Below are 72,089 nucleotides of genomic sequence, written 5' to 3' on the forward strand. Positions count from 1 at the left end.
GATAGTGCCATTTAAAAATTTTTAAACCACCCAATTGTTTTTAGTCATTCAAATATAATATCCAAAAATCCCAAAGTCACCAAGCAGTCCAAATACACACAAGCTGTTTCTTCTTTTTTCACTTTCTCTTCCTGGGGTTACTATTTAGTTACAAAGTTCCAGTTAAAATGTATTTTTTAGAAGTCTTATTGAGGTTTTACATTAAATTCTTTTGAAATCCAGGCAGTCTCCTCCTTCCAGATCCTGCCCTTATTCTTTTCCTCTCCCTTCCTACTTATAGACAAAAAGGATTTTTTTAATGTCCAGAAATCTTTATTGTCCCTTTGGCATCGAATTATATTTTCAGCTTAATTATTGGTGCCAAAGCGGATTTTTCTGATTTCTTATTCAGCTCTCTTCATTGTCAATGTGAGGAAGGAGAGAGAAGAAAAAAAAAACTTTCCCTTTTCACTTTCTTCTGCTGCTTCCGACTCTTCTTTGGGAGCGATGTTATCTTTTATAAAATTTAAATTCCAGGTTGACTTAGTTATTGCTTTTTATCCCAGTCAGCCAAAATGTTCACTTCTTATCTTCCTCCTGCACTTTCTTCTCCGGTTGAGTGCTTCTTTGAGGTGGCCACTTCTGACCACTGCTCCGACCGCCTTTGGGAAAGGGAGTTTGACCAGCTGAGGAGGAGAGATGCAGCTCTCCTCGACCCCGCTGGCGATCTTCCCCCTCTTCACCACCTCTACAGGGTAGCTTAGCCCCGAAACCAGCTGGCTCGGGGCGCTCCAGCGGTGAGCCCAGGCAGAAACCACGCATGATCGTGGATTCCTGCTTACCGCCGAAGCCCTGCAAACCGGAAGTCTCCTGTGTCTTTAACACTCTTGAGAAAATTATTTTGAAAGAATTATTTGAAGTGCTGCCAATAATTTCCCTGTGTTTGTAACATTGATCTGGTCTTGAGATACATACATTCATGGCCATCTTAATTAAGGTATAGTGAATGTTACAACAGGGGATGGATCATTGCTTACTCCCAAAGTATTACTTACAGTATGTCAAGCTTTATGCAATAGAATGGTATGTTAAGGTAACTAATTGGCAATGCCGAGGAGTAGCTGTGGGATTGGTGGCCTTTTATGACAGCAACATAGGCAAGGATTATAAAACTCAGAACATTCAGGATAGGAGAAGGTGATTGCGATGGTAGTGGTGACTATGATAAGGTTGAAACAAGTGTAAATGGGTATCTGGAGAAACGATGTTGCCCAAACTGGGCTATTATACAAGATAGCTCCATTTAGTCCATCTATCCTAGTCATAAACTCTACATTCAACTTCATTATGCAGTTATGGAATGGTCAAGAAAATATATTTCCCTAGCATTGTTAATTGATAATTTTACAGTAAAGCTTAATTTCAGTGTAAAAATGTATCAGTCCTTATTCTATCTCAGGTAATGTAAGATATATCAGTGTCCATGAAGCTCAGTCATAAAGGAAAAGGTATTTAGATGGAGCTCCCTCCCCACAGGCTGTAGACACACATAGAATAGTTTGGATAAGTATCTTTTTTTATTATCAACAACAAGCAAAGGAAGCTTTTACTCAGGCTACTATTCAGTCTTAGACAGTGGTGGGATTCAAAAAATTTTTACTACCGGTTCTGTGGGCATGGCTTGGTGGGTGTGGCTTGGTGGCCATGGCAGGGGAAAGTTACTGCAAAATTCCCTCTCCACCCCACTAACCTGCTTTACAGCTTCGTTCTCCTGTGCAGGGCAACCAAAGAAGACCCAGCCAATCTGCTGGGACTCGGGAGAAGGTAGAGAATAGATGGGGGAGAGGCCAGACAGAGGTGGTACTCCAAACTACTCAAAATTTCCACTCCTGGTTCTCTGAACTATTCAAAATTTCCACTACCGGTTCTCCAGAACTGGTCAGAACCTGCTGAATACTACCTCTGATCAGGGACTCCTCATAATCTTTTCTGTACCTTTCTTTCTTTTTTATTAGCACTATTTATCACTGAAGTGAGGAGTGTTTCTTCTCCTTTCAATGCAATTTGGAATAATTCTTCTTTAGTAAAGGGTTGATATATGGTAGCCCATATACATTTAGTTTAATTGACGTTAACAGAGCAAAAAATGTACTTTGAATAGTGTATTTGATTTAGGTTGCTGAAATTTGAATGATTTGAAATCTTCAGGTATAGCATTAATATTACCTATATATCACGAGACTAGAATAAATGTGGAAAGGTCATATGTATCCATGAGAAGATATTCTAGAAACCAGAATTATTTCCATAAGAATATAGAAATCTAATGTAGTTACTATTAAACCTTTTAATTTAAAGGAACATTGGATAAACTAAACCAATATCTGATTAGACCATTTAATGTGCCCCGCTTCTTTGCAATTAGAATCCCAGTTTAGAAAAAGGTGAAGAAAAACACATATCAAGCTAGATGTAGCACTATTCTGATTAAAAACCCAGTGTTCATTTGTACAATGTTGCTGTATGTGTGTGCAGAAAATGCATATACAAACACACACGTGATCCTATCATGAACCTGATTTGGATTTTGATTATATTGATTCAAGTATTACTATACTGGCATGATTGAATGGTTTTTCATCTTAAAGGCTTACATGGACACACCATGTAATTGATAAGTAATCATCCAAATAATCCAAATTACACTGCATATTTAATGGAATTTATTGCTTTAAGATGTGAAAATAATTAATGTCTTAGAATGCAGTTCTAACTACATGATATTGATTCCTTAAGAGTCAAGAATTAAGTCGACGTATTGGTCCCCCTACTAGATTTTTGCAGGGGGACTAGATTCTAAGAGGCCCAAGTCAAGAAGAAAACTGCTGCAGGCGGCTCAAAGGAAAACAAAATAAAATTGATTTCAGGTTCAAAACTTTAAGGCAAAAGTTTTGGCTGTTTATGATTCTTTGCAAAAGAATCATAAACAGCCATTTTCAACTTCCTTTTGCTCAACTTTTATTCTGAAGTCCAGGTGTACTTCTTTCCACCAATAAGCACTGGCCAGAGGCAAAAATGCAGATAACAGATAACAGATAATCAGAGTTGGAAGGGACCTTGTAGGTCATCTAGTCCAACCCCTCCCCCAAGCGGGAGACCCTACACCATTTCTGACAAATGGCAGCCCAATCTCTTCTTGAAAGTCTCAAGTGATGGTGCTCCCACAACTTCCGAGGACAAGCTGTTCCATTGATTGATTGTTCTCACTGGCAAAAAGTTTCTCCTTATTTCCAGGTTAAATCTCTCCTTGTTCAGTTTCCATCCATTATTCCTTGTCTGGCCTATAGGAGCTTTAGAAAATAGCTTGACCCCTTCCTCTCTGTGGCATCCTCTCAAATACTGGAAGACTGCTATCATGTCTCCCTTGGTCCTTCTTTTTACTAGACTAGCCAAGCCCAGTTCCTGTAACCGTTCTTCGTATGTTTTAGTCTCCAGTCCCCTAATCATCCTGGTTGCTCTTCTCCGTACTTTTTCTAGAGTCTCAACATCTTTTTTATAATGAGGTGAACAAAACTGGATGCAGTACTTTAGGTGTGGTCTTACTAAGGCTTCATAGAGTGGTATTAGTACCTCCTTTGATCTTGATTGTATCCTTCTGTTAATAGGATTGCATTAGCTTAGGATTGCATTAGCTTTTTTGGTGGCTGCTGCTGCACACTGCTGGCTCATATTTAGCTGGTTGTCCACTAAGACTTCAAGATCCCTCTCATAGTTACTGCTATTAAGCCTGGTTTCACCCAGTCTATATGTATACTTTTGGTTTTTCTTGCCTAAGTGTAGGACTTTACTTTTCTCTACATTGAATTTCATTTTATTAGATATGGCCCAGTGTTCTAGTCTATCAAGATCCATCTGGATCTTGAGCCTATCTTCTTGGGTGTTAGCTATTCCTGCCAGCTTAGTATCATCTGCAAATTTGGTAAGTTCCCCTTCTATTCCCTCATCTAAGTCATTAATAAAGAGATTAACTATTCCTGGAAAGCTGCTCCATTGCTTCTTTTATAGGTCAGCAAATTTCAAAACAGGGCAAGAATTCTAGCATGTTTCACTAGTCCAGAGGTCTCCAAACTTGGCAACTTGAAGACTTGTGGACTTCAACTCTCAGAATTCTGGGAGTTGAAGTCCACAAGTCTTCAAGTTGCCAAGTTTGGGAACCCCTGCATTATACCAATTTTGATAAATAAACGTGGGCTATCTATTCCCTTTCTATCTCAAATTCAGGTGTTGTTATTAATGTTTAAAGTCCTAAACAGCTCGGGGTACCTAAATGAGCCCCTTAAGACACTTAGGCAAGGATTTTGATGGGTGCCTATATTTTTTTATTTGTTTTACATGAGTGAAATCCCAAAGGCCTTTGGGCTGTGTGCCACAGTAAAAAAATCCAAACAAGCATCAACAACGAAGAAAAACAAGGATCAAATACAAGGTTGGAACCAAAAGCATCTTGAAATAAAATATATTTAATCCATTTATAGAGAACTGGGAGAAAGCGAAGGCTGCGTATACTTTGTGGGGAGAGCATTCCATAAAGTGTGTGGGGCATTCCGCACCCCAAAATGGGACCGGCCTTTCAGCAGGCCTTTTCTCAGTGACAGGACCAGGTGACATTGAATTCTGGTGTATCATTGCCGTGTATATCATATTTGGAAGCTGTGCCATTTAAAGGCTTTAAAAGATTTAAGTTTAGGTGGAACCAAAGCAAGTGGGCGGAAGAATGAAACATCCTTTCTGAGATGTTCTAGGGCTCTTGCCAAGACAATATTTGTCCATAGATGTGATGTATTGCTTTATTGTATCTTTTGTGGCCTGTTGCCTTTCATATGATCAGAGACAGAGGAAGAAGGTGAAGATTTAATACAGAGGGGATCCAGCATGCCCCAAAGGTTCTCCCCCTTCCCCTACCATACGCGTGTGTGTGTGTGGGGGGGTGTTTGCTGGCCTCCGATTCCCGGTTGGCAGGCCACCTGGGCCTCGGCACCCCGCGAGCCCTTCGCAAGATACCGCAAGGTACCTTTGAGGACCCGGGGCTCCATTTTCAACCCTAAGTGAAGGCGGCCGGGATTGACCCGGTCCCTCCGTCCGGCCATCCCTTGGCGTGAATGGACTCTCCTGAGATGCGCAGGGCGGGCGCCTGCGCCGGGTGATGCCATCCGGAAAGAGGGGGCGGGAAAAAGAGTGGTGTCACGTGCGTAAGCGCTTACGGTCCATCCCAAAGGTGCTGCAGCCTCGCTTCGGCGCCGGTTCTACTGCCTTTTGCCATCTCCCTGCCCCGGGCACGGGTGTCGTCTCCGGAGAGGCGGAGCTTGAAGATAGACACCCAGATACAGAGATTTAAATTTCATTTCCACTTGGAAAGAGGGGAGCAGCAGCAGCCCCGGCCGAGAGCCAGAGACTCGCTTGTTCTGAGCTGACCTAAGCTAAGCCTGCCGGTTTCTTCTTTGCTGCTGCTGCCGCCGCCGCCGCCGCCTGCTGCTGCTCCGACTGCTGCAAAGTCGCCCGCCCGCTTGCCTGCCTGCCTGCCAGCCAGCTGGCCAACCATGGGTCACTCCGGAGAGCCGGGCCTCATAGCCAACGTGGTGAACGACACCTTGGAGTTCTACCGCTGGTCCTGGACCATCCGAGGTAAAAACGAGCGCCAAGCCTTTTCTTTCTTTCTTTTTTCTTTTTTTGTTAAGTCTCTCCTCAGCCTCCTCCCGATGCGCCGGCACTTGGCCTGCTTTCCCGTTAGCGCTCCTGGCTGTGCAGCACCTGCCTTATCTCTTCTCCACCTCCGGCGACCGATTCCTCCGGCCCGGCTTGCTGCCGCCGTCTCTGTCTTCCTCATCGCTTTCCCAGCCAGGCTCACAAGGGGGGACTTCCACCCCCGCCCCATCTCCCCAAATGCCTCCTTGGCTCGTCACTGTCACACAACGGTCAAAATGGCTCCGTGTCTCTCTCTCTCTCTCTCTTATCTTGTCTAAAGCCAGTGGCTGCCTGACAGGAGGCGGCAAACTCAAACAGAATCTTTTTACTAGACATTGGGGGGGGGGGGCTTTTTCCTCATCCCTACATTTGGAGGTGGGTGGGTAGGGGAGCCTTAAGTCATAAGTAAAGAAGAAACAGCCGTACCATTTCAGTCTGTGGCCAGGGATGCTGTTCCGTCTCCTTTTTAAAAATTTCTGTATTAGCCTTCTAATGAGAGTAGATAGTGGAAGCTTACCAAGCATTCAGAATGACTTCTAAATCCTTTCTCTGAAAACTGGTACCAAATCAAAGCCAGGTTAGCCCAGGACTGGCGGTGGTTTCTGCAGACCTGTTCTAAAACACTGACCCCTTTAACTGTGAGCATGCCAAGGAAAAAGAACTGCTGCCTACAAGCTGCTCTATATTAAAAAAAAAAAAAATGTTTGGAAAGTGCTTACTCTGAAGTATGCTTACCATAACTCCACCAGCCATGAATCTCATGTCTGTGGAGATGCCAAGTTGACTACCTATGCTGATTGGGAATGACTGAAAAAGGATAGTCAGTACATCTGAAAACTAGTGGCCAATGCAAATTGGGGGAAATGAGACTAAAAGGATGATCCAGTGGCATCCTTTGGACTGTAAAAGGAATGTACCGTTAATAAATCTTTAGGGATTTTCTTCTTTCTTTCTCCTCTCCCCCTTCTTTTTTGTCTTTCTGTCTGTTTGCCTTTTTTATGGAAGTCAGATCATTCCTGATACTATAGTCCAAGTTTCATGGTGTAGTTGGTTAAGTCTAATCCCAAACTGACAGTTTATTTCTAAAAGGGAATGAAAAGTATAAAAAGTAGCTAATAGATTTATATCAAATGTGTCTAATGATACAGAAGGGTATCATTTAGGGTTGGCATGGCAGGTGCAAGAAGACAGTAGAGCAAGATGATCACGTTGCTTGTTTATTCTGAAGAATAACTTTTTGTTCAGTGGGTTTTAAACCCCAGATAAATTACCTGAAGTTGCAGCCTTAGATTGCTTCTTGTCTTATGCATCAGCAAATAGCTTTGTTCTGCATGCATGATAAATGAAATAATACATGGATAACCGGATGTTTGACTTTTTCATGCTTATGACTGCAGATGGTATACATACATATTCTTCAGGAGCCAGGATTGCATTTTATATTCAAGTGGCCAATACTGGTTTTAAATGCTAGGATGATTCTGCAACATACTGTTGGGTTTCGCTATAGGGAAGAATAAAATTCATACTGTGTGGGTTATAAATTTTGAAAATTCATAAGTAAATGCTGGCACTTATTAGACAATGCCATTCTCACTTCAGAAATTTTGTTTTGTGTACCATCTGCCTAATTATCCTCTATTATCTTTTGTTTTTAGCCATACTTCAGACAATATTCATCCAACATCAACACTAATCCAAAACTTTAAACACTGAATGGAATAGTGATGTGTTTACATAAATCTTTCTTGTACTTTTTACACATTCTTATTACAAAGCACAGTTGTGTTAGTTATCAACAAATACATAGTTAATAGTATGGAATTATCAACTTTTTAAATAACTGCTTTACCTCGTGATTGTTACTTTGTACTCCATACTAGATTGCCAGAATTTAACTGAATTATAACAATTTTAAACTCAATTTTAAACTTTCTAGCAGTGGACTTCTGTAGAAAACACTTTATTACTTCCTTCTCTTTAGAAAGCCTATCTGTCATTTGGATAATGTAGAAAAAGTTGCCTAACATCTCGTGCTGAGCAGACTAATTTGTACTACATTAAGCAGTAAGGCAACATCTGAGACTGGTATATGTATATCTGGCATGATCTGATGTTCCCAAATAACATTATTTTTAGTTACAATACTTAAAACAATTTTTTCAGTGTATTGGTTATCTTGAAGCTCTTGAAATGAGGTGGAGAAATTCAGATAGAGAAAAGCATAGAAATTCCATTGTATTCCTAGGCAGAGGAATGGGCTGGATCTAGCAAAAACTTATTGCAGAAATAAACTTTTTTTTCGTCTATGGAAGATTTTTGATCCAAGAAAACATTTTCACTGCTTCACAGTGGGCAAGAAATCATACTTATTCAGCTACTCCTTCCCTTTGCAATCCTCTGAAAGCCTGCCCCAGAGATTTGGACAGCTTCCAGAAAATAAAGGAAATGGTGGTATGGTTGCAGAAAGTAGGATATTTAAGAAAAATCTTTCCTTCCATTCTGAAGGTGGAAGTATGCAGAGCAGGTCTAAAGCTGAATACTGATAGAAAAAAACTCTAGATTCATTATGAAGGAATTATATTAGTAATATGATTAGGTTCAGACCATTAGGGTATGTGTGTTTCTATAGTCATTAAGAGATGTGTGTGGGTATGTAATATTCAAAACTACACTTATACTATTCAGAAGAGTTAGAAAACTATAACGGGAAGAGTTATATGACTTCTGTTTAAATCATTGAGTCTTGAAATTAATGATATTAATTTGGAAAAAAACCAAACATGTTTGTGTGAATGACAGTAATAAACTGATTGCTTCCTATTATTCTAAATAGCAATGTTCGCTTTTATTAACTTTGCCGAGTCTCGTAATACTCTTTTAGACATTGTCATCAAATTTATTATTTACATAATTGTTAACAATCATTCCATTAATTATTCCTATTACCATTGTTATATAATTTTTAACAAGGGGCTTAGCAGAGAGAATAAGGCCAATAGTTTTCTTAACTCTTCCCCGTGAGTTGATACCTAAAATATTTTTTTAATTTAGGATTTCATATTCTTAACTTCTATCCTTTGTTATCAATTTTACTTTGTTTAAATTTTCTTTTGGAAAAAGAGTAGATCAAATGCTTCTATTTCTTCTCTCCTCTAATCTAACCATGGATTTGCTCCTATAGTTATTTTTATTTATTGTGAGGATGTTTAGAAAATTACACTGAATCTGAATGAAGCTTCTGTTGGACAGATGGTAGTTTTGGTCCTTCAGACAGCTCTTTGGATTCCAACCTTCTACAATTGAAAAAAGAAACACAATTCATGTAATCTTCTGAAAACAAAATACCCAAAGTATTACTGGCCACAATAATGTGGCCTTTTGGAACCTGGCTATAGGATTCTCTAATAATACCAATGGTTGCTGCTGAATGAAAATGCTGTAGTACAGCAATAGGTGTACTGAATCAGTACACCTAATTGCTGTACCACAGCATTTTCAATCAACATCATCTTGAAATTATATCATGCTTTTCTGGCCTTGCCCAGCAACCCTATCATAAAGGCCTGGCCATGTTTGGTTGTTGCTCAACTCATGAAATATTTCATCACATTGCAAACATCCCTGCACAGCCACATTGCACAACAAATGAAGAAATTTTATTCTCACTAAGACACCTACACAGTTTCTCTACATTGTTTTCATCATTCTTATAGTTCGAAAATCAGATTCTCAAATTATTCCTTCCCAACTCTAATCAGATGCTGGAGGGCCAATTCATGCAATTGTGCTCTCACTAAGTTGTGGGGGTGAGGTGATGGTGTAATAATTGGAAGTTAGTTACAAAGAATGTGTCATGGTTCTGTTTCCCCGCAATTTCAGCCTATCTTCCATGATTAGATTTTGGTCTAGGCTTAAGGTGGCATCTCAAGTAATTACTGTACTTCCTTACTTTTGTATGATGAATAGAAGTGATGAAAGTGAATCCAATACAAGATTTTTTTTCTTTTGACTCTAATGTATAAGATCTGAATTTTACTTTTTGTCCAAATCTATAGATAGCTTATTTTTTATTTTCCAAATTTTATTTATTTATTTCCCAGTGTTGCTGTAAATGAAAAACTTGCAGGGTGCATATAATCAAAAAATATCAGACGGAAAATATTCAATAGTTTACAGATTATGTTAGTATTGTAATCCTGTTGATTTGTAACATTATTGAAATGATACAACAGATTGGGTTTATTCCATGTACTTCAAAATCACCTCCAAAACAGACTTTTGAAAAATATAGGTCATCTATGTTTAAAACTGGTACAACCTAATATATAAAAACATTTAAGAGTTTTTTATAAGATCCCTTTCAGTACTGTTAAGACAGATAACCAAAATTCTGAGCAATATCAAAAGTCATTTTGAAATTAGCTTCAAGAATGAATAAGTAAGGTATAGGCAACAATACAAGTCAAAATGACTTTTCCCAAAAAAATAACAATAAAAAATGAAGCCGTGTTCTGCAAGAAAAGTGACATTCATGGTGAATGTCACCCATTAATTGCTTCATTATTAATATCAAAGTAACCTGTTTTCTATTTTAAAAATCATAAAGATTCTAACATCTAAAATGTAGGTACTAATCACAATTAGAGAGAATGTGGTCAGGCCATCAGAGTAGAAACCAGGAGACTGTGAGTTCTAATCCTGCTTTAGGCATGAAAGCTGGCTGGCTGACCTTGAACTACTCTCTCTCTCTCTCCCTCTCTCTGTCTCTCTCTCTCTCTCTCTCTTTCTCTCTTTCCTCTCAGCACTTCACAGGGTTGTTATTGTGGGCAAAATAGGAGGAGAAAGAAATATTAGACACGTGTACCACCTTGTGTTGTTTATAAAAATAATAAAGGCAGGATGTAAATAAAATAAATAAACAGCAAATAAAATGTCAATGAGGACCATTAGACTGATGTTATACAGGACATAAATATTCAAACTATTCTCCATGAGATAATTCCACACTAAGGATATTTTGCCCCAAAATATTCCTGAACCCTTCTCTTATTAACCTCTAGGCATGGATTAAAGTTACAGAGTTCTAATTTAAGAGTTAATGTGGTACTCCAGCTGCAGAACCATTCATTTCAATCAAAGCACTCAAAACACACAAGCATTTGTTTGTACACATCACTTTCCCTTTCTCTGCATTAAAATGAAAAGAATGCCACATTTGAAAAAAAATGTATATATTACACTTGACATGATGACAGTGAGACTTCTAGACAGTTTTTACTGCTATGGAGAAATAAGGCGTGGGGATCAAAGCTTGCGGTCCATAAACAATACCTGAAGCATTTCTGTACACACATTTTGTGTGCAGCTGCTTTACTCATTGGGTTCAATCATTTGCATTTTGCAAAGAATCTTATAATTGTTCTGGGAACGGATGCCCAATTTTTCCCCCAGACGAAAACAAGAATAGCATTAATGGCACTGTCTAAGTGCTAGATTAACTAGTATTGATGTGCAAACTTACCCTCCATCTCTTTTTGTCAGTACACTACAGAGTTAATAGTGAGTTATCTATATTTTTTAATCGAAGAGGTTAAACCATACTTTGTGGTGACAGATACGCCTTTGTTCTTGATTTGTTTCGAAAGAGTCATTATGAATGAAACTTTTTCTTCAGGGAAATGCATGTTTGAGGCTAATTTGTGCAAAATATTATTGTGGCCCTTTTGTAAAATATAATATTTTATTCATTTATTTAATGTACTTATAACATTACTCCATGAAAACATTTTTAAATGTGCATATGTTAATTATTTATTTTTGCTAATTTTGCAGGATTGTCTCATTTTAAATATTTAATTTAAAATTGTTCACTGCAACAACAATATACTCTTAAGTTAATTTAAATTCACTTCTAAGTTTCCAATGACAGGAAAAACAAAGTAAAATACAACAATGTTCCTCTGAAAATGTCTGTGGAGATTCTCAGTCATCCAGGTCATGGTTGTCCCAAAGGTCCTTTTTTAAGAGGTGACCAGTTGCCTCTTGAAAAAGCTTGATGCTTTTGTGTCTCAAAGGTAATTTTTCAGAAGGCAACTGGACCTTATTTGCTTTTCTTTGAAGATATTTTTTGTTCAGTTGTCTTTTGAAAAGCACCTTTGAGACAATCATGACCTGGATGACTGAGAATCTCCATAAACGTTGATACTTTTGTGCCCACCAACATCAAGCGTGCAAAATAACTTATCATACTACTGATTTCTGACCATGGTTTTATATATGCACATTATACCTATAACCACATGTACTTGGCCATGAGTCATATGATAATGATGCTTCTGAGAATTATTAAGATCATCTTTTCTGTTCTGTGCTGAAATAATTTGTTCTTATTGTCTTTGAGTTAGGGTAGAAGTTTGGACCTTCATTTAATTTGCAATTCTGCTCAACAGCTCAGACCATTCAGCGATAACATGCAATAGCAACACTTTACATAAGGAGCCTAGTCTGGTCTAGAGAAACTATTTCCAATGAGAGAAAGAAAGCACAATCAGGGTCTCTTTATTGCTACTAACAGCAGTTGAGAGAACTTGAAAATCTTGGGAATAGATTCCATTATTATAAATATTGAACAAAATGCATGCCTTGGGAAACTGAGAGTTAGTATCATGCCACCATGAATTATTTCTTAGAAATATGGTACACAGCTGGTTTCTTAGCTTTTGTGAATATGCCAAAAATTGCACTAAGTGGGGCTAGTGCAAATGCTAAACTTAATTTGATTGGCATGCAATTAATTGAATATTATTGAATTGAATTGAATTGCAATCAATAAATGCAGTTAATATAATTGGCCCACAGTATTTAATGATTTTTGCTTTGTCCCAGTAAAAATTACTTTTCAATAGTGTACCCTGAAAGGGCTCTGTGAGGATCTATGCAAACATTGGCAACCTTTACATCCCTGTTATGAAATGGTCCTATACATGTTTTCTCAGGAGTAGTTCCCATTATATTTACTGGGACTTCTTCTGAACTAATGTGGAACATAATTTGCTAATTGTTATCTAGGTACTCAAATGTTTTTCAGTTTCTCCAGAAGTCTTTTTATTGGTGTACCAGATTAGTCGGTTGAAATATAGAGAATTCAAATGAAATGTTATGATTTTAAAATATTGCTTGATTCAATATTGCTTGATAACAAAAGAGTGCCCCGTTTCTTAAAAAGTTGGAAAGGGGAAGAGTAAGTTCAAGGCTTTATAATGTCAATCCATTTTCAAATTCCTAAGCAAAGACCAAAGATGGAAAATAAAAACTAAACAATATAAATACACAAATAATAAAAGATAAAAAAATTAAAGCTTACATTGTTGTGTTCACATCATTCTTCTAACATCAACTTTATTTTAACACAATGAACTGGTTTGGTCGTGCAAGACTTGTGCAGAGATGACAGAATCCAGTAGCAATCACAATCTCACTTAGACTTATATATCTCTCTATAGTGCTTTATAACACTCACTTACAATGTCAGCATATTGCTCCCAACAGTCTGGGTCCTCATTTTCCTGACCTTGGAAGGCATCAACTTTGAGCCAGTCAGGATCAAACTCCATGCTGTGGGCAGAATTAGCTTGCAATTCTTGCAGAACCCAGTCCTCATCTCAGAGTGTGGAAGAGTTTCATGTGGTCCATGACTGTGGGTTGCCCACCCATTCAAAAATTATGGTTGCAGGGGTACATCATAAAGTCTCCATATTCCAGAGGTGGTATTCAGCAGGTTCTGACCAGTTTCAGAGAACTGGCAAATACCACCTCTGACTGGAGATTTTACAGTATCCTTCCCCTGCCACACTCACCAAGCCACGCCCACAAAACTGGTAGTAAAAAAAGTTGAAACCCACCACTGCCATATTCCCTTTGCCACCTAACTATAATTAGCTTGTAACATACATGCATAAAACATAAAGCCAGAATTTGTTTAATATTAATGAGGAAGCTTGGGACAAGACGGTGAGGCAAAAATTAGTATTTGATAATTCAACTTTGATTTCTTGCTACTCCAACAACTTGGCTTCCAATTTTCGATTCATTAGATAGATAATGTGAAATACCATCTGATAAATGAGCAAATCACACCTAACATCTTCCTCATTCTTTCAGTGAAGATAACATCTATATTCAGCAATATGACACAAACTGCTGGACTAGATAAAAGAAATGATTGACATATGAATGAATTATTTATACTGACTAAGCAATATATATTACCTATATGTGGTACACTTTAATTATAGTATAAGGTTCCTGAAGTATTATTAAAACCAGTCATAGACATGGGTTTTTATTGTGGTTTGCTAAGGAATATTAAGTTATAGCAAAATATGTTAGTTAGAAGCAAACCATACTTCTTGATTTTTTTAATCTAAAAGTTAATTGTATTAAAGCTGCTCCAAATTTTTGTAGAATTTCTACAAAATTTTAAACCAGACTCTTCTGTCATGCAAGCTTGCTCTGCATAGGTTTTTCTTCACTATGCCATGTATATTTGTGGGTGATGGGATTTAAACATCAAATGTTTAAGAACAAGCTGCAGCATACCTCAAGCTCCTGAACATACTTCATTATCTAGCATATGCACAAAAAAGAATGTGAATATATGTGTTTGATGACTAGAAGCAAGCTAATTTCATTATAACAATCGGTTTATTTTTACTATTATTACCATATTGAATGGTCACCACAGTTTTGCATTGAGATAATTCACGAAGTGTAGGTTATCAAAAATGGAACCAAAACTTCCAATTTTTTCTTTGAGGACAAGCTGGAACTGAGAATGTGTTCATATACACATAGGGCTAGATCTATTCACCATTGCCTTGTGTTACATTGGAATGAAATTTCTAGCAAGAAGATTGAGTTCACATGCTCACTACTTTCTTATTTTTGGTTTAGCATATTATGTAAACTAAGCTGGTCTGGGGAGAATATATACATGTATGCATACTCACAGGATAATTCTGTATTCATCCAATAAAATGGTATTAATAATTAATAAATAAATAATTATTAATATTTCAGAAATTATTTTCAGCAAATATGCGTTGGAACAAAGATGCAAAGCTATAGGAATATAGCTTTCCTATAAAAGCTATACATGCCTATTTTAATGGTTCAGCATGTTTGATGCTGGAATTTCTCAGCAGTAAAAACTGGGATACATCTATAGAGGGTTCCACATAAAACAACCTATCTGGATTTCATTCAGAATTCCAAGCAAATCATGGAGGCAGATACAGTACTGATCACTTAGATAGATATCATTAACATCAGGACCTAGGCAGGTCCCTTTTGATTCTTTTAGACCTCTTCATGGTGTTTGATACCATCAATCATGGAATCCTCTGGCCTCTTTTAAGGATTAGGAGAGGGACATTTGTTTTCATTTGCTATTTAAATAGGAAGCCCAGTGGCCAGGAGGCACCTTCGTCCAACTTTGACTGCTACTCCAGGTATAGTCGTACTTGGATTAGAATGTCCCAGAGACAGGTAAGTAGATAGGTCTCACAGTAAAGTGTTCCCACTGCTATATGAGCAGACAATTCTGGCCTGTGGTGCTTGGAGAAGTCTCATGTCCTTGGTTACTCCACTATGATGTCCCTTAGGGCTCAGAGCTGTCTTCTATGCCATTTTAACATCTACATGAAACCAATAGTAGAGAATGATCTGTCAGGGTAAAGTGTCATCAATATACTAATGGCATCCACCAGTAGATTTCCCTCTGGGCCGAGCTAGAAATGCTAGGGAAGTCCTTAACCAGTTCCTGGAAGCTGTGAGGAACTGGATATAGCAAAACAGCTTAAATTAACTCTTTCAATTATGAACTAGCTGTCCATCAACAGATGAACAACGGAACAATAGAGGAACCTACTATTCATCAATAAATAAAGTGGCACTCCAACAGCTCTGATTATCCTAACAACACTAGTTACTCTGGATCGATATAGAAAATATGGACTTTCTCTTGTAGGTGTATATCTGTTCCTATGCATATTTGCTGAAATAGTAAGTATGGTATGAGATGTTGTGTTTGGAACATTCAAATCCAAGTAGGATCTTAAAGGGAATAACAATCAAAGTTGGGCAAAGGTCCCCCTAGTCATAGCTTGAGCTTCCTATTTAAATAGCACATGAAAGCTTATTCAAACTTAATCACTTTTCATCTGGATTATTGCAACATGCTCTGTGTGGGGCTGCCATTGGAGATAATTTAGAAGCTGTAGCTGATATAAAACACAAGGCTATAATCAGTCCCACCAGTGCAGAAATCCTATTTTAAAATCATTGCCTGGGGTACTGGTAGAATTCCAGGCCTAATTAAAAATACTAGTTATTCATCTTAATGCCACAAACAATATCAAATTAACTGGGCAGTATCTTGCCATAAAAGAACCTGCCTCAGTATCTTCAGTATAACTTGTTGAGAGAGCTCCTATTACTGAGGTATATAGAGTGTAGACTTGGTAGCTCCTTTTTTCTGAGGTACCATAGGGTGGAGATACAGTAGCAGACCTCCTCTGCAGTAGCTACTTATAAAATAAAATAAGTAATAAAATATTGATTAGAGAACAGCTGTGTCAAGATAAAATTACATCACAGGTATTTATTGGCATGAGTGCTAAGCTTACTGATTTCTTTAGAAACAAAATGGAGGGGCAACCACATAAATGTTTATCATTAAGATTTTTTTTTTCTGCAATGAGCTATTTAGGTTATAATAATCATGTAACATTTATTGTGAAGATTTATTACTGCTACTGCATATTAGGCCGAATTGTTCAGAAGTGTAAAAATATGTTCTTATAAATTCATGTAAAATTATTTAGGGTACTAGTTGAAATTTGTAAAACGTTGTGTTAAAGTTAACAGCAAATATTCATTTCTGCCTGTGAAATGAATGCAATACTATCACAAATCATCTGGATATAATTTTTTTATTACAAATTTCCAGTGGAATTACAAAATTCATGGAAAGAATTGGAAAATATGTAAGAAGAATTTGTGTAATAATGTTATAAAATGTTTTAAAATATTCCATCTCAGGAAACTTCTGCATTGACCCATAATATCTGCTCAGAGGAACTCAACAATTAAAAAAAGCAATTCATGCGAAAACAAACTCTACATATAGAGATGTATTTGCAGTAAATCTTTCCCTCTTAGTGATTCAACTGCAGACATGAGAAGAGGTCATGCTGATTGAATAAAAAGGTGTGCTAGATTGGCCTTTGTGCTAAAATTAGCAGCCATAGCTATTAATACTTGCTAAAGCTTCACATGTGAATTAGCAGGTAGAAGTTTATGGTTAGGAATTTATTTACTTCAATTTAAAATTGAACCAACAAACACTAATTTAACATTTGCCAAATGCATTTTTTTAAAATATTCACTTTTGAATGATATGGAAGTAAGAGTTTTAAAAAATATGCCTGGTGCAATTTCCAGCTCTAATATAGGCAACATTTGAATCCAGCATTTATTTTATTAACTTGTTTATTTAACTTATAGACTATCTCAATTGTTGAAATAATTCTCAGTTTTAGTTAGGAAAACTATGCTTAAATTTCTCCAAACTAGTAAAAATTTAAATGCTCAGCTTAAGGTTTTTATTTCTTTTGTTCGGCTCATTGTACTGCTTCCAAACACTACCACCACCAAACTAAACACTACCAGCCAAACCAAATTGTTTAGTATTCTGCCCTTTTTTTAAATGGATAAAAGGGAAAAGGGTGGAAAAATACAGGACGATTACAACTGAGAAGACCCCCATCAGTTTTATTAGTTTTATTTTTTCATTTATCTCAAAGAGGTCAGCTGGATTTTGGAATAACTTAACAAATTGATTATAAACAAAGAGTGAATTACAAAATATAGATTCAATGTTAGAGACAACTAAATTTATTATTACTGCATTATACAATCTTAGGGGGCACTCATATTTCTGGTGTTATATACTGTAAATACAACAAAGTGTTCTGCCCAATCTAATAAGTTGAAATTGCTTAAGAAAGAGTGAAATCCGCTGACTGGAATAGGAGCTTTCTATGGGACAATATTTAATCTCGTCCTGTTTGTGTGATCTGAAACACTGCTTATCATGATAAGCGATCTGAACACAGTGGATTGCTTCAAGCAAAAGAATAATTTCAATATACCTGAGGAAGATATTTATCATAAAGAAAGTAATACTTAGAAAATTAAAAGTAATTCAGGGAATACATTTTCTGTATGTTTCATTTTACTTTATAAAAAGATAACAAAAATGCAAAAGATAAACAATTACAGTAACTATGAGGTACAGTATGTTCAGTGGAATGCTTCACCTGGAATTTACTGTTGAGAAATAGTTAGGGAAAACCATTGGGAAGTAAATTAAAACAAACCAGGTAAAAAATGTTACATGATTCATGTCCAAACTTCTAGCCCTACTTAGATATTTGAACTACAATCAGGCCAGGTAAAAGCTTGGAAGTTGTAAGGGTTTGGCTAGCACGTGGAAGCTGTGGTATAAAGACCAAATATGATGAAGCCTTTTAGACTAACCACCACCACGTCAGAAATGAGGCATAGTCATTTTGAGAAAGCCAGTCTTTCCATGCCGTAGTCTTCCGAATCCAGTTTAAAAGATCCCAAGCAGTTTTATCTACTCAAACTGAGGAGTGCTACAACAAAAGTGTGTTTATAATTTGCAAATTTATACAATTTGACAGAAACACCAATCAATTCTAGCCAACTGTTGAGTAGGCACAGTCCATCAGAGTTTGCTTGTCAATCATTAATTCACCTTCTAAGTTAATGAGGTGCTAATGCTTAAACACTCATTCCTTCCCTGTTTTCATATTTGTTTGGTTTTGTAAATTTTCTTTATCATGTGGCTTTATCATGTGTTCTGCTCAATAACTCTTGGGGATAAAAACATATACAAACAATATATACATGAGCTTTTTTAAAAAGCTCTTTCATCCACCACTTAGTGGACCCTACAGCAAATAAATAATTAGTCTTTTCCAATAGTTTTCACTGTGCTCCCTATGGCAGCAGACCTCTGCTGTCTTCAAAATTCCTAATGGTGACCTTCCAGTAACTCTGCATTTTGGTTCTTTTCCCCAAATATGGCACATATTGTTATGATGGGGTGCCAGGAAAGAAATTGAGTAAAGTACCTTTCCAATGAGAGCAGAGATAATCCTTTGAAGCACATGGAGGAAGACCACTCTTTCAGAAATGCTACTGGTTGATTTGAAATAGCATTTCAACATCCATGGAGATGATACCATTTTTGTGGGGACAAAATTACTTTCTACTTATCTTTCCCCAATATTATTTTGACTAGTTTGAGATTCTGCTTGGTTTATAAAGAGAGGAGTTACCATAGGGGTCCATGGCTCTCTTTGCTTCTGTTCTTCTGTAAGTTTTTGTAAATATGTTTTATATTCAGAAATTTATTCAGCAAGTGAACCTAATGATCCTCATTTTCTCATGATTACTTATGCCCACAAAATCAGTTTTAATTATATATATTATCAATATTTTATTTATTGTATTTAGTGTTATTATTTAGTGTTAAAATAATTTTAGCATATACAATTAAGCATGCTAGGTTTTTTTAAAAAAATCTAGTTTAAAGACATTTTAAAATATTAATATTTAAAAATTTATTTCCAACATAATATTTCACAAATGTTTTAAGCATAATATTTGTTGATTGGTGCTTTATCCTTAGGCAATCATACAAAATATTCCTTGGCACATATTCAGTATCACATCTTTTAAAAGAAGATAGTCTTTTCACAATTTTGATACATCATATCAAAAGAGAAAATGCTTTTGAAAAATGGCTTTTCATACAAGCTGCAACTATTTGACACTCACTCACATGAGATACAATAGAAACACTCTTTAGACATAATTCATAACTCATCATCCAAGCAGCAGTGAGAGGCATCTTTCTTTTACATATCTTGCTGATGCATCAATTAAGAAACAAGCATCCCCCTGTCCTGTTAGTGACTGCAGAAGCTACTGGACTTGTGTTTGCATGTGCACTGGTTTCTACTGGGAGCCAAACTCTGGTAGCAATTTAGAGCAGAAACTATACATTCATACATACATACCTGCATTTGAATTATAAAAAGTAGATGCCATCTATTTTCCATCTGTTGGAAAATAGTGTAAACTGTTATCAGCTATTTCACAGTTTTACCCCTCAAATTAATCCAAATGGATTTTTTTTTAAAAAAAACTATAAATCTTAACTATAAATACTTTTAAATATAAGAGATATTGTTGCTGTATTGTTGTATCCTCCTGTATTGTTGCTTTGTTACATCTTACAGGCCTATTTACGTATTGCATTGAGGGGATTCAAGATTCTAGTCCATCCTGAGTTCTACACGTAGTCCTTGACTTATCGCCACTTCAGTGTCATGTGATTGTGTGTTATGGTAGTTTTGCCAAAAACTGGCACTTACTTCCATTGGTTTCCTTAATGACCACTTCATTTGCTTAACAATGTTTACAAAAAAAACACAAAATCAGGTCAGTCACATGACTAACCCATTTTACAATCATAATGACATATGAGACAGTAATAGTCAGTCTATACTACAATCATATGTCAAGGATAACATATATGACAGGTTATGTGATACCCTGCTGATTTTTGTCCCTAAAAATAGGAAAAATTAGCACAGGAATATAGTAAGGAAAATTATGGGAAAAGTATAACTGCAGGAAACCAGAACAATGACAAAAATTTGATATATACCTGGGGAAAAGTTCTATCAGAAGATGTAACAAAAGAGTCCATGCTAATTCTATTTTAATATCTCTTATATTTAAAAGTATTTATAGTTAAGATTAAAAAAAAAAATTGAACAGAGCAACTCTGCTATGTTACATTAAAATAGGTATGCTAAATATAAGAAAATTTTCCTTGAAACTAAATGGCAAAGATACTAAAATAGACAGTAATATAGCTGCTTCTTTGAACCCATTGAAATCTATTTGAAAGAAATAACAGCAAACACAGAGAAATGCAGTGTTGACATGTTGGGTTGAGTAACTCTGTGTCTGTCAGCTAATGCTGAAGAAAACTCCTGATTGGTTTAGTAGTTCCAGAATAATCCCTAGAAATTGTAATGACTATTGCATTTCAACAATGAAGAGGAGACCTGCTTGGAAAGACTAAGATAAATCAATGTACTTAGAGGAGTTCTTTACTTCCAGCAAATAAGGCTCATTATTCATTCATTTATCATATTTATATAGGCCCCCATCTCACAAAATGTGACTTTATTCATATATTCATGTCCTTGGAATAAGTACTGAGCTTGGCATTTATTCTTTGGTAAATATTTATATAATTAAGCTTTACATTCCAAAGTGAATAGGATATTGAACTCTCATTTTTTTCTCTGACAAGTTCAATTCAACTTTATAAGCTGCTTTGTTTGCCCAATAGAAAAGTAGAGTGCAGATATATCTGCTGCATTATAAGAGTTCTCTAGGTCAAAATCATGTTTTGACTAGTCTGTTTACTGAGTGATGATCAGACACATTTATCATCATCTGTGACAGCAAAGAAAGTCACAAAATGAATGCAACTAAATACCAGTACTTGATTTTTTTTTTATCAATTACTGTGAACACAGAATAATCGATTACAATGTACATTTTCTTTCCCTTTGTAGTTGAGACATTGATAACTTAAATCATGTTCCCATTTTGCCCTTAGTATATTGTGTCCCCACCTTACATAGCTTTGGATGGATCTTTGTAGCTTTTAGGTGCTTAAAATCTGTCAAATCCCTGTGGACAGAATATTCCTTCCTTATGTAATGCTGGGCCGGCAGCAGCAGTTGATAATTGCTTAACATAATTCCTTGGACTTGAGCTCTTCTGTTCAAGGGAAGAAAAACCACCTGTGCAAATTATATCCATCAATTTCCTTTTTACTTCAGCCAAGCTGTCATTTTTTTCACCTCTGCTGCCACCCCAAAAGAAGGAATGTTTAATATTGTGTTAGGGAAGAAAGGAAGCAAGCAGTAGTTTCTGAAAATATCAAGTGACAAGCTTATATTTAGACAGATCGATCCTATGGAGATCAGAAGGGGGAGAAAGTTATGATGAAAAAACTGTCACTTATTTCAGATAAAATGAAAGGAGGCAAATAATTCTTTTTATGTTTTAGTGCCAGTTGTTGTTGTTACTACTGTCTTTGTTTCCTATTATTTTAATAGGTCCAAAATTTTACATACAGTACCAAATATAGAGCAGATATATATTTCCAACATGCCCAATTTCTCCCATTATCTTTGGAGCCTGGGAATAGTTATGGCGGAGACAACTGTTGCTGTAACAAAGGAGCCTCCAGACTTTAGCTCATTCTGGAACTGAGTACATCACACCAAATGCTTCAAGGGACTACAGATTGGCCTCCCCCAGCAATTTTCCCAATGAATCTATCCCATTGAATGTGTATGTCAATTATAAAGAAATTTCATGTGTTTACTTCATACATATTTATATTCCTTCATGTATATTTACATACCTCTTCCTCAGCAGCTCCTTTTAGATATCATCAGGTATATCAGGATAGATATGTAGTCAGCTGAACAAAATTAGCTTTAGAAAGGTCCCTTTTGCAGCTGAAAGAAAGAAGCATATATCTTACATTTTCCAAAGAATCAGCCAAAGCTGTATGTAACGGTTGTACATTTCTATGCGGACTTAAGCTCAGTTTATAGAAGTACTTTTAGTCAAGCCTAATATGCGCAAACCTAAATTGTTTGGTAATTTTCACTTGAAAAATCAATATTCGAGTCAGGATTTTTTTCTGTTAAAAGGCTTAGGTGAATCAAAAAAAGTTTCAACTTTCTCCCATTCCTTTTTAATCTATCAATGGGTGACATCATCTGAGAAATTGAGGGTGGAAAGGGAAGGGAAAAGACAAAAATAATATCAGAAAACAGAGGAGGCACTATCTATGGAATGACAACTCAGACCAAAAAATTCAGAGACTCCACCTTAATTAATGCACTATAAATTAGGCTGGGAAATTCTATTACAGTTTCCAGGATTATGCATTGACTCCAAATTAACAATCCTTGTTTTCATGGTTCCCTGATCTTGCCCAGCTGCATGGAATTTGACAGTAATTTCTGTTTGAGAGGTGACTACAGCATTTCCTTCCAGCAACATTTGTTGAGTGAAATCTATCCTTTCTTCTTTCTCAAATATAATAACTTTGATTTCTTGTATCCCAACTAGATTGTGTGAACTGTTATCAGTCTTACCAAATTTCCACCCTCTCCCAGAACCCACTTAGAATAATCAAAGCATGTGAAGATTATTAGCAAGGTAACCCTACTATTACAGGCACCCAGGTACAGCATTATTGAGTCCCAATCTCTCTTTTCTTCACAGTTTATGTTAATGGTGTGCTAGTGATGTCTCTCCCTTTCTGTTAGGATTATATATATATATTAATGTCTTAACTTTTTCTTCCTGGATACTCCCTGAATTTGTATCTCTCCTGCTACAGTTAGTTACAAATATGCGTCAAAGCCCTCTTTAAGCAAGTCTAATGGAATATTCAAGAATAACTATTCTTCCAAGCATTTTCCTGCTCTGCCAATTGATAATTATGACCCATTCATTCATGTCTGAAGATTCTGTGGGCCAGGTCTCTCTACATCTTCTGATCTTGCACTACTTCTTTGAGTCGTTTTATGCTCAGGCTGGTGTCAGCTTTGATGGGGCTCCACCAATCAACATGTAGTAATCTTCAGATAAAATTCTTCGGTATTATGTGCATGTATGTTTTATGAACTGATCTCTGTCCTTTGAACTTCTTGTGCTCTGTACTGACTGGTGGGACTTTTAAAAAGACAGTTGACAGTTCATTGATGCAAATGGTAACTCATGTTCAGGCTATGAATACCATGTCACTTGGTTTCACATAGTTGGAAGAAAAAAACATAGCTTAGCTCAAATGATATGTATTCTTAATGTGGTCTATATATGTGATAGAAAAAGCGAAGTTCTTTCCTCTTGCATCAGTTCAACAGAATATGACAGTTCTAATGTCAAAAGCAGAGTTAATACTTTAAAATGATCTGTATGTATAAATATTAATGCGTATAAGCCCAGCTCACATGGTTGCTCCTTGGATTAAATGTATGCATCAAAGCCTTTGTTCAAACATTGAAAAAAAGGACTGCCAATACAAGTCATAAAGCCACTTAAATATTTGTGGTACTCATTTTTAACATTTATAATGTAATCCAAAGCATACAACTCTTAGTTTGCAATTTTGTCTATATGACTTAGCACGGAATGGCAATATCAGTTTTCCAAAGCAATATTGTTTTGTTGCTAAAAACAAAAACCCATAGAGAGGCAGCCTGAATTTGCAGGAGTATCAAACTTATTTGGAAAAAAATAAATCCCCGGGGGAGGAAGCACCTGGCCTACAGAATTATTGTCCCATCAAAAAAGGGGAGGAAACAGAAAACTAGGGGAAAGAGGGAAAATGCCCCTGATAGGCTAAAACGAGAACACTCTAGGCTCCCCATGTATTGAATTTGATTTAAAACAAGATGCAAAAGCCTATTCTCAGATATATTCTTTCTGTTTTCCTTTCAGATAAACGTGTTGACAACTGGCCTATGATGCAATCTCCTTTTCCAACCTTGATAATAAGCACACTTTACCTTCTCGCTGTTTGGCTTGGGCCTAAATGGATGAAGACAAGGGAACCTTTCCAGTTTCGCTTTTTGTTGATTTTTTACAACTTTGGAATGGTCCTACTTAACTTCTATATTTTCAAAGAGGTATTTCTGCTTTCATGCTGAACATGGATAAGGACACACATTAGATAGGCCTGTAATGCACAGACAGATGTATAAATATAGCTACATGTATATATCCAGTCTTATACTTGTCTTCTCAGAAGGCAGTTCAGAGTACAATATGTCTAATTGCAAGGGAGTTCTATTTATGACCATAGCCAGATTTGCTATAGGTAGTCCTCAACTTACGACCTGTTGCTTAGTCACCATTCAAACTTCCAGTGGATATATCTAGGGGATACAGGCGGATTTCAAGTTCCGATGTACCCACCCCACACAATCATGTTACTGCACTTCAGGCAAATGGCTATTAAACCACATTTACAGTCACTTACAGCTTCCCTCAGTCACATGACTGCATTTGTCAATGGTTTTGCTGAAAACCAGCATTTACTTCCATTTTTGGCAAAACCATGCCCGTAGCAAACCTTTGGTTCTCGCTTAATGATTTCTGCAAAAATATAAAATAAAATCACATCAGTCACATGCCTGACCCACTTTGCAACAATTACGGTTGCGATGGGCATTACAGTCATAACTCAAGGAAACCTGTTCTTGTGACTCATTATTTCAGGTGAAATACAAATATTTGGCCAGCCTGATTTGCATTTAAAAGGTGGGTGTTTCTGCATTTAGTTATCGATTTCATTGAAATTGTTGAGTGGAATGCAGGAGTGAGTGGAATTCATTGAAATTGTTGAGTGGAATGCAGACTCAAAGTTTGCGAACTGACTTCTTACTGCAGAAGACAAAAAACAATATTAAATTCCTTCAATAACGCCCATTCGAAACTCAGGGACAGGCATGAATTATTTAGCACCACAATTATGTTAAGTCATGACATGATTTGCTTGGTTTCAGCTTAGCATAGTTACATGAAATTTATGGAAACAATGGTTTATGGTTTAGAATTATGTGAGAATTTATTTCCTAAGATTAATTTCAACAAACCCTGGTTGAAAGTAACACAATATAGAGTGTATCAGATATGCAACAATATTCCAGCAGTATTTCTATTTGGTATATTCTTATACCAAAGCACAGTATAAGCAGACAGGGCTTGCAACTGCATCTTGCAGAGTATGCAAAAGCATAACAAATTTGCCTTCACTAGTCACCAGACATCCTGAGCCATCTACCAGAAGAGCAAGTAGCTATGGCTGTCTCAGCACTCCAACTTCTACCAGCTGAGCAGGCAAATCTAGGGCTGCTCTTAGTCTTCAGCATTAAAAAAAATCTTGCCCGACTCTTGAAAGAAACATTAGATAATTAAATGTTTAGATAATTAGATGTTTATCTTGGTGGTTTTTTTAAAGGATGTGATAAACAATCATTTTGAAATGTTAGCATCAATTTAGGTGAAGGGTTTTTTTTGTCTGTCTTCTTTTCTTTTTTTCCCCCCACTAAGATTCCTGAAACATTTTTATTTGTTCAAAACATTTTATGTGGTGGCGATAAAAGGGAACATATGAACTGCATTTAGGACCAGACCCATGAGATGCCCCCCCGCAACATGTGAATTGCTTAAAGAGCCTTTATGACAACATTTACAGCATGCTGAATTGACCCTGAGTAGCAACAGGGAGAAGAATCAGTCATGAACCTGTAGTTCAGTAAACCAAATCTTTTCTATTCTCTGACCATATTTCAGAGATACTATAGCTAACATACTAATCTAGTAGGAGGGAGTGAATAATGAGAAGGTCACTCAGATGGGTTTATCAAAATATTCCATTGCCATGTTGTTATTTACAGTGTGTTTGCCTTTGTCTTATCTTTGAAATGCAGTAGAACAGAGGTATATAATCTATGGTTCTGCTTTGCTGGGAGCTGGGTGTACACTGTACTGATCCCTGCTTAATCAGTTCAAAGTGATTTGGTTGCTTTAGGGACAGAGGTTTCGGCCATAACAATGTATAGAGCCAATTACTGGGTAGGCAATAGGGAGAACCTCAGTATTCTGTAACATTGCACAAAATGCCTCATATCCTAGTTATGCTGTCATTATCATATTATGTTGTTTAATACAAAAACAACAAAAGCAAACAAACATAATGCACTAAGTAGCTATCACAAAGATGGCTGGGAATACCAATAAGAGGAGTAATGGCGATCAAAGTGTAGCTGTTCATGGTCTATAATGTCATTTGGTGAGATATCCAGGCAGCTGCATTACTGATGGCTTATACCAAACTTAGCATGAAGCAGCCCATACATAAAGACAATAGTTCGATATTATGCCTGCATAAGGAGACAGGTATGATCCCTCACTAATACATTCAGTGTCCAGTTTTATTGTAGTAATTACTACACTCCTTCTGAATTATTGATGTGAAAGCGAGGCTGCACTTCATCACAGAGCATTAAGAAGCTTGCTTTTGCTCAGGGCCTGTTACAGCAGTAATCCTCTTTCTGCTGAATAATCTGGACATGAGGGGAAGGGCTTTGACAAAGAAATAAGTTGCTTGAAGCACCCTTTCCCAACCTGGTGGCTTCTAGAATTCAGGAACTTCCTAGAAGTTAAGACGGGGATTAGCAGTATTTTTCCCGCTAAAGGACACGCTTGGGTTTTTTTTAACGGTATGCTGAAAGCCATTTCCAAAAACTCTGAAGGACCAGGAGAAAGAATATGCTTAGGACAAAAACTTAAGTTTGATTTGGTTTGAATATAGACAGACAGGCAGATCTAATTCAAGTAAATTTGGTTTAAGGCATAATAACAGGTGTTAGTGTTGAAAGTCTTAAATGGCTTAGAAATTGAACTGCAACAGAGCAAGGATTGCATTTGGCCAGTAGTCTCTTTTGTTCCTGACAGCTGTCTTTTTCCAACCTAATAAAGGAGAATATTTGTAGCTCAGAGTTGAAATGAGGGGCCCTTGTGAGCCTCTGAGCTTGCTTGTTTTCTTGCAGACGTTTCCTTACCCAAACTAGGTAACATTATCAGTGCTGTCAGTGCTATCTAGTTTGCGTAATGAATCGTCTGCAGGAAAACAACTAAACTCAGAGAGCACCAAGGCCCCCCTTTTTCCAATCTGTTGAATGTTTCCACTTACGATATTTGTAGGCTTTTATTTGAGGTATTTTTGTTTTCTTTTGTGGTAATAGTTGTGAGATGCCTTAAGTCTTCAGTGAAATAGAAAAAACCCAGGAACTAAGTTAAATGAATAAATAACATAAGTTATAATAAATAACATAAGTTTCATATTCTCTCACGCCAAAAGCTTTGTGATAGTGATCCATGGTACTTTCATAGGGATTGGATACCCCAGATCAAAGTTTGCAGCCTAGGATTTACACATTGAGCTTAAGTGACCCTTTGAGAGGAAAAAGAGAGCAGAAATTTAAACTGAAGCTTTATTAAAGTAAGCTGGTTAGTTTAGAAAGGTTATTTTTAAGTGATAAATTTTTTCAATATTAATTTGTGAATTCCTACTTTCAGCTAGTTTTGTCATCAAGAGCTCGAGGATACAGCTATATCTGCCAGTCTGTGGATTACTCAGATAATGAATATGAAGTTAGGGTGAGTAACAATAACAATTATTCCTATATCACTTAAATTATTTTTATAGGTTAATATTACTTATGTCTCTTCCTGTCCTCTAGTGAAAAACTATTTCAGCACATAGATATTGTAAGACCTTTTGTAAGAGCTATACTACATGTTACTTTCAAAAAGATTTTAAAAATATGTTTAAACTTATCACTTTATTTTTAAGAAACATGCAGGACCTTATAAGAATTGGGATTCTTCCCTTGTTTCCAGCCATATCTCCTCCAATCTCTCCTCTTCCCCTCAATTTTAAATTATACTCCCTAACTTTTTGTATATACTTCAAATTGGTTTAAATACTAAATGAGAGATACCATGAAACAGGTAAAATGTCCTGTTTCTGGAAGTATGTGTTTTTATTGTTTCGGAACAAATAATATCCCCTGTACTAAAGAACTGCAAGTTAATGTGTGCAGTTTAAAAGTTATATCATCTAAATATCCTCAACTGGGAAAATGGGAAATGTCTCTAGTCTAATTTATTTTGCAACTAAGTCACATTTTCTTGTTATTGAAGGCAATTTGCCTTAGACCAGGGGTGTCCAACCTTGGCAACTTTAAGACTTGTGGACTTCAACTCCCAGAATCCCCCAGCCAGCTGATTGAGGAATTCTGGGAGTTGAAGTCCACAAGTCTTAAAGTTGCCAAGGTTAGACACCCCTGCCTTAGACAATTCAAGTTGTCCTTAACTTACATTAATTTAAATTATTAATTTAGCAACCATTCAAAATCACAATGGCACTAAAAAAATGATTTACAACCAGTCCTCACATTCATGACTGTTGCAGCATCCCCATGGTCACATGACCAAAATTTGGGCGCTTGACAACCAGCATGTATTTACAATAGTTGCAGTGTTCCAGGATGATGTAATCACCATTTGTGCCAGCTGGTTTTCAACAAGCAAAGTCAATGGGGGAAGCCAGATCTGCTTAACAACTGTGGCAAAAAAGGAGGTCACAATTCCTCAACTTACAACCAAAATTGAGCCCAAAATTTATGCTGCTAAGTCAGACATTGGTTAAGTGAAATTTGCCCCATTTTACGATCTTTCTTGCCACCATTGTTAAGTGAATCACTGCAGTTGATAAGTTAGTAACCTGGTGGTTAAGTGAACCTGGTTTACCCATTGACTTTGCTTGTCAGAAGACCTCAAAAGGAGATCACATGACCCTGGGAGACAGTGACCATCATAAATATGAACCTAGTTGCCAATCGTTTGCATTTTGATCACATTACCATGGGGATGCTGCAACAGTCATAAGTGTGAAAAATGGTCATAAGTCACTTTTTCAGTGTTGTTATAACTTTGAACAATCATTGAATGAACTGTTGTAAGTCGAGGACTTACCTGTACTGAACCTCGAGTCACTTAATGGCTGCCTTGCTTAGCAATGGAAATTCTGACTGAAAGTCAATGACTATCTATACTGTATTCTTATAGCTTTCCAGAGCCCTTTGTTCCAATTAATGGAGACAGGCAATAATTCACACTGTTTTTTTTTAGAATTTCATGATCTGAATTTCATGTCTCTGATCTGAAGACATCTGAGATTATTCTTGAGAGCAATAAGATGCAGATTCATATTTAAATGCTAATCACGTTTCACATCTTATACTAAGATACTGATAGCTTCAGCCAGCTTTCATGATACCATTGCAATTTCTCTGTAGGCTTATATGAAAATGTGCTGAACCAAGTTTAGTTAACATCCTAAGGCTGCAGTATGAATCAGGCCTTCTAAACACTGACTTTTACAAAATGATCAGAGCAGTGGATATCAATATCAGGCAACCTCATATTTTCAAAGGAAGAGAATGTGTTTTTATTGGACACATGAAAAATGATTGCTTCCAACTTAATATGTGTGCAACAAAGTTATAAGGATCCTAGAAGTTTATTTGGCTAAAATATTTTCAATATTGCCTTCTTTAAAGGATTTTTTAAAATAATAATAATAGTTTATTTCCTTCTAGAAATTAATGACAATCACAACTATTATCACTTCCTTACCAGTTGATAATATAATATGGAGGAACTGTTTGAATTTGCCTTCAAGATATTTTCATGAGCCTTAATTCTAGATGTTAGTTAGATAATGATAAAAACATGATCCAGTTTCATTCTTATAATCATATATATGTCTAAAGGCTTCTTGGTTAAATTTATTGTGCCCATCAGCCCAATCAAGTAACTGTGAAAAGACTGTTCATTGAGAATTGAAACAAATAGTGGCTATGCTATATACAATGGAAATTACACATAAACTAAAATTTTAGAAACATATAAAGTGAGTATTAATTTGGTGGCATTTGTTCTTATTGGATTTCTTAAATATTTTTGAGGGAGATAATAGTAAAGCTTGATGATAAGAAATATTCTGTGATCAAGAATTCTCTCTCCTCAGTGTTATTTTTAAATGTTGTGTTTTATAGCCACCTGTCTTTTCAGAAACTAGGTAAAGAGATCTGTGAAGCAAAATTCTACAAAAAAAGTGGTTTTTTTAAAATCTGCAAATTCCAGCATCATTCTAGACTTTAGTTAAATCAGCTACAGTATTACCAGTAATAGCAGAGATGGATTTATGGATTAATCCAGCAGTTATAGATTTATAACATCATTCAACCACCATATCACTTCTGCAGTAGCTTAAGAACACTTTAAATTGGCTGTGCAAACAAGCTAGGCTTTAAAAGAAGCCTTTAAAAATATTTCAGTTAAAAATACCCCACACTAATAATCAATGCAATCTCTCTGTCTGTATGTATGTCTCTATGTGCATATTTATATGTGTGTGTATATATATGTGTGTGTGTGTGTGTGTGTACAAACACATACACACACTTCTGAGCATGAGCCACCAAGCAACTAATTCCGCTATAGAAGTAATAAACACACAAACATTTTTTTTTTTTAGCATAAAGAGAATAAAAGAAAAGAAATGAAAGACAGAAAGAGCCAATTACTATAAATGTAATTGGTTTAAATGTAAAAAAAAAATCCTTAGCAGGCAAGGTATAGAAGTTATAGGCCTCTTAATCATAATAAACAAAATATTTTTATATCGTTTGGGGGTCTTAGCAAACTGTAGATATATGCTTGTTGACAATAGTCTCATGTTTCTGCTCTTATGTGTTTTACGTATGTTGACATGTTTACAGTCTTTGCAAGTAGTTTATACAATATTAAATTGAAGACAACAACTGGATAGAATAAGCACTTTCAATTTTCTTCTAGTGTGGATGTTTATTCAGTAACCTGTGGTCTGAGGCCACAAATTTACTCATTACAGTTACAATGAATTGGTGCAAGATAGGGCAATTAGAAGTTCTAAATTAGTGGGGAGACCTGAGGTTGGATCTCTTGGGTCCATTATGAAACAATTGATGTACTGGGTTACTGATTGTATAATGTCATGGATTTATCCCAGTCAGAAATCGTGCATTCCAGAGTATACTTACTGTAATGTTATGCATGAAAGACTAGGTCCACATGTGAAGGTTCAATTAAACTAATTTATTGCTAAAGCCTATGCACATAGGCTTTAGCAATAAATAAATAACAATCAAGTAACAATCAACATCTAGAGTTAGATAAGGGTCAACAGGACACTTGTGGCTACCTGACAATTCTAGGCTGATTCCCCTTATTTACTCATACATTCCCAGGTTCTGCCATTCCTTCCCCTATATACAGTATATATGGCACTATATTAAAAAAAGTGTGTTCCCCCCCATCTTACTTCAAACTTTATTTGCGTTTAACAACAAATAAAGGGAGAATAAATGTGCCACAGAACCAAGCAGACCTGCTTGGGGACTCCGCATAAAAAAAAAACTAGGAGCACACCATAGTAGATAGAAGCTCCATCTGCTCACCAGTGGCCTGGCCCATATGGGGGTTTATTGACTGTCAGGAATGATGGTTTTCTTCCTGCCACCTCTTTAACCACATCTCTTTATACTCTTTGAGTCATTTGGCTGCTGTGCTCCCCACAGGCCACTTGTATTCAGTTTAGTGAACTTTCCCCAAGGAGTCGACTGGGGATTGCAAACTCTCTATATTCACACCTGGCAAATGTAAATTGCTTTGTTCTCATTGGTGATACTGATTATTTTTCTAGCTTTGAGCTTTCTGACAAATCTAGCAGACAGCTTTGTCACCCAAAAGATGGAGGAGAGAACTAGAGAGTCAACTATACTGGACTTAATCATTATTAACAGAGATGAAATGATAGAGGGATCGAAGTTGTGGGGACTTTGGCAGAGAGTGATGATATCATATTGGAATTTAACATAATGCAGGCATACATACTAAAACAAAGTGAAACTAAATGTTAGGCATCCAGAATTGTCCATGGTAATCAATCACTCCGTGACAAGTATAATCACCAACTGATTTATTAGGAACAGCTCTGGTACTTCTATTGAATTTCCAAACTGAAAGTCATTTTCAGCATTTCACAAAATCCACCTTCTCTCCTCCCACTTCTTACACTTCATTAATCACGAGAACCAATTAATTGCAGCTGGAATTTTTTAATGCAACATACGAAATAACCTTGAACTTTCCAATTCCTCCACCTCCCTTTGCATTCCTTATAACAATCTTGGCAGCTGAATCTCAGAGCTGACACTAATATCTTATATTTTAAGACAGCTGATTTCAACAAGCTTAGAGAGAGCTTGGGAAAGATATCTGGATAGATATCATAAAAGAGAAAACAATTCAAGAAGCTTGGGGAACTTGAGATAACCCAGAACAATTCCACTGAAAAAGAAAAAAATAAGAGAATCCAGGCAAAACCAGTATAGTTGCATGAAGAACTCTCTGATAAACTGAAAAACAAAAAGAGTATAAAAACTGGAAAGAGGGACACATAACTAAAGCAGCGTATAGCCCAAAGATGAATTCAGAAAAGCTAAGGCTCAGAATGAAATGAATGAATGAATGAAACAAGCTAAGCTATTACCGTAGTAGAAGCCAACACGGGTTTATGAAAAACAAATTATGCTAGACAAACCTTATTGCATTTTTTGACAAAGTGCCTAAATTATTAGATCAGCAAAATGCTGTGCTCATAGTATACAAGTATACTTGGACTTTGACAAGGCATTTGACAAAGTAGACTACAGCCTACTTCTAGGTAAGATACTGTGGGATAGACAGCATCACCACAAGATGGATTTGTAACTGGCTAACCAAATGCATTCAACCATAGTTCTCAATGGAACTGTATAGACATGGAGGAAAGTGTGCAGCGGGGTACTCCAAGGTTCTTTCTTAGGCCCAGTACTCTTCAACATCATCATAAACAATTTAGATGAGGAGATAGAAGGGGAACTCATCAAATTTGGAGATGACACCAAGCTGGAATAGCCAATACTTTAGAAGACAGACTCAAGAGCCAGGAAGATCTTGAGAGACTAGGCTCTATCCAACAAAATGCAATTTAGTGGTGAGAAAAGCAAGGTTTTATACTTATTCAGGAACCTATCTGGCTCAACTGCACTACCTGGGAAGGGATTTAGGAAATCTAGTGGACCGCCACTTAAGTATGAGCCCACAGCATGCTACAGCTGCCAAAAAAGCTGTGCAGTTTTACGCTGCATCAACAGAGAGCTGGTATCAAGATCATGTGAAGTGCTGGTATTCCTTGATTGATAAAACCACACTTGGAATACTGCATCCAGTTTTGGTCACCAAAATACAAAAAAGATGTTGAGATTCTAGAAAGAGTGCAAGGAAGAGCAACAAAAATAATTATAGGACTGGAGACTTAAAGCAAATGATGAACAATTGCAGGAACAAGGTATGTCTAGTCTTAACAAAGAGAAGGAATAGAGATGATATGATAGCACTCTTTCAATACTTGAGGCGCAGTCAGACAAGAGAGGATTGACCTATTTTCTAAAGCACCTGAAGGCAGGACAAGAATTAACAAATGGAAACAAACTAGAATTAAGGAGAAATTTCCTGACAATGAAAACAATTAATCAGTGGAACAGCTTGCCTCCAGAAGTTATGGGTGCTCTATCACTTGATGTTTTTAAGAGACTGGATAGCCATTTGTCTGGAATGGTATAGAGTCTTCTGCTTGAGCAGAGGTTGGACTAGAAGACCTCCAAGGTCCCTTCCAACTCCGATATTCTATATTCCCATGAGATGCTGTTTGTTTTCGATAATTAATTCCAAAATTTATTGTATAAATTTCCATATGCCAATTTTATCTGAACCTTTAGCCTATAACTTTCTAGAATCAAAATCTTACTTGGCTTTTTGCTGTTTATTTCAGATTTTTTAAATACCTGTGCTTATGATTAAATTTTTATTTTGCTGAGGATTAAAGGCAGTCTCACCCGGTGTTTTCAAATTTGTCTTTTTGAAGGGCTTTAAAACAGCTTAGCAATAGTTAATGAACAATTTCTGGAAGTGATTGGAAAGTGAGGTATGTGAGCTTAGTGTCCTTTAAAGGTCTCTATCATGGTTGCAACTAGTTCCACCATCTTCCCGCACTCATACTCATGGAGAACTGCTGTCCTACATCTCCTCATGTGGAGCAGCCATCCTGAATACCTGTGGATGATCTCCTCTCTTTATCTGGAGAACTTTCAAGAACTTTCTCTACTCACTAGTTTTGGGGTCTTTACCATGGTTGATAATTCTGCTGTCACAGAACTGTCTTCAGATCACCATATTTCCTTTGGAACTTTGATTTATAGAGATTTTTCAAAGAATTTGGTATCAATTACCATCTTAGAGAAGCAATGCAAATGATGTATGATGATACTTCGAACTTTGTGGCTTTGCAAAATCTCACATAGTTGCAGCTTTTATCCTATATATGGACAGAGATGTGGGGAAGTGCAGGGAACAATTGTATGCAATGTTGCCTCATATTAACCCATCTGATGAGTTTTATCACCTATGCAAATTCTTTATGGCAACAATTTACCTGGCTCTTTGTATGTCTTACTCTTCTGTTAGAATTTGTTTAGACAGGTTTACTCTGAAGAAAAAAAAGCAAGATATATCATTATTCAAGATTTAATCTTATATCAAGATATAATCTTATATCAAGATTATAAGACAATTTCTTTATATAAATAATAGTGATAGCACATATCTCAGAGTTCTTTGAATTTCTATGTCCTCAAGCTCACTTTATTAAGGAAGTCTGATATGGGCTGCATCTATACCATTACTGGATGGCAGCAAAGAGCTAAAGTTATTTGTTCCTGTTTGCTGCCACCTAATCATTATCCAGATATTTACAGACCAAACTTGGTAGCCCTTGGTAGCGTTAATTATTCTTGACACAGATTATGTTCTTTAGAAGATGCTAGTACTTTCCACAGTAAATTGGTCGATAATAATGTAAATTTTATTTTTACATTTGTGGGTTGCCAAATTTATTTTCAACAGCATACCTTTCATAGCTTCAAAATGAAGGCACCAATCTAAAAATATATTCCATGTTGAATAGTAATAGCACTTAGGTTTATATACCACTCCATAGTGCTTTACAATAGGGGTCTCCAACCTTGACAACTTTAAGACTTGCGGACTTCAACTCCCAGAGTTCCTCCTCAGAGTTTACAGAATCAGCTTATTGTCCCCAACAATGTGGGGATCCTCATTTTACTGATCTCAGTTGGATGTAAGGCTGAGTCAACCTTGAGCCAGTCTGGATCTAAATGCTGGCAGTGGGTAGAGTTAGCCTGCAGTACTGCATTCTATCCACTGCACCATCACGGCTCTCATGGAATATATGAATACTGAATATACTCCATATTGAAAATTTAAAATATATTACATACTGAAAGTGGAGGTTATGCAATAGTTGAACTGAATATAAATTCATGCTCTGTATTCTATTCCCTTTAGCAGTGTGGTTTAGTCGATGCACATAAAGTATATTTCTCCTTTCAGGGTTTCCAGATTCCTTCCTCCATAAAGATTAAATTGGGTGTCTCTTTATGATCAGTAGAGACATCGTTTTCTAAATTTGTTGATGTTTTGTTTAATTGTCTTTATTCAATTTTAGATTTATGGTGCATATTTTTTATTTTGTCTTTTTATCAGTTTTTTTTAAAAAAATACATGTGTAGTAGAATTATTTAAAATATAAGATATCTTGTATATATATGAGGACCCAATTTTTTTTTTAAATTAAATCAGATAGGTTTCAGATGAGTCTGAAGGCATTTGACAGCCTCTGTGTCAGTGTTTTTCAGTCTTGAAGGTATATGGACTTCAACTTCCAGAATTTCCTGGCCAGTATGGGAAACACGTCTTAAAATTACTAAGGTTGAAAAATACTTTTCAAATCATCCAATATTGCTGAATGTTACACATAGTTTCTCACAATGCTCTTATTCTTATAGTAATGTATGAGGAGATTCAATTGAAGGAAGAGGTAGCTGGACCAAAGATAATGAGCGGCCAGTATAACTAAGTGGGATCTAAATTGAGGTTCCCCTAGTCCAGGGCTGTTAAACTCATGGCCAGCAGGCCAGATGCATCATGTGCTGGGCCCGCCCCTACCCTGTTTAGCAAGGGGGGGAATCCCGATATGTCACATGACACCGCCGTGACGACATGAGTTTGACACCCCTGCCGTAGCCCTGGTAAAACTCTATTTAGAAAGGAGCAATTCTCCTTACATGGAGAATTGGCTCTAATAGTGAATAATGTGAATAAATATAGCATTAACAATAGTTTTGAAAATCAGTATCACAGACATTTAGAACAAGTGTCAACCATTCAGTATCTGATTTAAAATAAATTCATGAAACCATGTAGGACAGTTGAGGCCATAGGAAGTACTTGGATTTTCTACTTTATAATGATGTAACCTGTATGTTTCAGCTTTCCTTTCGTGTTGTATCTCTGTGCTTTGTGTATATATGTGCCTTAAGACAGAATAGCATGCTGTGCATGCTTTGCTTTGGGTCACATGTCTAGGTGGGAGGGGCTTAGAAGAGAGCAATTGTGGTTTTCTCCACGATGAATTTCTTGGGTTTGTTGGTGTTGTTTTTTAACTCAATGTTTATTATACTTCTCTCTCCAAGCCATAGTTGGTTGTGTTTCTTGGAGAGTTTCCTTGCTGATGAACAGACATAAAGATACAATCTTAAGCTTCCTTATATAATATATTTCTAACATTTGGGGGGAGGGGAGAATAATGTTAGCAAAATCAAAGTTTTTCACGCAATTATTGCATAGGTGCATTCCGTACAGCGATATCAGGAACCATTCGAAGTATAAATGTAAACGTTGAAGAAACAGAACAATACAGGGACAAATTTGATGTGGGGAGAAAAGTTAGCAAACTAATAGATGTTTGAAAGAGAGGCTGATCAAACCACAATCTGCAGAGGCAGAGAAAGAGAAAGAGAAAAATTCCCTTAGATATATTAATCTGGGGAAGGTAAATGGCAGTTTCCTTCCTTCCTCCCTCCCTCCCTCCCTCCCTCCTTCCGCCATGCCATACCATGCCTACCAATTCTGCATAACATAACAAACAGAAATAGTGATACTCCTCGTCAGACAGCACCACTATTGCCACCTTGTATTTTGTGATTGTTTTAACAGGCCTAAAGTTAATGTCCCCCAAATGTCCCATCAAACTACCCTGCTAAAAAATTTACCGGGGATTGTTACATAATGTGTGGCGATAATTGCAGATGCCTCCAGACGGAACTCCTTTGGGGATGGAACTCTAAGCCAGCCTTCTTTCCCTGATCCCAACAAATAAATTGTCAGTATAAAACTCAAAAGGAATTTGCAGGGAGCTAATATACTGTAGTTTCAAAAATACTGTTCCGTGGTTTGCTGGTATATTCTTAATGACAAACTAACAAGGGAAATTATGCCCTTCCACAAAAAAAAAAAAAAAAATCAACAACAAGCCAGTCAACCACATAATTAATTGCAGTGAGCAAATGCACCTAAAATACCTATTTTTTGTGTGGGCTGTATCTTTGCCTCCAGTCTCAGATGCACTCTGCCCTTTAATACCAGTTGATGAAAAATACAAATGGAAAGAGTCTGTTCTGCTGTGGTGCTTGGCTGTTTCCCTCAGGCATTGAATTGGCAATTGTGGGAACAGAGCGCTGAACTGGAAGATTTTGATCTACACCAACAAGCATGAGTTACAGTAAGATTTAATGATGGCTCTCTTTACATTTGAAAAAAAAAAAGGAATGTATTAATATTGCAGGATCCAATCTCCATCTGATCTGAAGTTTTGTCTGTTGTATGTGGCTTTTTAGATGTTGATTGGGGTGTTGATGGCTGGCTATCATTGGCTGTTATTTGCTTGTGCTACCAAGCCCTCACCTCCTTAGCTGGTGGTCAACCATAGACAGCCATCAACACCCCAATCAACATCTAAAAAGCCATATAACAACAGGCGCCATATGAATACCACACAGAGAACAGCCCAAAGCACACACTCTGTAGTTCCCTGCATGAGTCTGAAAGGGACACGTATATTTGCCTTCATTCGTGTATTAATATTGTTAGCTATGAAATACTGCTTTAGAAAGCAGGGAGAGATTACTTCTGTTCTTTCAAATAGTAGCAGAACATCGACTTTCTAGATTGCTGTGTAATAACTGGAAAACGTTATTTGTTTATTCACTTGCTTTTCATGCTGTCTTTCCAGGCTGCCTAGTTTAAGCCAGCTTACAGACGTATAAAAATATTATTGCACTACAATAATAAAAACCAACCTAGTATAGGGATATATGAACATGTAAATAGGACAACAATAAAACAAAATTAGTATTTAAAAAAAAATCAACTTGAAACCAGTGCTCACTATTATGAAATCATTCAGAAGTTGAGAATGGTAAAATTATTATGTAGATGATTAGTTTTAAACTCTGCAGAATGTTGAGCAGCAGCATCTCAATTAAAAACTACAGTATTTAAAACTGAAAAAACGTCTTTAAAGGAATTATAAGACATGTGAATGATAGGCAAAGCAACAAAAAGGGTCTCTGATACTAATCTTAATTTTAAAAAAATGTTTATAAAAATCTAGTAATCCTTTAGATCAGGGCTAGGCAATTTGTTTTCCCAAGGGGCCACATGAGAAATTGAGACTGTTGTCTCTCTCTCTCTCTCTCTCTCCTCCCACTCCCATAGCCACCAGCCGATTGAAGGAGTGCACAGCGATTGCACAGAGTAGGGCCTGACTCTGATGCTTTTCCTGCCCCCCTGTGGTACACTTATTTACATTTGATTTCTGATTTCCAATTGACCTCATGTGAGCCAGACAGGGATAGTCAAAGGCCAGATATGTCCCAGGGACCGTAAAATGCCCAAGTCTGCTTTAGATTAGGCCAGAAATGCATTAATCCTACTGCAATTAATACAATGTAACACAATATGTTATTCTGAACATTATTCTGGTACAACACAACCTGTTCTAAATGCATGTAGGTAGTCCTTGATTTGTGCCCATTTGTTTACTGGCTATTCAAAGATTAAGCAGTGCTGAAAAAGGTGACTTGAAACCAGTCTTTGTGCTTATGACCATCGTAGCAACTCTACAGTCATGTGATCAAAATATCATGACTGACTTAATGATCATCTCACTGAACAATGGAAATTTCAGGCCTAATTGTGGTCATAAACCTGTAGTCCTGATAAGTACCCAAGAAGCCATTTGTGTAAAGTCATGAATTGCTTTTCAAAGCAGCTCGACTATAATAGGGTATTATGACTAGGCAAGGTATTAATGCATGTCTGACTGAAGGCAAAATCTTGCAGTGTGCTTCTAAGGAGTGGGGAGCAGCAGAAACCAATTGTTTATAATGTTTTCCTGAAATAAAATAATCAGAATTAAATAGAATTGTCTTCTGAGACATGGAATATTTAGGAAAGATTCATCCACTTATCAGTATTCTCTTCATAATCCCATGATTAGGATTAACTCTGTCTTCATTGTGCTATTAAATGATATTTGAAAAGTATTACGAACACAGCCTGAAATAAGAGAGTAATTATAACAGTGTCCATAGTACATCTTGATGATAGCAAAATGACAACATGGGTGGCAGTAGCATTGTACATATTTTTGTCATTACTTACGTGCATGCCGATATCTGATGCAAGCATACAAGTTGTGACATTTGAATCATGCTATCACACACATTTTACTGTTTCGTCCCTTCTTGTGTCCCTTGCAGATTCCCAAGCCTGATTGATTCTTCTAGTCACGTGTTGCAAATGACTTGAGTTGAAAGTGCTCTAGACCAGTTAAGGTGTTGTTCCGTAGGGATGATGTGAACTATAACTTTTATGTTTTTAAGATATGGAGAGCCATCAATTGTCCACTGTGGAAAGACTCACATTTCGGAGATACTGCTTAAATAACACTTTATATTCTCTTACTCCTACTCTATATTTTTCAGAAATATTTATAGATCCTGAAAATTTTAAATACGTGCATAGTGTGTTAGAATTATTTTTTTAAAAAAAAATATTGTTTCACATAGTGATACTGTGTTACATATAAACATCACTCCTACTCACTTTATTTGTAAATTGAGAGCACTGACTTATACTCTGACAGAAACTGAAAAGTAGTAAATGTTTAAGGGGTTAATCTTGGTTATAACCACAATGATTAGAACACTGACATATATTTAATTTCATTAGAGAAAAGACAGTATCTGTTTATTGCTGCCTGTAACCTTGTATGTATGTATGTAAAAATGTATGGTTTTAATGTTTAAATAGGACAGACTATAGAAAGAATAGATTCATAGTGTAACTTTTTTCTACAATTATACTTATAACTGCTATAAAGAAGATCAGAAACCACTTCTTTATATCTTTTTTCTTTTCTATTGTTCTTCTACCTTTTTCCTTTGTTTTTTGAACTTTGACTCTTTTATTTCCTCCTTTTTCATTTTTACTCTTTTTTCATTTATATTAATTTTTTTCTTGATTTTGAAACTTTAAATAACATTATTTATTTTTATTTATTTACTATGTAATTTATATGCTGCTCATCTTGTTGTTCAGAGTGATGCTTGGTGACTTACAAATAATAAAAATAGCAATATAAAAACAAATTATACACACACATTATCTCTCCCTCCCTCCCTCTCTCTCTTTCACACACACACAGATTATCTTTTGAGAGAGAGTGAGAGAATATTTGTGAATGTGAAAATGAAAATAAGAAATATACTCGGAACTAAAACAATTGGATAAAATTTTAACAGGCCCAGATGAAAAACAAATCACAAAAAATTATAAATATTTGTTAGAGGTAGAATTAGAAGAAGTTGTTAAGGGATGTATGATAGCTTGGGCTCAAAACATAGGACATAATATAAATTTGACAGAGTGGGAAGGTATTTGGAACCTAAATTATAAACTAACAAAAGCAGCATCATACAAAGAAAATATTTATAAGATGTTTTATAGATAGTATTTACCCCCCGCGAGATTGGCGAAGATATATCCCAACATGAATCCGGCATGTTGGAAATGTAGAAAGAAAGATGGTACATTCTGCCACATGTGGTGGTCCTGTTCAGAAACTCAGAAATATTGGCTTAAAATTAAACAACGGCTGAAAGAAATTCTTAAGGAACAAGTAGAATTGGAACCAGAATTATTTCTGTTAGGAATATTTAAAAAGAAATGTGAGAAAAATATAAAATATATTGTATTACACATCTTAACGGCTGCTAATAGCTTATGCTCAATGCTGAAAGCACAACTGTATACCCTCGGATGAACTGATTATTCAAAAAATAATGGCACGTACTGAAATGGACAAATTGATCTTAATGTTACAAGAGAAAGAGGAGTCTGAATACTATAGAATTTGGGGAAAATTGTATAATTGGATTAAGACAGATAGAAAATGAAGGAATTAAAGATAAGCAACTTATAGATTAAATGTATATATTCGCACAAAATTGTATATAATTGTAAATATGCGCAAAAATAGAAATGTATGAGATGGGTGTCACAAAATTGTTAATGTCATGATATTTATTTTTTGTTTTAATTTTAAAATTCACAAAAGACTAATAAAATTTATTTTTTTTAAAAAAAAGAAAATGAAAATAAGGGTATTCATCATATTTCTGCATTGTATTAGATGGCTATGCCTGATGAAGTTGTATTCATATCTGATTTTATCTTACTTTCCAAGTCATGAAAGCTGCTTGTTCCATAATAAGACTTCAAATGGCAAAAATCAGGAGAATGGGGGAGATTTTTTAAAATTATTTTTTAAAGACTTTTTGGGGAGAATAAAGTACAAACTGGTTTCACATCTCTTGTCTTAACATGACAAAATAATGTTTAACTCTTCATTTAAATACTTACTGAGACAAACAGTCAAGGAGAAGAGATAAATACTGTGTAAATTGTACAGGAACTTCTTAACCCAGAACAAATTGAGTAATTAAAGCTTCCATAGTGATGCACATCCTATCCTCTGTGGTGCATTGGTTTAATCTTGTCTTTATATTCTTCTTTCTTTTCACAGATAGCAGGAGCTTTATGGTGGTACTACATATCAAAAGGGATTGAGTATCTGGACACAATATTCTTCATCCTAAGAAAGAAATTTAATCAAATCAGTTTTCTTCATGTCTATCACCATTTCACTATGTTTACTTTATGGTGGATTGGCATCAAATGGGTTGCAGGGGGACAAGGTGAGTAAACTTGTCTACTAAGTGGAAAGTGAATATTGAAAAAAATGAATATTCATATAGAGTATTAGCATGTAAATATTTTATATACTACAGTTATAAAAATGAGTATGTCTTAATTATGTGGTGCTAATAGTTTAAAGGTATATTCTTTCTTGTCTGGGAAATGAGGGGGAGGAAAAATATATTACTATGGTCTTGGGAAACGCTTTTCACACTGGTATAAGTGCATGATTCAGATTTTAAATCCATAGTCTTCCCCTTGTGTTTAAGTCTATGAACTGCATGAAGCAACAGATAGATCTAACTTGCCGAACTAAAATTCTGCAACCACAGACAGATAAATTTTTTGATTGTGCCTTGCTTAATTTAGCATGGTGATGAAAGGATCTAGTCAACAAAGTCAAATTAAGTTCAATAAGACTTCCATTTATGCTTAGAACACTTGTATTTATTTTATTTTTGTGCACTGTGAAAACTAGTTTTAACTGCTTCATTTTATTCTGTGGATAAAAACTGTACATAAACAGTTTATCATGCTGTAATACTTACCACACATTCTTTTCATTTTTTCTTTATGGTTCTTTAAGTCATACAATTCTCTTTCTTTAAATCAGAATCTTGGCCTTAGTTTGCATTTTCTGTCTTTCATTATGCATGTTTCCCTGTGTATACATTTCCATAGATTGCCCTATAAATAAGATATTTTATTCTCTTATTAAATAATAAATTCATAATTTCTATTGTATAGTATAACCGTTCATATGATTCTGCAATCCCTATATACTTTATAGTTGTAAACTATAACAGTTTGAAAGGATGCACATTTACCCCAAATCAACAGTCCTTTCCAGTACAAGTCTAGAAAAATGAACCATCACAAATATCAGTTTTCTGACACGATCAAGTTTTACATTTGTGTGTTAAGTCCAGCACAAGAAAACTAGGGGGCACTATCTCTTTCCTAAGTCATTAGTACAATTAGTTCTCAACTTACAACCATTCATTTAGTGACTGTTCAAAATTTCAACAGCACTAGAAAAAATGACTTATGACTGTTTTTCACACTTACAACTGTTGCAGCAACCCCGCAGTCACGTGATCCAAATTTGGATGCTTGGCAACTGTTTCATATTTGTGATGGTTGTAATATTCCATCTTTTGTGACTGTCTAATATGCAAAGTCAATGGGGAAGCCAGGTTCATTTAACAACTGTGTTACAAATTTAAGGATTGCAGGGATTCACTTGTGACAGAACTCACTTAACAGATGTTTTGCTTAGCAACATAAATTTTGGGCTCAACTGTGGTAATAAGTCAAGGATTACCTGTATAACTAGGAGTACGGATGAGTTATTCATTGCTTATCCTCTATTGGACTAGAAATGGACATGTAATCACCAAACATCTCTACACTTAGTTGTGCTGGGTTGTTGCAAAGTAAGTTTTTCAGGCACACATATCACATAGAACAAGTGATGTGAGAATATGATTCCATTTTCTGATATTTGTAGCCATTTATGGTTGCAATGAAATTGCAACAATCCAGAGGTGGTATTCAGCAGGTTCTAACCAGTTCTGGAGAACCGGTAGTGGAAATTTTGAGTAGTTCAGAGAACCGGCAAATACCACCTCTGACTGGCCCTGCCCCCATCTATTCTCTGCCTCCCATATCCCAGGTGATTGGCTGGGTCTTCTTTTGTTCCCCTGCATAGGACAATGGAGTTGGAAAGCAGGTTAGTGGGATGGGGAGGGAATGGGATTTTGCAGTAACCTTCCCCCAGGAGTAGGGAGGGAATTCTTCCCCTGCCACGCCCACCAAGCCACGCCCACAGAACCGGTAGTAAAAATGTTTGAATCCCACCACTTTACCAATCTATTCAAGCTATATAGTGCCCTCCTCTAGAGTTCCGTAGATGGGTTTTTACATGAGTAACAGTGGAATATCTTGCTATTTTTCTTCTTGTACTCTGAGCTACTCCTGATAAATTATAACTTTTCAAAATTACAAGAAGAAAGGATGAGGGAAACTGATATTGAGGCATTGTTCTTTCTTCTCCTGGGTGACAAAAATTAAATATCATTGAATATTGAATACCTTAATGATTTCCATAATGTGCTTCTTTTGTTTCTTCTACCCAACAGCATTTTTTGGAGCTCATATAAATGCTTTAATTCATGTTATTATGTACATGTACTATGGACTAGCTGCCTGTGGCCCAAAGTTCCACAAATACCTTTGGTGGAAACGATACTTGACCATAATGCAATTAGTAAGTAATCAGTTATTTTTTAAATTGGGTCTTTTCCGTGTGAAAACTTTGAAAGTAATAAGCGCATAGACACTACCTTTAGAGAGAGACTTTTTCAACATGAGCAAATTCACATAGATAAAGGAAGAAACCCCTACCGCACACTATTGCCATCAGCACATAGAGAACTGCAAGAACGGCAACAAGATACTCACCTAGAACTCTTATAGCTCTTCTTTCTTTTCCCATACAATCACTCCTCATTTAGTGACTGCACTCCATTCCAACGATCATGTCATTAAGCAAAATGGTCACTATGTGAGCATGTAGTGATACAAAAAGATGTTTCGAAAGTCACTAGTTGGTGCTGTTTCATTGTAATAAAACTCTGCCTTACAAGTCCTGTGACTGACCCATGGTTTCTCCACCTTTCAGGGAGGTAATATTGCTTAAACAAGTTATCTCTTCCTGAGCTGCTTTTCTCCACAGGGCAGAACCTCCCTTAAAAAATGCTAATCACAAGTTAACAAGTTCAGGTCTGTGACCTTAATTTGTTGAGTAGAACACTCCAGGCAACTGTGCTACTGTCTGAAACTGATCAGACTTTTATCAGTTTCACACCAAAGGCTTTGGTTGTCATAAATGTGCACATTGGTTAGAATTTCTTTTTTTCTACCATTGCATTTGTGAATGATCGCTAACCAAGATAATCACTAAACAAGGAGTGGCCTTATACAGAGTATAGTTTTTAAGAATAATGGGAGAAAACTTATACATAATAATTATTTAAATCTGCTAGACATAAACATACAGTTCATATAACACACACAACTCTGGTGTGCTCTCAATTCTCAGTAAAAAAAAATAATCTTGGTGATTTTTTTTTCTCCAATAAATATGAATGCATTTGCAAATATGTATATATGTATACATTTTGGCCCCCAGACAGCACCCTAAAAGCAGGCAAGTCCTTGAAAAGAAATTATTTATTTATTTACATAAGAAAACTTGCTCTCAGTGACTCTGGGCAGCTTACAAGAATAAAGTCCAATATAAAACAACAATAAAAAAAAAACAATAGCCCCACTCCACACGCTGGGCAACAATAATCAAGCTTAGGGTTCCAAGTCAGCTTGCTAGCCTTTTCCTCCTCTCATTTCTAATTCATATTCAGGGGATTCATGTCTGCAATGAAGACCTGCTCTATCTAGAGTGGTGACCTCTGTCAGCCTGGTTTTTCAGAGTTACTCTGATGGAGAGCCTCTGTAGATAGAGGAGACTTTGCAGATGCTTTCTTCCCCTGAAGAACTTCAAGAAGAAGGCACAGGAGTCACATGCTCATCCCCTTTGAAGCAGTGGTGGTAATCATTTCCCTGTTTCAACAGCATCTTCCTTCACTGCATTCTCAGCAACATAATGTAAGATGATTAGAGAGCTCATCGTGGTTTTAAGTAAATAAAGAAATGTATGAATGGTATTCAGACAGATTTGGGGAGGGGGGGAACTCACAGAAACCCTAACAGAAACTTATTATTCAGGATTAATGGACCTTCTGTTATTCTACCTTTCAGCTTCAGTTCCATGTGACTATTGGCCACACCGCCCTGTCTATTTATATTGATTGCCCCTTTCCTAAATGGATGCATTGGGGCGTCATTTTCTATGCCGCCTCTTTTATTGTTCTGTTTGGTAACTTCTACTATCGGACATACAAGATGCCCAAGCAACCCAAGGAGCTCAAGCAAAAAGAAAAGAATGGCAAGATCACCAACGGCGTAATAGCAAATGGTAAAAGCAAACCAGAAAACGGTGCGGTTATGGAAAATGGAAAAGTGCAGAAGAAAGCCAAAGGAGAGTAACTTGATTCAAGCCTTAAACATTGCGAGCAGTGAGGATTCTTCAATCTGATAATAAAAGAAAAGTCCTGTCTTTACCAATTGACCTTTAGGTTGTTGAAGAGATAGAAAACATTATTTATGAAGATTGTTTTAACAACAAAAATCCTATTGTAATTATGTAATTATTGAGATTCGTTAACTTTATGTAAACTTTTAGACTGCGGGTGTTGGTAATGTAAGAAAAAAATTACTGAAATATTCTTTACTGTCAATCCAGTGGTTAAAATTGCAATTAACTATGGATGCAATTGATTTATTGAAACAGACATCTTTTTGAAAGAGAGAGCTTATAAATTCTACCATTTCTAATCAATGTTTTAAGCAAAAAAGAAAAAAACCCTCAATGAAAATATGGAGAGTGAAGTTTGCTCTCTTTTTTAATAATTTGTAGTTTCTTCATCTAAATTATACAATATTGCTGTATTAGGTTGTTCTAATTTTCTCCTTATGTCTGTTACATTGTTGTTCATCGTGTGAAAATACACCTACCTCTTTATTTGGTAAAAAAATAACAACTACTATTAAATATTCATTTCTGAAATAAGGAGCGCGTAATATATCATTTAGAAAAAACATTTGTCTCCCGTTAACAAAGTGTATTTTCTTATTAACAAGCATAAAATCATATTTGAACATCTTTAACAATTCTTGTATCCAATTGCACGAAATGCATGGTGTTGATACTTTTTCAATGGTCAGATATACATAGTGGGTGGATCAAGGATAGAATTCAATTTTTACTTTGCTAATGGCCTACTTATTTAGCATGGGACAAATTCAATATAAAGAGGAGAGAGATTCATAATTATAAAGGACTTTGCATTTGAAGGCTTGAAAATCCACAGTTTACTGGAATTTAATTGTGGCAGCGAGTACTTCAATGCCATGACCAGATGCACTGTACCTATATTGTTGTGAATTGTTTATTCACACAATAATCTTGCTCTTTGGTACTGTAAAACCTCCAGACTCCTTTGCTTAAAACAGGATCTGTGCATGTATTGATGCATCCCTGCAAGAACAAAACAGTTTGGTAAGATTCTATTCTTTCCATATCAGGTTCTCTAAGTCTTATTTCCATGGATGCTCTTCTCATTCCTTCTGCTGCACCATTGTGGCTTCTCTCTATAAAGTTTGATAGAGTACGTCAAGCTCTTCTCTACTAGGAACTGCATACATTATATTGCACTACAATGAAGAAAGTACAATAATGACTCTTCATTTGCACAGCCGGGGCAATTTGGAGAGAAGTCATGATTTGCTCCAGCTTGGAGTGGCTTTGAGGGAGAGTTGCATCACTCACAAGGTCTTGAGATTTCTCCGTTCTAAATACAAGAGCCAACCCTTATGTATTTTTTCAGAAACAGTTCTTTCTAGCAACATATTTATATCATGGAAATAAAGTTATTTGGTTGAGATAGAAACTCACAGAATATTCTGTTTTATTTTATTGTCTTGTATTGCCTACAATAAACAGCAGGAAAATAAAAGCACCTTTCTTAATATTCATAATGTCTCTGACTTGAACATTTTCAAATTTAAAGAAAATGTAAATGTTTAGGTAAATAGCTTGGCTTTGAAGGTAGTAACAGATTGACCTGTAGACCAAGAGTCTTCAAACTTGACAGCTTTAAGGCTTGTGGACTTCAACTCCCAGAATTCCTGAGCTAACATAACTGGAGGAGGAATTCTGGGAGTTGAAGTCCACAAGCCTTAAAGCTGTCAAGTTTGAAGACCCCTGCTTTAGACCTGTATCCATAGTAATCCAATTTAGCAATGAAATACTGATGCGCTTCAATTGTCTCATACATACTCTGCAATAAGTTCTTATAAATTCAGTTTTACTTCTATGATTTGTACTGAGGTGGGACCACACACTAATAACTTGAATTTTTGTTGATTTCAGTGAGGGGGCATTAAAAAAATTTCTTGATTCTTTAGTTCCCTCACTTCCTTAGTTCTTCCACTGAAATCAGTAGGACATCTTTGTGCATAATTTTAGCTAGAGAGAGTTAGGTGTCCGGAGATAAAGTAAAGTTTGTTTAGATGTATTCTGTTCTTTTATATTATAATTTCATTGTGGTGTAATGTTCTGTCATAATTCAGATTGAATAATTATTTTTATCCAAAGGCAGAGTATTCAAAAGTACAGTTAAGCATGATTATAGTTAGTCTTGCTACATATTTTCAGCCAGATTTCATCTAACATAATTTCTTACATATCTAAATCTCGATGTATTATATGTATTCTAGATTCATATGCATGACAGTACAACTCTGAGCTGTAATTCTAATTTTTGCTATTGAAATTCTGGATCATTTAGTTCTTATACATAAGGCCCATGTTGATGAATTACGCCTGCAGTAAGTTCTTTCTTACACCTCTACCCTTCTTCTCTACCCTTCAACTCTACCCTTCTTTCTTGTCATGCTTGAGTTTGTGAAACACTATTCCGCAGTGACTAAGATTTAGGATTATTCCATTTTCAATTTTTTTGCATTTTTGTACATGTGTACATAATTTGTATATTGCCCATTGAGGTAGTCCTCAACTTACGACAGATTGCTTAGCAACCATTCAAAGTTACAATAGATCCCCTTTCCAAAAGATATTTATGACTCAGTTCCATAGTTTTGACAGTCACACACATACCTATGATCACATGACTGCATATTGGCCACTCCATAACTAGCCTGCATTTATGGCATTAATTTCTAGTTTTGGGCAAAGCCAACCCATAGTGAACAATGGGTTGGCTTTACAACTGTGTTGTTCACTTTATGATCACAGCCTACAACTGTAATGGTGCACAGGTTCTACTATGAATCATGAGTCAAAGTCTACCACTATTGATGTACAACAGCTAGAAAACCTTGAATTTGCCTAAAAAGACAACATCTGCATTTGTTGATTTGATCTTATTACTTTCTTTCTCATGGAAATTAAGTTCTATTAAATATCAATAAATGAGGAGCAAATGACCATTTGAGGCCAATAGAGACTTTTCAAAGGACATGTTCTAGATAACTCTCCATAAATGGATGTCATGGAAAGCTTTGTTGCCTGTTGAACAAAAGAGCTTGGTGGCAAACTGTGACCCTGCCACCAACTCTACCCTATCAGGTTACTCCCTTTCAATGCAGTTTCCCATGGTGTCTTTTCTGGGTAGGTGTTTAAAAACAAGCACTGGACTACAGTCCCCTATTTGGGGCGTTATTTAACAATATGGGAAGGATGTGAGGCTCAAGAATTCCCTGGAAATAAAAATAATGCCACCATAACAACACAAGAGCACACAATAGATACAAACTCAAGGTTAAGCGCACCAAACGTGATTGCAGGAAATACGTCTTCAGCAACAGAGTGGTCAATGTCTGGAATACTCTACCTGTCTCTGTGGTTTCTTCCCCAAACCCCCAAAACTTTAACCTTAGACTGTCTACTATTGACCTCACCCCTTTCCTAAGAGGTCTGTAGGGGGCTATAGTTTCTCTCTCCATGATACAGAAAGCTTCATATCGTTATTACCTGATGACTGTCATTGCTGAAATGTTTAAGAGGTACTAATTACCCAAGATAATGGACAGCCATTAGTAAGAATTCAATGTATGCTACAGCATCTCAAATTTTGAAATTGCAGCATGTGTTCCCAAATGTTGCAGTAATCAATTCTATTGTTTGCTAGAATCTGATAAGTAAATAAGAAATTTGATAATTCGACTAAGAACTTTCAAAGTCTACGGTGACAATAATCTTACTTAATAATAATACTTCATAATGATAGTATTATTAAGATAAGCATCTAAAGGTATTTAAATGGTGGTATTATCAAACCACATCCAGGATGCAGGAAATATCATTATAGGAGAAAACTTCATCAAAGATTCAGAAAACACAATGATATTTTCTGCATCCTGAATGAGGTTTGATAACACCACCATTACATACCTTGATGTGCTAGAAATCATATTATACATTGATGTTCCTATTGCGGTCTTGTTAAAAGTGTTATTCTGAAATGCAGCAAATAATCATTATAATAATTGCAGTAAAGATTAATCACTAGCCTTTATTGATGAGGTTCACTAATCACATTTTGATTTGGTTAAGCTTTCATCACTTCAATATATTCCTAATCCTGAAATCCTGGATGATTCACACAAACCTCCTAACTTCACCTTGAATAGATAGATAGATAATAGAATAGAATAGAATGGAATGGAATGGAAGGAAGGAAGGAAGGGAAGGGAAGGAAGGGAAGGGAAGGAGAGAGAGAAGAGAAGAGAGAGAGAGAAGAGAGAGAAGAGAAGAGAAGAGAAGAGAAGAGAAGAGAAGAGAAGAGAAGAGAAGAGAAGAGAAGAGAAGAGAAGAGAAGAGAAGAGAATTCTTTATTGGCCAAGTATGATTGGACACACAAGGAATTTGTCTTGGTGTAAATATTTTCAGTGTACATAAAAGAAAAGATACATTCATGAAGAGTCAAGAATCATAACTTAATGATAGTCATATCATTAATTAATTAATTAATTGAATGCAAGAACAGATAGATTTTGCTGACATCTGGGCTGTAATGGTGGAAAAGACTTGAAACTGTATCATGTTATAGGTAATTGAACCCGAAATTTATGTTGCTAAGTGACATGGTTGTTAACTGAGTTTTGCCTTAATTTAGGACTTTCTTGCGACAGCTGTTCAGTGAATTGCTACAGATGTTCAGTTAGTAACACAATTGTTAAGTGAATCTGGCTTCCCTATTGACTTTGTCAGAGAGTCGCAAAAGGTGATCACATCATCCCAGGACATTGCAACGGTCATAAATAGGAACCAGTTGCCAAATTGTAATCATGTGACCATGGGGGATGCTGCAAGAGTTGTAAGTGTGAAAAAAGGGTCATGTCACCTTTCTCAGGGATGTTATAAGTTTGAAAGCTCACTAAATGGACTGTTGTAAATTGAGTATTTAAAGGGAGAGGATATATAGCCCCAGAGGTGGTATTCAGCAGGTTCTGACCTGTTCTGGAGAACCCCGGTAGCAGAAATTTTGATAATTTGGAGAACCGGCAAATATCACCTCTGACTGGAAATTTTACAGTATCCTTCCCCTGTCATGCCCACCAAGCCATGCCCACAGAACAGATAATAAAAAATTGAATTCCACTACTGTACAGCAGCTAAAATATTTTCAAGCTCTTTTTTATCATTTCCTATTCCATCTGTGCTGGTCCAGAGGTGGTATTCAGCAGGTTCTTTTTTTTTAATTTTTATTGGTTTTTAAGATAAACATAGATGAACAAAACATAAAAACATCAAGGGATCATCCATATATGTTGTAATGTCGAGGCAGTCGAGTTATTTGATCATGAACAACTGAATTATGATGATCTTTATTGGAGTATAGTCTTGTATTTATATACATTTTTAGTTATCTTCCATCATTGGCTAACTTTGGTTACTGGTTAACTTTCGTTACTGTTTAGTACAGTAATCCATACAATTAATTATCTCTAGTTTAAGTCTAACATATGTTTACTTCCCCTCTCTAATCCTCCTTTATCCATAGATTAGTGACTTTGTTTGCCTGAGTTGTATTTGCTTGGAAACATTCTTTATCTGAGGGTTGCCATCTGAGATTGGAACATTCCTACAATTACAACTCTACATATCCTCGTTTTTTTATTTTAAATGGAGGATTCAAAGATTTATGAATGTATCGCAATTGAAGAGGATTAAGAGAGGGGGAAGCAGGATGAATAAATGCGAATAAATTTGGAATACATTGAATAAAACAACAGGTTGCAATTAGTACAATAATAATTATAGCATAAAAGAAAAACTGTCTGAGCCAAGACCAATCAGGGAGCCAATTGGTTAGCCACTCAAAAGGTGAGCAATGAGCATGGATATTATTTTGAATGTATGATTGTAAATTGGCAAGCTCATCCTCAATAGTTTTATTCAAAGAATGAAAATGCACAGCATATCCACGGCATCCAATTAATGTACAGAACCCTCCATGATGGGCTAAAAGATAGTCTATGGCAAAACGCTGTAAGACATCTTGATTTAAGCCTTCTATTTCATGCTGCAAATCACGAATAATAGCAGCAGTAGCATTGATGGATTTTTTAAGTCTGCAGGTGAGACCAAGAATAGATCGTCTGTTTTCTTGAGCAATTATGCCAGGATAAGAGCCTAGAATAAGGACTCCTGTAACGGCCCCTGCCAGTGCACAGCCAAATGTAGAACCAGAAGACAATTGTGTGCCAATAATGACTTCATCATTACATGTAGGCCCCAGAGAGGAACGCCGCTGTTGAGTTGATGGGAGCATACCTATTTGAACAGGTAGAGTAAAATAACCTATAGTTGCACATTGATAATTCTGAGGATGAACATTAGTGGCATATTTATCAAAAAAGAACCACATATTAGGATCCTTAAGCTGCCAACCAGCGCATATCAATCCTGTATTAGATTGATCAGAGGCATTAAAAATAGGAAAATTGTCAGGATACATATCAGGAGCTATATTAATTCCATGCAAAGAAGAATTAAAGGTTCCTGACAACCAATAGTAGTCAGAACAATAACTATAATTCCCTAGCTTTTAAAATATGTGCTGAGCAACATCATAATCAGACCAATTATGAAGCCAAGTGTGTTTAGCATGACAACAGAAACACAGACCCCTTGTAAATTGACTAACTTTCAAGTAATGCCAACGGACAGAATTCAATTGCACAGGGGGTGTAAAAAATAGCCAGGAGTGTGAAATAGATTGTAGTTGTGAGTCAATAAATGTAGAAGACATGATCAAGTTAGGGGTAAAAGAAATTTGACCAAATGCCATTGGGGGCTCATAGTATAAAGTAATATTTGTGCCATGGGTCATAAACATGTATTGGGCATGATGAACCCACAAATTAGGGTTAAGACGAACCACAGAAGTGTCATTTTGAGCAGAAACACCATTAACCATAAACAAGAAAATACAAAGTAAAATGGTAACAGAGTTAGCAGTAATAATAGCAAAAACAGCAGCAACAAGATTTTCAGGAGTCTGAGGTAATGAGGCCTGTTGCAGTTGTTGTTGAGCTTGATATGTAGTAGATTTAACCTGGCCCCAAGTGATGGGTTGCAGGCGACCTTGGAAGATGGACTTCCGTGTTCAGATGAAGATTGAAATCTGGAATTGGGTTGTGAAGGCCCTGATGCCATGCCATGATATAGACGAACACAGCGTGCTGGAACCCACACTGCTTGTCGAGTAGAAGGATCTTCCGTGGCGGCGTAATCACGACCCCAGGTGATCAGCGGTGTAGGGTCTTTCCAGGTTGGATCTGGAGCTTGGCGATACTTTACCAAAGGCCTTGCTAAAGATTCAGTAGTTTGAAAATGCAAATTAACAGGTGAGTCTGCAAGAGAATCTAAAAAGGTTAAATAATTCCAAGTATATAATGCTACAGCAATGAGATTTTGAATCTTTCGCAGATGGTAAGGGCCAGACTTAGTTTGTAATTGTTTCTGAAGCAATGCCTTAAAAGTATGAGGAGCTCGCTCAACTATAGCTTGGCCCTGAGAGTTGTAAGGAATTCTGTGCACTAAAGTAATATTCCATTTCTGAAAAAAGGTTTGAAATTCCTTACTAATATAAGTGGGGCCATTGTCATTTTTAAACTGAGAAGGCCGACCCATTACAGCAAAAGAGGATAGGCAATGAGAAATAACATCTGAAGTACGTTCATGTTTTGAAGCAGTAACCCAAAGGAAGTGTGAATGAGTGTCAATAGATGTATGAAGATAACAGTATGGCTTAAAGGTTGAAAATTGAGTTACATCCATTTGCCAAATTTGATTAGCTTGGGTTCCTCGTGGGTTGACACCCACTGGAAAGGGAACTGCCAGTTGCTGACAAACTGGACAAGCACGGACAATATCCCGGGCTTGAGATAATGAAATTTAAAATTGCTTTGCAAGCGATTTGGCATTTTGATGAAAATAAGAATGACTAGCAACAGGATCAGCAAACAAAGATGCAACATCCTTTAAGAATTCATCTGCCTTCTGATTTCCTTCACTCAAGGCATTAGTAAGGGAGTATGACTTCGAATGTGTTCTACATACAAAGAATACAAGCGAGTTTCCAAACTATTCTTTAAAGATAAAAACAAGGATAACAAATTCTTATCCAAAGAGAGAGCACAATAAGAAAAGGGAAGAGATTGCATAGCTAAATACACATATTGAGTATCAATGATCAAGTTAATAGGTTGGTCATTGAACAATCGTAAACTCAAAATCACAGCAGCCAGCTTAGCACGTTGAGCTGAAGTCTGCATGGCAGTAAATTTAGAATATCATTGTTGTTGAATCTGCCAGACAACCACACCCCTTGTAGGTGATCTATCAGTAAAGACTGTAAGAGCTTTAGAAATAGGATTTCGCACAAAAATGGAAGAAAAGGCCGGATTTAAAGTAGTAGTAACTACTATTCTAGGATCCTTGGATAAAGAATACAACAAGTTTCCCACATATTGAGAAAAGGCTATCTGATATGATTCTGAAATCATCATCAAATGCTCATGTCAACTTTTGTATGAGTGAAAGCTATAATAATGAGATCCTGTCCTGTAAGATGTAAGGCTCATTTACAACCTTTAATAATCAAATCCTCTAATGCTGATTGATAAGGATAAATGTTTCTAGGTGGAGTAGCTGACAAATTAATCCATTAATGAATGTTGACCGTTTGCGGGGACGCATTAGAATAAAAACATCCCATGGGTAAGGGTGTAGTGAGAAGAATAGCTAAGCAAAGTCCTATTGTTAAGGATGTTATCTTGTCCACATATCGATGCTTAAACTTATTCAATATTTCTTGAAGGCATGTTCTTTGAAGATCAGTTAATACAACTAGATCTCCTGGTGATTGTGCTCCCTTCAAAGTCTAAAATAAGGGCAACATATCACCAGTTGTAACGTAGAAGAATGGGCGTGCCCAATTAATAATGCCAAGTAATTTTTGCCATTGTACTAATGTATATGATTTCTGTACTTGTAATTCAGGAAGAATTGGAATGGAGAAATTGTGCAACATTCTATGTCCTAGGTAGGTATAAGGTTCTACCTTTTGAATTTTGTCTGAGGCTATACACAAGCAGCTGTAGAACCTCCTATTCCCCACAATGAAGAAACTGTTTAGTTATCTTCCATCATTGGTTAACTTTGGTTACTGCTTAACTTTCGTTATTGCTTAGCACAGTAATCCATACAATTAATTATCTCTAGTTAAAGTCTAACATATGTTTACTTCCCCTCTCTAATCCTCCTTTATCCATAGATTAGTGACTTTGTTTGCCTGAGTTGTATTTGTTTGGAAACATTCTTTATCTGAGGTTTGCCATCTGAGATTGGAACATTCCTGCAATTACAACTCTACACATACATATACATACAGTGTGTCAGTTGGTTTACAAATTGTTTTGTGCTTACATTTCGTAGTCTTCAACTACAATTACATTGTATATATTCTTATATTTTCAATCAAATATTAAATACATTAATATCATTGTTAATCAATCATTTGACTATACTTTTATTCATTGATGCAGGTTCTGATCAGTTCTGGAGAACCAGTAGTGGAAATTTTGGGTAGTTCAGAGAACCAGCAAATACCACCTCTGACTGGTCCCGCCCCCATCTGTTCTCCACCTCCAGAGTTCCAGCTGATCTTCTTTTGTTTCCCTGCATAGGAGAACAGAGCTGGAAAGCAGGTTAGTGGGGTGGGGAGGGAATGGAGATTTTGAAGTATCCTTCCCCTGCCATGCCCACCAAGCCACACCCACCAAGCCAGGCCCACAAAACCAATAGTAAAATATTGAATCCCACCACTATGCTGGTTATTCTGGAAACTAGCAAGGAAAAACTGTTCTAACCATCTAACGTCAGCTGTAAAACTTCAGAGGCATTTTACTTTCATGATTCCATACAATAGGAGAAAGTTCATGTTTGAGCTTTTTCTAAAATGAGATGTTAGTCACTCTCATTTTCAAGCTATAAAAAAAAAAAAACATTCGCCTTAGAGCACAATTTAAACATGGAGCACATATGAATGCTATAACCAAAGAGGTTCAAAGATGCTAACACCTAGTCACCTAGCCAAGGAAAATAAATCTTTTTTAAAAAAAAATACATAAATCAAATTGTCCAAATCTGTAAGATCTCAGCAATCTCAAGTAAATTTTTGTGCAGTTTTTGATATCCTCATACAGGCTCTGGCCATTGCACTGACTACACAGTTGTACCTATGGTTAGAAATCATTGTAATCTGATAATTGGGAGTGACTGAGATAATGTAACTTTATTGTGGTCTCCTCAAAACTGTAATTATTAAACCCTTTTGTTGCTCTGCCTATCTATGAGGTAACACCTCTAAAAAGAAGAGCAGAAGAAATGTGAGATTCTTAACATTTTCCCAGGCTATATCTTGGCCAATAACAAATACTCTTTTAGGAAAATATTACAGGAATGTATTCTCTTAGCACACACTCCAAAGGCAATATCAACAAAATTGCCTAATAAAGATGTAATTGGGTGCAGTGATTATATATGAAAATTTCAAACGTTTATTTTTTTTTAACACTCCCATATAATTTCTCATCTGAGTTGTAAAGGCCATCATCTTATCAACTGGCAAATTATATGTACGTCCAGTTGCATAAATTCTTCAGAAATGTGGGGCAGGTGTGTTTTAAATGAGATACTAAATCAGCACACCCTTGCATTAGCCAAATAGAATGACTCATCTATGATGGTCCTACAAAAACCAGCCAGTTACTACTACAGAGCTGGCTTGAAGGTTGCCTATAGGAGATAACAGAAACCTTGTTGATGATCCAAACTCTGTCAAGGATCTTGGAGTACTCATCTCTAATGATCTAAGTGCTAGAGCCCACTGTAACTACATAGCCAAAAAGGCATTAAGAGTTGTTAACCTAATCTTATGTAGCTTTTTCTCTGGTATTATTACACTAATAACTAGAGCATACAAAACATTTGCTAGACCAATACTCGAATACAGCTCATCAGTCTAGAACCCACATTACGTATCTGATATTAACACAGTTGAGAAAGTCCAGAAATATTTCAGAAGAAGAGTTCTCCACTCCTCTAATCGTTGCAGAATACCTTATGCCACCAGACTTGAAATTCTAGATCTAGAAAACCTAGAACTACACCGCCTTCGGTCCGATCTAACTATAGTATATAAAATCATACATTGCAATGTCCTACCTGTCAATGAATACTTCAGCTTTAACCATAACAACACAAGAGCAAACAATAGATACAAATTCAAGATTAATCTCACCAAACTTGATTACAGGAAATACGACTTAAGCAACAGAGTGGTCAATGTCTGGAATACTCTACCTGACTCTGTGGTTTCTTCCCCAAACCCCAAAAACTTTAGCCTTAGACTGTCTACTATTGACCTCACCCCTTTCCTAAGAGGTCTGTAGGGGGAGTGCATAAGCGCACCAACGTGCCTACTGTCCCTGTCCTATTGTTTCTTTTATTTTTTTTATTTTTCTTATATGTATCCATGTATTCATAACTATGTTTTTACTTATACCTATTATCTTGTAAGCAATTGACAAAAATAAATATTTAAATAAATAATAAAATGAAATGAAATGAAATGAAATGAAATGAAATGAAATAATAGAATAGAATAGAATAGAATAGAATAGAATAGAATAGAATAGAATAGAATAGAATAGAATAGAATAGAATAATAGAGTTGGAAGGGACCATGCGGGACTAACCCTACACCATTCAGACAAATGGTTGCCTAATCTCTTCTTGAAAACTTCCAGTATTGGAGAATTCACAACTTCTGGAGGCAAGTTGCTCCACTGATGAATTATTCTAAGTTCTAACTGTCAAGAAATTCCTCCTTAGTTCTAAGTTGATTCTTTCCTTGATTACTTTCCGTTCATTGCTTCTTGTCCTGGCTTCAGGTGCATTGGAGAAAAAGTTGAGCCCCTCTTCTTTGTGGCAGCCCTTTAGATTTTTAAACACTGCTACCATATTGCCACTAATCCTTTTTTTATTAAACTAGACATACCCAATTCCTGTACATTTTATTTTGTTAGATAGTGCCCAATGTTCAAGTCTGTCAGGAGCCTTCCATGTCTTAAGCCTATCTTCTGGAGTGTTGGCTCTTCCCGCCAGCTTAGTGTCATCTGCAAATTTGATGAGTTCCCCATCTATCCCCTCATCCAAATCATTGATGAAGACGTTGAAGAGTATTGGGCCTAAAACAGAGCCTTGGGTTACCCCACTGCATACTTCCATGTAGATGCAGTTCCATTGAGGACTACAGTTGAGTGTAGTATTCAAAATAAATGGCCTTTTGTAGTAGTTTTTGTCCACATTGTTTTATCTTATCTCTTATCTCCTTCACTGCATTGTTTTGTCATTGTTTCAGATGAGAAAGTTTAAGGGGAATTTACGATAATAGCTTTACTAATATATGCCTGGGGTTGAGTAATAAAAATGAATGAGATTTCCTTCGGCAACAGCTGATCAGTTTCACAACAAATTTGCAAGGTATGTTGCAAATATATTAGATCCACCCATGGGTGTCAAAAACTTTGGATACACCCAGGAGAATGGTACACAATAATAAATAAATATTGACTATGCTCTACCTTGCAAAAAAATTAAAATTTTGCCGTAAAGAGAATGTAGGAAAGGAAGGGTAGTTGCAACCAAGTCTGGGCTTGGTACCTTAGATTTTCTTGGGGAGTTTTGACTCAATATTGCTTTCTTTATCAAAGCAAAGAAGCAAAGTAACTTGTCTTAAGTAACACCTACAAATTCAGCAAGCACTGTTGGAGAAATTTAAGAAGACAGCATAGCTTCAAACCTCTCCAGCAGAGGAGACTTTTGTCAAGCGACATGCTAAACAACAGCCATGAAACAGAGCAAAATAAAATAATATAGTAACTTTACTTTCTTCCTAGAAGCAAAGGGTATGGTGCTTTGTGAACCAGCTTCACTCAGATCTTCCTCAAATCATGGCACCCTTTTCAAAGACTTCTACAGTTCTGGAAAAAAAGTAAACAAAAACTTTGAAAACCTTCAAATGTTTCTAGTTGCCTCAGTGCTGATTCCCTCTGAGTCAAAAATGCTTCTCGGATTTGCAAAGGTGAAATGATTCTGGGCAATTTGCAATCAGCCATTGATTGTGGTTATAGTTTGCTCCAGTAGCTATATTAGAAAAGGAAAGGGGAAATTATAAATATATTTATTGGATGAAAAAGACTCTCAGAACAGGGTGCCTAATTTTTGCCAGGCAAAAGGTGAAGGAAAGAGTGCAATGAAAGATATTTGAGCCTAGAGACTCAATGGTAGCAGCAAGAGATCCCACAAATAGAAAAACTGATTATGCACAAAATCTGAAGAAATGTAGCAAAAGAGTATACTAGCTTTGCGGTAGTTCACTATAAATTAGAGCAGAGTAGAAATAAACTCATCAAACAAAACAAGGCTGCAATATCAAACTATTTAGAGCTAATCCCAAAATGTACAAAATTTAAATACAGAGCTACCAGCTCTGAGCATGGATTGAGATGTGATGCCAGTAATATTTTTTTCATTAACCTACAATCAGAGTAACACACATGAATCAGTGTCTTCACTTTAAGCATACATAAAGTAATGAAATCAAAGAAGAGAACTTTTAACATTTCTCTACATAATGTGGAAATTTACTCGCTAATCAATGTCTAGTTTATGTGTAGGTATGATACTTGAAGTCAAGTATGTATTAAGTCACAATCTTAGCTGTAAATTTTATCATAATCTCAAATAAGATCAAAAATAATTCTCACGGACCTTCCTGGACAGAAATGAGAAAGACTTAGTTTCCATGCAAAAGTGTAGATGCACTCTCAAGAAAGATCTAAGTAATTTCTTATCACTGGGAAGATAGATTCAAAAACTCCCTTTCCGAGAGAGATGGGCAGTTAAGAAATATGAAATATAAATAAGTAAATAATAAAAGCAGGTTTGGTAAGGGTAGAGATATACCTTACTGTCCTGAATTTTAGCTCCTAAAGGGTGGCAATATACTTGAGAGCTTGCTTAACTATGAACACAAGACCTGCTTTTGGGGTGATGGCATATAATTTTGTGTAAAACTGAGCTTAGGATCAAACTGAGGATTCTGGACATGTACTGTATTGGTCACCCTTCTGCAGGATCTCTCCTGAGCTCCTCAACCTCAGTTTTGGACTGATCCTGTCATGCCCCTGGTGGAGACTGACTCTGAGCAGTCAGAGGAAGACCCAGGCCCATCCCCTATTCATCCTAGGGCACGCAGGGAGGAGAGGATCAGAGTAAAATATGGTCTGCTCAGGAGGGAGGATCAGGGTAATATGTGGTCTACTCAGGAGGAGAGGGCCATGATCCTCTTCATGGGTTGCAGGTGTAAGATCTGGATAAGAGTTTGGACCTGTGTGCTAACAGACGCTGGAGACAATTTAGTGTTTTATTCCTAAAGAAGGTTTATCTTGGTTGGCGTTCTTCCAACGGACTGTCCCTTGTTATCTTCCTGAAGTTGGCAATTATCTATCCTGGTCTGTCGTGGAACTTTATTCAATGCGGTTTGTTTTTGGTTTTTGCTTCATTATCGTCTCTTTGAATTTGAACTGTGTTTCTTTCCTTTGAAATGTTATTTTGAAAATAGTTTACTCCTCCACTGTAAACAATTAAACAGTGAAGCCAAGTTGAAGGCATTAAAGGATTTTTAGTTACATTTTGGGTTTTGTTATATTTCTGATATACTCTGGGTCATCACAGATTCCTATCTCTACTGATACCAATGCCTTGGAAGAGGTCTGGGAAAGCTCTGTAGTTCATGATCTCCACAACAACCATGTGCTTATCCCAAATCACCTCTGCCTAATGCATATAGCTAAAGATAGCTAAAGACTTGAGCTCATTTTTGTCTCAGATAAGTTTATTGTGAACTGCAATGAAAAATATATATTGCTCTGAGTTCTTTTCCATGTTTTGATCACTTTCTTGTCCAGTTAGATTTGACATTACCCATAACCTCCATGGATAATCGCTGGACAATTAAGATGACTTTAACAGATTCTGAGATACTTACAACTTTCCCCTAACTCTTAGCAGGCAGTTCTGTTGAGTCTCTGGTTGAGAATTGGAATGAGAGACGCTTGAGGTGAATGCCCTTGAGTGGCCTCTTTCTGCTCTACCTCCCCAGGATGGTTACTTGAAGTGAGGTCTGAAGTTCCAATACGGAACTTTGTAAGAGTTCCTGTTGAAGCCTATATTTTGGCAGTAAGAACAAAGAAACATCAGTATTTATCCCAGCTTCTTGCTTCAGCAATTGATCATCCAAAGGCATTGTTTACAGTAACTCCACTCAAAATCGACACCCCTACTGCCACGCTAATTTTGCACATTTTGCTGATAGTTGCTCAAATTGCCAATGCTGATTTTTCATGAATGGGTCTGATGCAATGGTTGAAGTAACATCTTATACTTTGGGCTAGGGTTTGTTTTTAGTTATGGACTTGGGTGAAATGGATAGGTTATCTTCTGATATTAGCTCCATGCCAGTGATATGCAATTTATATTTCTTCCGGCTCAGTTGCAGAGTGCTCTAGAGGAAGCAAATTGTCTAGACCTTATTCCATCGGGGATCAAGCTTGGGCATATGATAGAAATGCCATTGGTCATTCTGGTTAAATGACCAAGCGGGATCTGAAAAAAAGAGCTTGCATTCCTCCTTCTCCTACTGATCTCTTAACATCATCCAGTACAACTGACATTGGTTTAAGAGTAGAGGCACTGTTTTGTGGTGGTTTCACTCTTTCCTAAATGGGGGTTACAAAGAGGTTTGGCCTCAAATGATGTTAGCTCCTTAAGGTAGACCTGACTAAGAAGCCAATGCCAAGTCCCTTTACTATATTGAATCAGCTCAAGTAACAGAATCTTGCCAGTTAAAATGTGCTTCCTTCTCCCTTGTCTTATCTTTGTGAGAATAAGGAAGGGGTCTATCTGAGATGTTTACTCAGAATGGGAAAGGTATTTTAAAATTGCTTGGGTGGCTGAGAGAAGCAATTTATATGTAAAATATTCAAATGGGTTGCTATCTTCAACCTGTTTAGTCTGATTAGCACCTTATGCTTGAATACTTCCACCAGATATTAGGCAAAAGGAACTAGAATAACTCCATAAATTGACCAAAGTAGTTTCCTTATTGTTGATCACCTATTTACAGGAATCTCTCCAGACTGACCACATTCCCTTGGGAAAAGGCAATAAAGGCATCAATAGTATGACCAGTATCACTTCTTCCCATGGAGCAACTCCAAGCTAGACCCCCTCTTTACTTCTCCCCCTCCTCTAGCCAATGATTCCACCACACCAAAAGAAATATGGAATAATAATCAGTGAAACACCGCAGCATATGAAAGAGCTTTCTTAAGGTGATTACTGTGTGATGATGTAATGATGATGATGTTTACCATGTGATGACTGAACAACTTAAGCTGAGCAAAACCCCATGGTTTCCATAGGTAGACACTTCTATTATTTACTCCATAAAATGTAACAATCTAGCTAGTAGATGGAATCCATACTGAAATGGTCAATAATCATCACATTGCCTTGTTCCTTTCTAGGACTAGAGAAAGGAAGGCAAAATGGCCTCTGCAGGGGGAGATATGTCAACAGTTAAAAGCACACACTACACACAGATGTTGTCTTCACAACCACCGCCAGAGCCACAGATGTGGTCAGTGCAGGAAGTGTGGCCTGTCCTCCAGCCTGCTCCTCCAGGAATGGAGTCTGAACAGCCCAAACAAGTCCAAATTTAGATCCAAGACCAAGTCCAGTTTCAATACAGTTAAGTGTTGACCCAGATATTGCTGTAACATTCTGCACAATCATAATATGAACAAGCCATTTCTATAAAGATCTATCAATATAATTGGTAAAACCCAAAATCAAAGTTTCATTCTTTCCCACTTCAAGCACAAACTTCAAAAGTGGTCAGACTCTTTTAATATTAAGAATAAAGAATATTTTAATCTGCGGAAGGGCAGCTTCAGGGATGGGATTCTACCAATTCTATTTGCTAGAACCTGTTGTTAACTTTCTAAGCAGTTCGGAGAACTGGTTGTTAGAAGAAATCTCCTTTTGTTTTTTTCCACTTTACAGAACTAATCCTGTAAGGAAGGCAGGAAGGAAACATTCTGGTGTTGTTGCTTACAGAAACTGCCTCTCCGTTAACGCTTATTACATTCTTGGCAGTAGCCTAGACTTCCTGTCTCCGTAGCTTCTCTGGAATTTTTTTTTCTCCTTTGCTGGTATTTTGCTTGACCTTCTTAAAGGGGAAGGGTTGTTTTAAGCTTTTTACACTGCTGTTGGGAGGAAACACTCCTCTGTTGGAGTGATTTAGTACTTTGAAGAAATAGTTGAATAACAAAGCAGAGCTGCCGGAAAGATGGCTTTAATGACAAGGAACCAAGATGAGTGACATTCAGCAAGGCTTCTTGGCTAGCTAGAAAGATTGACATTCAAACGTGAGTATACATACTCTTTCTGAGTTTTGGTTTAAAACTGATTTTCAGTGAAGTTTAATTCTGTGCTTGGTGATGTTTAATCCTGTGTTTATTGATGGAATAATTTTCCTTATTCAACTTTGTTTGGAAAGAAAAAGGTTAATCTCTGTTCCTGAAAAGAAATTGGGTTGAGAAATCTGTCTAGTTCCTGTGTCTATTTGTTCTGGTAATTGGTTTAACAAGCAACAGCTACTGTTGTGATTTAATTATTTGTATTGTGTTTCAATTTTTTTTCTGCCTCATGGTTTCTTTTTCTATCTGGGGAGGAGGTCTTCCTTCACTGCTTTAGTGGTTCCTGGTACTGTCTTTTGGGGGTGTACTTCCAAGAGACAGGATGCAAGCGTAGCACTGATTTTTTTACTACCTTTCGAAGGGGCATGTGATCTTTCCTTAAATCTGGATGATTTCCTTAGAATATCTTGTGAGATGAGTGAGATCAGCTGGTATCTTTAAGTGGTGCAAATGGATCTAAGGATTGCTTCTCTTGAGTGTGCTCTTTCTGGAGAGCTTGAATGACCTCTCTGTTAAAGGGTTTCATTTTATGAGCAAGAGTTGGCTGCTTGATAGTTATCACTGCATTTTAACTATTTTCATTCCTCAAGGTGCTCTGGCACCTGCCTGATTTGTAACTCCGGCTTGCAGATATTTTTAATCTAATGATTGGTATTTAGGGCAGCTTTTTTCAAGCAAAGAAGCTTTTTGTATTTTTGTGCAGGTAATTCTTGACTTACAACAGTTCATTTAGTGACCATTCAAAGTTACAGTGGCACTGAAAAAAGTAACTTATGACCGTTTTTCACACATATGACCGGTGCAGCATTCCCACAGTCATGAGAGGTCATGCGAGGAGAAGTGCCCCTTGATGTGAGTGATGTCGAGTTGGCCACGCCGAACCAGTCACATGACCACCAAACTATGCCCACCCAATCACACGGCCACCAATCCATACCCACCAACTAAGCCACACCCACAGACCCGGTTGTTAAAAAATTTGAATCCCACCCCTGGGTGGCTTCCTACACTACCAACACCTGAGGGGTGTTACAGCCTGTAGACTGAGGCCTACTTCCCATCCAGCCATCCAAGGAACTTGCAGGACTTGGCCTGCTTCTCAGCTAGCTCTGGAGCCCAGAGCACTCAATTTACCATTCTGGTTTTTGAAGAGGCTTCCTACCGATACAATGAGAGACTCAGCTTTCCTACAGAGGCTGTTTTCATGACAACCTCATGCTATTCTGCAAGCGGGTTGTCAGCGTTCCAGCAAACCTCCATTCCAATCAGTAACTCCGAGACAAGCATAATCTCAAAAGTACTTTTATTAGAATAGCACCTGGCACATCTGTGGAATCTCGAAAGTAAAAGTTTGCCGGACTTCCTGTAATGTCCCAAACTTCAATCCATCCCCTTTTTTCCCATCATCACATCACATGGACCAAGCATGATCCATCCCAGTGTAAGATTCTTTTTCCATCCTGCACCACATTTAATAACGTTGAACTATCAAAATAATTTTATTTTGTCTACTTAGAACTACTCAATTGAATTCACCCCCCCTCCCATTTTCTCAGGCTATGTGGCAGCGTGGAATATGGCTTCCAAAGCAGGTACTATTCTCACAAGCTCTGTTTTTTTTAAGGAGACTCCATTTGTTCGTGGCATTTATGGGGCTTTCTTCAAAATAGAGCCTGGGGCTGGGGCTGGGCCTGCATTAGGCCTCCCAGTGCTTCCTGCACCCCGAGGCACCCCATGCATTCATTTAACAACCACATCAGGCAGAGCAGCGGCTGGGGGTTGTTAAGCAAGGCTGTCTCACTTAATGGCCATCACTACTTGCAATGTTAATAAGCAGGTTTCATTGCAGTCACGAATAGAATAGAATAGAATAGAATAGAATAGAATAGAATAGAATAGAATAGAATAGAATAGAATAGTTGGAAGGGACCTTAGAGGTTAGGGTTAAGGTTAGATTTAGGGTTGTGGTTGAGAAGAAATTGCCACAGACAATTCTTGGAACTGCATTTGTTTGTATCCTTGAACGTTTCTTTTGTCTCAGCAGTAAAGGTTTTGGCTGCAGAAACATAGTGCTGATATTTGTTGGAAGTAAGGGAGTATTTTCTTTCTCAGTCATATCAACAACGATGTCACTTGCAGGCACTAGAGTCTTTTCTTTCTCTCTCCTTTGAACTGTTGCCCAAACCTCGTTTCTTGCCAGAAAAGCATACAAGTTTTCCTGATGTTTTTAAGAACAGGAATCTGCCTCACCCAGGCATGCGACTATACTATCAACTTGTTACATCAAGCCCCAATCCCAGCTAAATAACAATAGCCCATGGCTATTCAAGAATTAGCAGCTTTAAAGGAATTTCCAGGTTACAATCCAAAGAACGTATTCACTATTTTTTTAATTTCTTGCATCTGTGTCATTTTTAAAATAAAAATAAAAAAGAAAGGAAATTCTTCAACATGACTTCATGACCATCAGCTTCTCAATTTGGTAATCATTAGAGACCACTGCCATTTGCTTTTATTTCAGGCCTTGGTTGCTTTCAGAAGGCAAGCATCTTCATTAAATTGGATTGAGAGGAGCATACAGTTTGGAGAGGCATCAATACTTAACAGTCTTTGATATTCATTATGGCATATTAGAATAAACGGGAATGCCTTTTGACCTAGTTAAGTCTCTAAATGTATTTTCCAGATTCATGAGGGAGATATTCTGTGGACAAACATGTAGTACTTCAACTGGATGACATCTTCATTATTTCAAAACGCCCTTTTCTTCATTCTACTCATGTGTTAAAGTGACTACGCAAAGAGAAGCTTTCTGGTACATTGCAAAAGTGGGCATTTGATCTTACTGCCTTGGAGCGTTTCTATTGTCACCTCTATAGAGAAGTGGTGTAAGATGGATCCTACAAAGGTACAATCCATTCTTATATGGCAGGAATCCAGAAAGATTAAAAATCTCCAACTTTCAGGGGGTTTGCCAACTTTTATATATGATTCATGGCTGAGTTTGTCAAGTGCGCAGATTGGCTAACTCAGCTTCTGTAAAAATGCTAATTTAATTAACTGGCCTCCTCAAGAACAAACAATCTTTCAGGACTCAAAACTTGCTTTTTTTGTTCTCCCAGTCTCTATGGCATCATCTGGCTCCCAGATGCCCCTTTTTGTGCAAACTAATGCATCAAATTCTGCTTTGGGTGTGGCTCTATTGCCCTGTGCAATTTATTTTAATCTCCTGCCAGCTGAATCTTCAGTAAAGAGTTGCTACTAATAATATAACAGTTCAGCAAAGGAAAGTTTTTTTACAGGGAGTGAGCCACTCATAAAGTACAGAGAGATCATAAGAATTGGAGTGCAGGTAGACTGTAATTAGTGCAATTTGAAATAGTTCAAAATTAATTTTAGTGTGATTTATACATTGATATCAGGTTGTGATTAGTGCAAGCCAACATTCACATTGTGCAAGGCTTGTATACAGTTGAAGCTGAAGAGTACACAGCTGAAGCTGGTGCCTGCTCGCTTGCTATTGGGGTTTTAAACACAAACCCTCCTTTGGGCAAATAGAGATAAGGAATGTCTATGGAGATTCTCAATCATCTAGGTATTGTTGTCTCAAAGGAGCTTTTCGAAAATCAACTGGACTTTCTTGATTTTTTTCCTTGAAAATGTTTCACTTCTCATCCAAGAAGCTTCTTCAGTTCTGCTTGAATGGTGGAAAGTGGAAGGATTTATATTCCTTAGCAGTCATCTGATAGCACTCTGAAGATCAATCTTTAGCTCTTCAAGAATTGTCGAGGCCACTTTGGGGGTTTATCTGTACCCTTGGGGGGGTCACATGAATCAGAGTGCAAATGGATGTGCAACCTTCTTAGGGCAGCTGAAAGGACTGTGTTGTAAACAGGAGTTAGGTGGTGATGCATCCCTTCCAAATTTGCTCCTTCCCCTCAAGAAGGGATCCCACCCCCCCAGAGTAAGTATGGAGAGGTAGGTAGTAGATTGTTGGATTGCACGTTCAACAATAGGACATGTATTTAACTCACTGCAAGGGCAGCTCTGAGAGAAGGGAGAGGGAGAGAGGGAGGGAGGGAGAGAAAGGGGGGGGAGAGAGAGAGAGATCTGGAAATAATATTTATTGATGTTTTATCTCATGGTTTTTAATTGATTGTAAGCCATCCAGTGATGGGTGAAATATAAGTTTATCAATAAAAATAAAATAAAATAATATGGGGAAAAGCGGAAGCAAATAACATCCTTTCTGAAATGTGAAATGACTTGCCAGAAAAATCTCTGCTGATTCCCCCTCCCCCCCCGCCCCGAATTCTTCTAAATGCTGCACATTTTGTAAAATTTACCTATTAAACTATGGAGATTTGCAACCAACCTAGTTCTTCTCTCAGCTGTATGTATGTCGCAGAGTTGTTGAGAAAACAAAATTGGAGATGTCAGTGGGATGCACAGGGGTGGATTCTATCAGTTCTCACCTATTCGCTAGAACCAGTTGTTACCATTCTAAGCAGTTTGGAGAACCGGTTGTTAGAAGATATTACTGGCCTAATCCTGCAAGGAAGGCAGGAAGGAAACATTCTGGGGTTGCTTACAGAAACTGCCTCTCCGTTAACCCTTATTACATTCTTGGCAGGACTAGACTTCCTGTCTCAGGAACATCTCTGGAGTTTTTTTCCCCTCCTTTGCTGATACTTTGCTTGTGTGGAGTGACCATTCAAAGTTACAATGGAACTGAAAAAAGTGACATGACCATTTTTCACACTAGCAACGTTTGCAGCATCCCCACAGTCATGAGAGGCCAGGCGACGAGCTACGTGCCTCGATGTGAGTGATATTGAGTTGGCCACGCCCAGCCAATAACATGACCACCAAGCCACATCCACCCAGCCACATGACCACCAAGCCACGCCCACCAACTAAGCCACGCCCACAGAACTGGTTGTTAAAAAATTTGAATCCCACCCCTGGGGATGCATGCTTCTTAGAAGGAAGTGAGGAGAGGAGTGGTACAATCTTCTCAGAGGTAGACCTTCTCAGAGGTCAAAGCATTACTTTGACCATGCATCACTGTATGACTTTAGGTTCTGAGACAAGTTAGTTCAAATCCCAGGCTGAATATAGTTCTTAATCAAATCTTCCTACCAGGTCACATTCTCAAGAACAAGCATTATCATCTCATTTTAATTTATATTACATCATTATGTATTTCTTGTATTTATTTGATTTAGAAAGATACATATTGTGTACAAACTTTTATCACCATTCAAACATTCCACGGTTTCTCAAAAATGTATTCATGCTTCCTAGGTATCTGATTTAGTAACTACCTATACTTAAAGTTTATTAAAATTGTTTGAATAATTTATGTGTTATATAGAGTACTAACCCATCTCATGTAATCCTTTCAAACATTTCTAAACAAACAATAACTTTTATGCATTTTGGTTGCTCCCAATAAAGATATTTTTTGATTTTGTTTTTGTTTTACCTCTTTTTGAGTAATACATTCAGTTGTGTGATTTTTAACAACCACTAGAGAGCAATAGTGATTGAATTAACATCTTCTATTCCATTCATTTATTGTTAAAAGAAAGAAACTTGGCAGAGATTCGTTTTATACAATCAGCTAAAGTCAGCCCATGGTTTCAACTTAAGACACATAAAAGTATTGGTTACATGGCAATAAATAAAACAGATCTTGAAAGCAAAATAATAATACAGTTTTAAAAAATGAAGTAAAACACCTACCAAGTTGTTTTACTTCATTTTGTTTGCACCTGCTTTTGTTTGCTTTTCAATTTATATTCCATTCCTGCCAAGACTGCCACATCTGGGATGGAAAAATGGCCTGCAGACTTTCATTACATAATATAATAGCCAGAGTGGAGGAAAAGTGAAAGAAGTTGTCAGTAAGTCACATATGAAGGTATTTAATATAAATACACTATGTTAAGGTGGAGGTAACAAATTAGCCCAGCACTATTCTACACCAGGCCTTACTTTGGTAAGCAGGAATTTTTTTTTTTTTGAAGGTTCAACATTTCTTCTACATAAGGACTAAGCCAATGCTTCTTCACAACCTGCATTCCTCAGGAGCCTAGTGTGTAGATATCAAGGAACATTTTCTGCACTGGAGTTTAAGGGTCAAAGGTGGACCCAGCATGTTCGGCCATGCAATCCCTTCTATGAATTCTTTCAACATCTAAGAGGCAGGGGTGGGATTCAAATTTTTTAACAACCGGTTCTGTGGGCATAGCTTAGTTGGTGAGCATGCCTTGGTGGTCATGTTATTGGCTGGGCATGGCCAACTCAATATCACTCACATCGAGGCACGCATCTCCTCACCTGGCCTCTCATGACTGTGGGGATGCTGCAACAGTCATAAGTGTGAAAAATGGTCATGTCACTTTTTTCAGTGCCATTGTAACTTTGAATGGTCACTCCACACAAGCAAAGTACCAGGAAAGGAGGGGAAAAAAACTCCAGAGACGTTCCTGAGACAGGAACTCTAGTCCTGCCAAGAATGTAATAAGGGTTAACGGAGAGGCAGTTTCTGTAAGCAACACCAGAATGTTTCCTTCCTGCCTTCCTTACAGGATTAGGCCAGTAATTTCTTCTAACAACCGGTTCTCCAAACTGCTTAGAATGGTAACAACCAGTTCTAGCCAATAGATGCAAACTGGTAGAATCCCACCCCTGCTAAGAGGGTAGAATTGATGTGAGCCAATTTTTAAGATGGAAAAGCATTCCCATTTGCTCTAAAAATGAAGTTCCTTCTAATTTCTTCAACTTATATACTCGGGGTGAGCTGTTGGGGGTTCACAGGGGTTCGGGAGAGCCCCTAGCTAAGATTCTGTGCAGTTCGGGGAACCCCCAAATCCTACTCCTGGTTGACCCCACCCATCCTGCCTGCCTCCCCTCCCAGGAATCACCACACAGCCCATTTTGGATAGAGGTAAGCGCAGGGCACATGTGGAGGCTCAGGGAGAGCAAAAAACAGGCCTCCCAAAAGTTCAGGAAGGCTGAAAATGGGCCCGTTTCTGGCTTCCAGAGAGCCTCTGGAGCCCGTTTTCACCCCCCTGGAGGCTCAAGGAAAGCCTCCGGAGTCCGGGGAGGACAAAAACACCATCACTCCCCCGTGGTGCAGGAAGGCAACTAGGCCATGCCCACCATACCAATGCCCACCCAGCAACCGGGCAGAGAACCTGTTGTAAAATTTTTGAAGCCCATCCCTGTATAGATTGTACATGTGGGAGCTGATTTTTAAAAAAAATCCTAATCACTAGTCACAATCATATCTGGAAACATTGTGCTTTGGAAGAAGGATGCTGATGTAACATCAAAGCATTGTTGCAACCCCAAAGCATTTATATCTTCTA

The 72,089-nt window shown here is 36.9% G+C and overlaps 1 protein-coding gene across 1 annotated transcript; it reads left to right on the forward strand.

The window, feature by feature from the left end:
- The first annotated feature begins 5,216 nt into the window (after positions 1-5,216).
- On the forward strand, positions 5,217-48,546 carry ELOVL4 (ELOVL fatty acid elongase 4). Its single transcript, XM_026695116.2, has 6 exons — positions 5,217-5,661; positions 24,430-24,617; positions 28,075-28,155; positions 42,716-42,887; positions 45,030-45,157; positions 46,708-48,546. Exons 1-6 carry the CDS (start codon positions 5,577-5,579, stop codon positions 46,993-46,995), a joined length of 942 nt encoding a protein of 313 aa, XP_026550901.1. The 5' UTR covers positions 5,217-5,576; the 3' UTR covers positions 46,996-48,546.
- The last annotated feature ends 23,543 nt before the right edge of the window (positions 48,547-72,089 follow it).

This window comes from Pseudonaja textilis, chromosome 1 (assembly GCF_049901715.1).
Source record: "Pseudonaja textilis isolate UNSWEBS1 chromosome 1, rPseTex1.2, whole genome shotgun sequence".
In the NCBI taxonomy this organism is placed as follows: Eukaryota; Metazoa; Chordata; class Lepidosauria; order Squamata; family Elapidae; genus Pseudonaja; species Pseudonaja textilis.

Bases quoted from the DNA above. Each gene is read 5' to 3' on its own strand.
- ELOVL4 (XM_026695116.2), top strand. From the start codon at position 5,577: ATGGGTCACTCCGGAGAGCCGGGCCTCATAGCCAACGTGGTGAACGAC. The intron at 5,662-24,429 runs GTAAAAACGAGC...TTTTCCTTTCAG, and splicing joins CTGGTCCTGGACCATCCGAG to ATAAACGTGTTGACAACTGG. The intron at 28,156-42,715 runs GTGAGTAACAAT...TTCTTTTCACAG, and splicing joins ATAATGAATATGAAGTTAGG to ATAGCAGGAGCTTTATGGTG.